Here is a 72,089-nt window from a genome sequence, read left to right as displayed (position 1 = left end):
CATGAGGCCTGATGGATCCTCAGGGCTTTCAATGGGATTCAAGAGGCTGAGTGATGGACAGTGTGAGTGTGTGTGTGTGTGCGTGCGCGCGTGTGTGTGTGTATGTGTGCATGTGCCTGTGTGTGTATGAGAAAGAGAGAGAGACAGAGAGACAGAAAAAGCCATGCTGGCTGCTCTTGATATTGTTGGTGCTGTTAATTGAAGCATTAAAAAAAAAAAAAGCAAAAGCAAAACAAAACAAATCTAGAACTCTTTTTCCCTTTTTAGACAAATCCAGATCCAAATGAAGACTTTAATGAATGCGCGGTAGAGGTCTCCAGCAAAGATCTCTTTTAAATACCATAGTTTTTGAAAATGACAGATGCAGATGAAACGCTTCAATGTTTAATGTCAAAGTTAATGAAAAATATAATTTGAGGGCAAGAGTGCTACTGGATAATTTCTGCAGTAGTGAAGAGTTTTAATTCTAGATGAATTCCAACATTTCAGGGGCTAAGGTGGGAGGGTCACTTGAGTCCAGGAGTTGAAGACTAGCTCAGGCAACATAGTGAGACCCCATCTGCACACACACACACACATACACACACACACACATACACGTACACACACACATACACGCACACACACACACAATTCTAAGTGACTGTTCTTCCACTTTGCTGAATTTACTCATTCATCGATTTATTTATTTCACAGAGAGGTATTGAGTGGCTTTTGTCTGTTAGCATCTATTGGTCTCTAATGGCTTGAGAATGTGTAAAAATCAAGCGCTGCCCTCCAGGAAAAATGAGTCCAGTAGACAATTCAAATAAGTAAATGCTATATTATCTTGAGGCTAATATTCAACTTCTTTTTTGGTAGCCCAAGGGCCTTGGGGTCAGAAAGCAAGTATATAGAGAGCATCTTCTCTGTGTGGTCCTAACCCGGGCACAGAGAGGGGATGCACATATAAATAAGACTTAGAACATAGTGTTTGTCTTCTGAAAGGTAACCGGTTGGAAAGAGGAGTTGGATGAGGATATCATGTTGGCAGAGTCTGGTACGAAGGGACCATTTGAGAAATGGCACCAGAGGAGGATAAGCATTGGGATATGGAACTTCAGTGGGACCTGGCAGTTGAACACATAACCATAGGTGAAAAGTCACCCTAAACCAGTTTGTCAGGAGAAAGATGGTGGATCGGAGACTTCTGGAAGAGAAGGTGTTAATACACCACCCGGAAATAAATATATTAGGTTGGTACAAAAGTAATTGCAATTTCTGCCATTAAAAAGTAATAACAAGACCAGGTGCAGTGGCTCATGCCTGTAATCCCAGCACTTTGGGAGGCCAGGCAGGTGGATCATGAGGTCAGGAGTTCAAGACCAGCCTGGCCAACATGGTGAAACCTGGTCTCTATTAAAAATACAAAAATTAGCCAGATGGACGTGTTGGTGCACACTGGTAGTCCCAGCTACTCGGTAGGCTGGGGCGGGAGAATCGTTTGAACCTGGGAGGTGGAGGTTGCAGTGAGCTGAGATCAAGCCACCCACTCCAGCCTGGGCAACAGAGTGAGACTCCGTCTCAAAAAAAAAAAAAAAAGAAAAAAAGGCAAAAACCACAATTTTGCACCAACCACCAACCTAATATGATTTTACTTTTATTATAAAAGTAATACGGTTTTTAAAAAAGTGTTTCCAGAGGATATGAAAGGAAGAGTGCTCAGAAATGAAAAATAAAAGTTTTTCCCACCTCCATCCTTAGGCTCACAGTGTAGACTCAACTGAATTTCACTTTTTAGCTCTTCTCTCAGTTACCACCATAAACCTGAATGAAAAACTCTACAACTAACTTTTGATCCATAAATTTTGATGATTAATATTGCTGCCTCCCCTCCCATCTCTGTTGTATGTGTGGATTTATAATACTTACATTTTCTTCTTAAACCATAAAAATAGGTCTTCTAGGCTTTGATTATTGGTTGGTGGAAAAAGACTTAGAACTAACAGACAGCATTTACAATTGTATGATTATGTAAATATTATTCATTATAAAACTTTGAGTAGTGTGATTAGACCCAAAGAAGCATACGTAATCCTGTCATTAGGGTTGGTAGTTGCTATGCTAAAAAGCAAAAATCAATGTGAAACAGGACATGAGGGTGGCAGGGTCCAATCTGATTCCAAGGTTTGAGCGTCCAATAGGGCACACATCTCACTAGCAAGAAATTGTGTTACTCAAGAATAATACAAAAATATATTTTCTTCCAATGTATGCATATTATTTTTTCAAATGGCTGTTAAATTGTTAAGATAAAAATACATATTAAGCTGTGTAGACCTAAGCAAAAAGGACTGTTAGGTATTCCTTTTGAATGCTGTAAAAAAATAAATTGCAGGCTAGGTGTGGTGGCTCATGCCTGTAATCCCAGCACTTTGGGAGGCCGAGGCAGGTGGATCATGAGGTCAGGAGTTTAAGACCAGCCGGGTCAACATGGTGGAACCCCGTCTCTACTAATAATACAAAAATTAGCTGGGGTATGGTGGCACGTGCCTGTAGTCCCAGCTACTCAGGAGGCTGAGGCAGGAGAATCACTTGAACCTGGGAGGTAGAGGTTGCAGTGAGCTGAGATCGCACAACTGCACTCCAGCCTGGGCAACAGAGTGAGACTCCATCTCAAAACAAAACAAAACAAAAAAAATTGCTAAGTTACTAAGAATGACATGAACTGAGAAAGTCTGGGAACTTCCGACATAACTTTGATTCTAGAAAATTCCTTCTGACTCCTGTGTGGACAATGGCTGGGAGATATAAGAGCAGAAGCAGGGAGATGAGTCAGGAGATTATTGAAGTACACTTTTTCTTTTTCTTTTTTTTGTGGGGGGGGACAGAGTCTTGCTTTATCTCCCAGGCTGGAGTTCAGTGGTGTGATCTTGGCTCACTGCAATCACCGCCTCCTGGGTTCAAGCCATTCTCCCACTTCGGCCTCCCAAGTGGCTGGGACTACAGATGCATACCACCACGGTCAGCTAATTTTTAAAAATTTTCTGTAGAGACAGAGTCTTGCTATGTTGCCCAGACTGGATTTGAACTCCTGGCCTCAGGTGATCCTCCCACCTTGGCCTCCCAAAGTACTGGAATTACAGGCATGAACCACTGTGCCCAGCCTGGACCTCAAGTTTATATGCTGTGTTAGCTTTGTCTTTCTCGGTAACAAATTACCTTGATACTTAGTGGCTTAAAATAATAAACATTTATTATCTCTTGGTTTCTGTGGGCCAGAAATTCAGCAGCAGCTAAGCTGAGTGATCTGGCTCAGCATCCCCTGTGAGGTTGCAGTCAAGGTATAGAATGGGGCTATGCTCATCTGAAGGCTTAACTGGGATGAAGGGTCCATGTTTAAACAGACTCACATGGCTATTAGCAGGAGGCTGAGCCCCTGGCTGTTTGTTGGATTGAGGTCTTGGTTCCTAGCCACATGCACCTCTGCATAGGGCTGCTTGAGTCTCTTTGTGATGTGCAGTTGGCTTCTTCCAGAGCAACTGATTCAAGAGAGAGAAATGCATGAGAAGCCAGCATGTCTTTTAGGACCTGGCCTTGGTAGTGAAATACCATCAGGTCTGCCTTACGCTATTGGTCACACAGATCAGCCTGATACAGTGTCAGAAGAGACTACACAAGGGTATGAACATCAGAAAGGAAGAATTGTCTTGGGCTACCTTGGAAGCTGCATTCCACACAGCAAAATAATAATAATCATCATCATATTTATTATGATTATAATATAATGATTATAAATGAATGTAATGCATGATTACATTCATTTATAATTATAAAAATTATAATTTTGATTATAAAAATAATTATAAAAATTATATAAATATATATAAAATGATTATAAAAATAATCATTATTATTATTATTTTCAGACAGCGTCTTGTTACCTAGGCTGGAATGCAGTGGTGCCATCATGGCTCACTGCAGCCTCCAGCTCCTGGGCTCAAGTGATCCTCCCACCTCAGCATCTCGAGTAGCTGGGACTACAGGCACGTGACCAAGTCCAGCTAATTGTTTAAGTTTTTGTAGAGATGGGGCCTTTCTAGATTGCCCAGTCTGGTTTTGAACTCCTGGCCTCAAGTAATCCTCCTGCTTCAGCCAATAATATGTTATGTCACTGGTTCTGGGGAGGGTTGCGGTTTCTAGGGAGGAAAGTACTTAGGGGCAGCAGCTGTCAGGAGCACACACACCAAAGTGAATTTTGCTCTCAGCACAAGGGCTGTTCACCTCTCATGCTACAGTTTTCTTGCTGGATGTATTCCTCCAGGGTCGTCTGGGGTGTCAGTGCAAATGTAAAGACAACCTACTGACTGCTTTGTTTTTCAGGGCATTGAGGCTGAAAACTGGGAGAGTTGTGTTCTTAATGTTCTTAAGGAATTTTTTCACTACCTGACTGGAGCTTATAGATGTCTCAGGGATCACCCCTAACAGCAGCTCTCAACTTTGGGTGCACAGAGGAATCTCTTGGGGGCTTTAAAAAATATGGAAGCTAGTGTCCCAGAACCAGTAATTCTGAACTGATTGGTCTGGGGAGTAGTTTGGGCAATGAAATTTTAAAAGCTTCCAAAAAGCTTGAGAATCACTGAACTGAGAGAGAACCACTTAGAACCTCTTGCTTCTGCGGGCAAGAGGCTGTGAAGATGGAGCATTTCCCATCTCCCAGGTACACAAATGTGCAGAGGGCTACCGCTCTCTGAAGGATGGGGTCTGTGCGTCTCAGCTCTAAGCAGTGGCTCATTCAATGGTTTCCCTCTTTTAGCTGTTGAATTGCATTTTGGAAATCCAGTCAGTCGAGTCAAAAACATCAATTAGAATCTGTTCTTCCTTGTATTAAAGTTTTATTTTATTTTTTCTCTTTAGGGCTAAAGAAATTGGTTCCACATCGCTTTTAGACGATACTGACTCAGTTAAATGCAATTTCAATGAATGCTATATTGCTTAATTAGACAATAATATCAAAGAAATTGACCATTATATCTGGTTATTGACTTTTCAGATGGCCTGTATTACCATTTATATTCTTTCCAGTTGGGTTTTTAAGCATGAAAATAATTTATTGAGGGATTGTTCTTAGAAGCTATTTTTAATAGCCTAATGGCTTTTTAATTTTCAAATCGTTTATATTCATCAGCTGCAGCCAAGAAAGGGCTCAGATTGCCTCTCCCTGCATGGCCGTTCCTTCCTCTTCAGTTATTAATTGGTTTTACTTGGATGTAAAGCTGTGGGAAGCAGAATTTCCACCCTATTTATGATGTCAGAAGGGGCACACCATCAAGGAAATGAACTTTGGGCTGGAAGCCACAAAAATAACTAAGAAAACCCAATGTTTATTGAATAACTGCTCTATGCCAGGCAATTTATGTAGATTGGATTGCTTCTAATCCTTTCAGTCATTCTATAACGTCAGCGGTATTATCTTTTCTTAGTAGAATGGGAAATGAGGACTCAGGTAAGTGGAATGTCATCGTAATCATCATTACTGTCATCATCATCATTATCATCATCATCATAATTATCTTCCTCCTCATCATCATCATCAAGGCTGACGCACATTGACAGAAGGCCATGCATCCCAGTTTACGTTGTGTCTCTGTGTAATTTTTAGTAGTGTTTCTTTTTGCTTTTGAAATTACCCCAATTAGGACAAGAGAGTAAATGATCACTCTGCTTCTTGGACCCTTGACAGTTGCCAGGCCCTGTGTCAAGCACTTCATATGGATGACCATGCTCAAACCTCCCAACAGCCAATGGGTACTTTTATTACCCTTCCTTTATAGATGGGGAAACTGAGGCACTGTAAGTCAAGGTCAAGGTGAAGACACTTGCAAAAGTCACAGAGCTGATTCATGATGGAGCCCAGCTCTAAGCCTAGGCAGCCTCATTTACTCTCCATTCTCTTTCTGGTACACCAAGCTGAATATCAATCAATATCACAGTTTCAGAAATCTGGACCAGGGTGAAAGTTCCATGAGAGTATTTATTGGGCGAAAATAGCAAAAACACTATTATAACCACAGGAACATTGAGTTGTTTTGATGTGGTGGAACTCTATTATGAATAAGCAGCAGGAAATCACATTTTCTGGTGTTAGGCTCTGTAGAGGAAACACAGACTCTTTATATTGAATTAGCTAGAAGAACTTGTGCTTTGAAAGCCGTGGGGCAGCTGGACAGGATGCACACAATCCTCTCAATTCCTACGAGCTTAATTAGACAAACTCATTGACTGTCAACAGCCATGATTATTTTCCTGGGACCTCAGACTGCCTTAATACAAATATAGCATCCAAAAAAGGGTGGCTGAGGCTCCTGGGTCCTGTATGCAGCCACTTATAACTGGAGTGCTATGTCCAATTCAGAGTATCATGCTGCAGAGGAACCAGGAATGAAGTGGGGTGTTTTTGGATGAGGGTGACCAGCTGGTGAGGGGGAATGAAAGCCAAATCCTCAGAAAAGCTTGGGAATGATTTGCTGCTATTCGGTCAGGGGAGAAGAAGGCTCAGAACAGGGAACCGAGAATAGGCACTTAGAATTCAGAGGGGATATCCTATCAGACATATTTTGTACCATCTCAGAGCTATCACTGATGGGGAGATGGTAGCTGCGGAAATAGCATCATCTCCCTCTCTGCATTTGTTTCTAGCTCCTGGGAGAGAAGATAGTGGTATAACTGGCTGGACTGGGTGACATGTCAGTCTGTCTTTGTAACCTAATTTTGACACTCCTCACCATAAGGCAGTGTGAACATTTACAGAAGACGGTGATGTTGGCTGGGGTCTCCAATCCCTTGAGACCTAGAGAAGATGGACTTGAATCCCCATCTGCCCCTCTGACCATACGAAGTCCTTGCTGAGACTTTTGCAAATTCCTAGAGGCTTTCTATGTTTTGCTCTCTACTGGCTGTGAGGCCCTCTTCCTTCACAAAGTGGTTGGACCATCTTCTAGGCTGTCTTGCTGTCTTCATTCCACACATAATTAGCTTGAATCCATGGTAATGTTGCTTAAACAGACAAATTACATTCTTTGCAGAATGAGTTTATGCTGTGTGTTTTGGTCAAGGAAGGACAGAGTTTTTGTTAGTAGACTTTAGTGGTCTTTCTTGTCTCTGCAAAACTGCCTTTAATTAAACATTAAGTATCTTACAATTCTTAAAATGACTTTGGCGATCCATCGCTAGGGGACTTTTGCTAACCTTTGATTATAGATTACTTGCTATTTTAATTTTTTTTGCCCCTTTCTTTTTCATTCTTTTCAGGATCAAAATACTTATATAAGGTATTTTGGCTATTTCTCTCATTGCCCATTCCCTACTGACTTCCAAGTTCTAACACAGTAGTTTTGGCCATGACCTATGGTAAGAATCACAGCATACCACGATTCAAAACATTTATACAATACGTAGTCTTGCTATCTCTGATGCACTAGGCCTATTTTCTATTCTATGCAATGCAATGCAATGCTATGCTAGCCTATCTTGTCCTATCCCATCACATTTCCATTCCATTTCATTTAAAAATTTTAGTCATGATTCACCAAACTGATTGCAACCCACTGATGTAATAGGACTTGAAATTTTCAAACCACTGCTCCTAGTTTTCTTTTTTTTTAAAGTCAAGTGATTTTCCAAGTACTTTTCTGTCACTGTTTTGCTTATGTGAGTCCTAGAATGCAAATCTTTCAAAGACAAGGCCTTGCTTTTGAATTCCCCACACTAACTAACTAGTCTGATTCTAAGCACATAGCAGGGTAAAGTAGATATGGCGTTTATTGATCAGTGGAATGATGTGGGTCCTCTAAACTTCACTGAAACCAGAAAGGGACCCTTAGGACTGGAAACACAAGAATAGGTGCCCTCTGCAACTATAATACATTAGAGATTGGGTGGAGAAGCCCTTTGTAAGTCATAATGTGCTCCTTAAAGCCCAGTTTATTTAAAGGTATTTGTTCAGTGGATTTACATGGAACCTCATTCCTGCAGGATTTGCCGCAGAAATTAGAAACACAAGACATACTCCTGACCTTGAGGAGTTCAGGAACTGACAAATAATTAATTCATAACACAGTAGAATGAATTTACAACAGCATTGCCTTAGTCTGTGTTGTATTGCTATAAAGCACCCCTCTATAGCAACACAACACAGACTAAGGGAACACTTAGTTGTCTTAGTGACAACTGGGTAACTTATAAAGAAAAGAGGTTTATTTAGCTCATGGTAACTCAGACTATACAAGAGGTATGGCACCAGCATCTGCATCTGAGGGCCTCAGGCTGCCTCCACTATGGTGGAAGGCAAATGGGAGCCAGTATGTCCAGAGATCACATGGCTAGAGAGAAAGCAAGGTGGGAAGAGGTGCCAGGGTCTATTAAACAACCAGCTCTTAAGGGAGCTAACAGAGTAAGAACTCACTCATTCCCCCAATTCAGGGCAGTAATGTATTCATGAGACATCTGCCTTCATGACCCAAACATCTCTCATTAGGCCCCACTTCCAACATTGGGGATTAATTTTCAATATAAGGTTTGGAGGGGACAAATATCTAAACCATAGCAAGTGAGATTAGTGTTGCGCTAGAAGCGTGTATGTTGTGAAGCTGGAACCCAGACAGGGTTAGCATGGAGGAGGTGCTATTTGGACAAGGTCTTATAGGTTGGACTGGTATTAGTCAAAGGGAAAAAAACATTTTAGTCAGAAGAGACAGTATGTACAAAGGTCACCAGACTTAAGAGCGGGTTGCGTTTTGGGAAATGGATGTTGGTCGCAGATGGTTGGTGTAAAGGGTATAATGTGCGGGGTGGTCAGAGATAAAAGGCTGGGGTTAGGTTGTAAAGGATTTTGACCTTGTATGGAAAGCTATCTGATGATTATCAGAGGGAAGGGTAGAGAATAGACCCAAGGCAGAGAGGCTTGGGGAGGGCAGCTGGTTAGGAGATGAAGGAACTCTGCTTTCAGCATCTGCACCAGCTAGGCAGTGACATCAGGGCATGGCTCTCTTGCTGTGGAATCATTAGACAGTTTCTGCTGTGGCAGTCAGGGATGTGCCCTCTACCCAATCCGACTTTGATCTGGCAGTTCCCTTGGAGAGTGTCAGCCAAGAGTGGAGGAGTCCTGCATGGCATCTGCCAATCATCCTAGGAGGAGGGAGAGGAGAAGAAAGTGATATCCGCAAGGTGCTTTTGCTGAAATGATGTAAATATCCAATGGCAGTCTTATGTTGAATGGGTGGCCAATGATTCCATTCATGGTGTAAGCTCTCTTGATGATTAGGCAGTTACTATAAACAGCCTGCCCAAATTGGCTTAATCAGATGCAGCCTTGATTTTGCCAAGGGAGAGATGTGTATGATCACACTGTGAGATGGGGAGAGAAGAAGAGGAATTATTAGTTTGATGTCCTAAATGTCCATCACTGGGCACTTAAAAAAAAAAAAAACAGTCGGCCAGGTGCGGTGGCTCACGTCTGTAATCCCAAAACTTTGGGAGGCTGAGGTGGGCGCATCACGAGGTCAGGAGATGGAGACCATCCTGGCTAACATGGTGAAGTCCCGTCTCTACTAAAAACACAAAAAATTAGCTGGGTGTGGTGGCGGGCACCTGTAGTCCCAGCTACTCAGGAGGCTGAGGCAGGAGAATGGCATGAACCTGGGAGGTGGAGGTTGCAGCGAGCTGAGATCACGCCACTGCACTGCAGCCTGGGCGACAGAGGGAGACTCCGTCTCAAAAACAAAAACAAAAAAGTCATGTTAAAAGAAATAAAACCTTAATGCATATTAGCCATAATATTACATGATATTATAGAATATACTACATATTACATCCATCCTGTCTCTCAGTGAACTTTAATTGTGATAAACTTATAGAGGTCCACAGCAAGACACATAATCAAACTGTGGAAGGAAAAGAGAATCGTGACAGTAGCAAAACAGAAATGATTTGTCAGGTACAGTGACCTTCAAAAAGATTTCCTGTTTCACATTGATTTTTGCTTTTTAGCCCAGCAACTACCAACCCTAATAATAGGGTTACATATGCTTCTTCGGTTCTAGTATGTCTCAGATCGTCCCGAGAGTTTGGAGGTCAGGCTTCTACTTTCTGCTTTCTATAGAAACCAGAGAGAGCAGTAAGGGGTGTATCAGGCTGCAGCAGAACCCCTGCCTGGGCATGCCTCCTTATTTGGGAATGTGGTGCTGGGTTCCCTATTTTAGCTTCTGCCCTGGGCACCGATATAGTGCTTGTTTGCAGCAGTTCTGTATCTGTTCACTTGCATCACTGCCTTCCATGGTCCAAGCTGAGCCAAGAAATGGGGAGAAGATGGGATGGGGAGTGGGGGCTCCACTATCTCATGATCCAGAGCCTTGACCATTTTCCCCACACACCATCTACCTGGGGATCTGGGAATTATTTCAGGCCTTTAACAAACAGGCCCATTGCATACGTTTTCTGTGGCAAGGTAGAACTGGTGTCTATCCCTAGGAGGTCCCATATCTTGAGGGAAGCGGGAATGTGGTAAAGGAAAAAGGGGATGAAATGAGGATGGGAGGACTCAGCTTTTAAGGGGCACAGATAACCTCTTCCGGTGACTGGGACTTGTTTGGCTTTCCTCTGGTAACCAAGAAAACTTCTCAGTACCCTTTTAACTGGGAAAGAAGTCTCTCCATCAGCCCCTCAGCCACCACCACCCTGCTTCTGCCACCTGCCTCTTGTAGACCTAAACTAACAAATGCCACAAACTTCCCCTCCATCACCGAGCCCTTCTACAACATCTATTTGCCTGACCTTGTACATTTGTTGGGGGTTCGTGTTTGGGAAGGGCTCTTTTATTCAGAGACTTTATCTTTCCCACAATTTAAGGGCTAAAAAGCTTTACTTTTATGCAATGGTGGTGATATTGCCTGTTACTTGGCCCAAGAAAGAGTTGGCAGCAATATGCAGGCTTCAAAAAACATTGCAGATTTTATTTGAGTATGAAAAATGAAGTTCTAGAACATTCTGCTATCTGCTCATTTAGGGAAGAGGGGGCTGAGACCTAAAGGTATGTTATTGATCAACCACCTGAGAAAGGCAGATTTCTGACCTTGCCAGGAATTTAATAAATGACAAATGAAAAGATCAGAGGCTTAACTTCATTTGGATCTTAAACTATCCTTACTTGGGTCCTTTCTAGGTGTCACAAAGATGGTGACGCTGACAAGAATTCCCAATCATTCTCTGTCGTCACCCACCCCCATGCAGGAAATTTATAACCACTCTTAAGTTGCTCCTGAATAGAAGCGTGAAAATGCAGAGGTTGTCTTGGGTCTATGAGTAACACAAGCTACCTGCTAGTTTCCTTCTTCCTGCTTCAGTGGGCTGTGCACACATCTCTAGGACTTATTCATGTCTATTTTGGCACATCTAAGGCTGATGCTGGCCAAAGGCTTCTCTCTGGCCACTGTCTAGTGGTGAGTATGTCCACAACAAAGTTTAGGGTATAAATGCTTGCTGTTACCCATTGTAGTCAGCTGAACAATGATCCCCCAAATAAACCAGGTCTCAATCTCTGGGACCTGTAAACTTAAAGTTTACCTTATTCAGAGAAAGAGTCTTTGCAGATGTAATCAAGTTAAGGATTTTGAAATGGGGAGATGATTATGTAGGTGGACCCTATATTATGCAATCATATGGTGGTTTTTTTTTTTTTGAGACAGAGTTTCGCTCTATCAACCAGGCTGGAGTGCAGTGGCATGATCTTGGCTTACTGCAAGTACCACCTTCTGGGTTCAAGGGATTCTTGTGCCTCAGCCTCCTGAGTAGCTGGGATTACAGGCTTGCGCCACCACGCTCAGCTAACTTTTGTATTTTTAGTAGAGATGGGGTTTCGCCATGATGGCAAGGCTGGTCTTGAACTCCTGACCTCAGGTGATCCATCCACCTCAGCCTTCCAAAGTGCTGCAATTACAGACGTGAACCACTGCACCTGGCCACATGTATCCTTATAAGAGGGAGGGAGAGGGAAATTTAACACACGCAGAGAAGGCTACAAGAAGATGGAGCAGAGACAGAGATTTGAAGATGCTGTTCTTAAAGATGGGAGTGATGTGGGCACAAGCCAAGGAATGCCGGCAGCCACCAGAAGTTGGAAAGGTGAGAAATGAATTCTTTCCTAGAGCCTTTAGAGGTTGTGTGTCTCTGCCAACACCTTGATTTTGGTCAAGTGACATAGATTTTTGACTTCTGACCTCCAGAACTGGAGTCCAGAAGGGTATTATTTTAAGCCACCTAATTTGTGGTCATTGGAAACAAATGGCTGCTGACATCTGCACAAGGACTTCCAAGGCCAAAGTTGAAGGTCTGATATTTCAATACCCATGCTAGGATCTGTTTGCAGGCATTCATGGCTCATTGTCATCCTACATGAACTTCACAGGAGATCCAGACAATTCTAACTCACAGATACTAGCAGATTTGGCTAATCTAGAAAGCCAAGCCAAACATCAAGACAGGCAGGGCCTGAGGAAGGTTGCATTCTCAACAGAGGTCATGAAAGAAAGACGACAACTCTGCCTTCTGTCGGCAGCTGCTCCCCACTTTTAGCTCCTTGCTACACTCTGACAACCCATATCCTATTGCAGGGAATGCAACATGATCAGGAAAGAGAGGATATATTAGCCTTCCATTGAGATACTGACTTCGAACTCAGACATGCCTGTTGTGGGAAGGCTCTCTTTCTTCTCGTTAAAAGTCACTGGATCACAAGACCCTCAGCCTGACAGTTGAATATTTGTGTCTCTATGACCAGCAGCTATAATCAGAAAAGACCTTGAATTATGCATACCTTGCATGTTAATTTGGGGAAAGGTGGAATGGCTTTGTTGGATACATGACGGCAAGTAGGTAGAGAGGGTACTGTGACCTGGTCAGGGGCAAGTGGTCATTCCTGTGCCAAACAAAGCCAGGCTGGCTAGTGTTTATTGGCCTTTTGACTACAATATCCCCTCCTTAGGACAGAGGCAAGAGGTCCCTGTGGAGATGTGGGCCAAGGGCCCATGATCATGACAGGCAGCTGTCTCTGCTAAGAATATTTCCTCTTCTGAGTTGATCGTTGCCCTGGAATCAGATTTTGCAGTTTTTTCCCTGGTAGCTTCTCTATTCAGTTGACCATTAGAAGGTGAATCCACCAATCTTCTACATATCGGATGTCTAGATGCTGAGGCTCAAGCTGGGATCCTTCTTTTATATTTTAGAGACAATGTAAAATCCTGCCTCTACAAATGAATGCCTCTTCTGCCTCACTGATCAAGGAAGAACAGCCTGTGGTGATAGACAGGTCATAGTGACAGTGTGGAGAGCTTCAGAATTGGGTATCTAATGCTGGACATTGGAATAGTTTGGGTAGCCATTTGCTAGTATGTCTGTTGTTAACCTTGCCTAAATTCCTAAGGTCTGGGGGTAAAATGCTCCTTACTTTGCAGTCACTGACCCACTTTAAATTTGTTAAGCCCAAGATTTGTTATCAAAATGGAAAATAGCACTGGCTTCCTGCCTTCGTCCTCCTTTAGATGATTAAAACCAGCTTCCGTGACCAGAATTTCTCCTTCAATGTTCCCCATCATTCTCCTCCATCACCTGCACTAACTGTCAAATGATATTTTCTCTTGGCCATGTCTGTACAAGGTCGAGTTTATTCATACCATGAAAGTTTTATGAGTTGAATTTTTAAAATTTATTTTAAAATTTTGAAACAATCGAACTTAAAGAACTGGTGAAGGTTCAACTAAAATGATTTTTTTTTGTTCTGAAACAATGGAGAATAAATTGCCTACCTGATGCTCTCTTATTCCTGAATATTTTTGTGTGTCATTCCTAAAAACAAGCGTGTTCTCCTACAGAATCACAACACAAGGATCACAATCAGAAAGTTAACATTGATGTATGTCTATCATCTAGTCCTCAGACCATGCTCAGTTTTGCTGATTGTCTCAATCATGGTTTTCTTCCCAGCCAGGATCCGGTGTTGCATTGAAATGTGAGGTCTCTTTAGTCACCTTTGGTTTGGAATGGTTCTTCCTCAGTCTTTCCTTGACTTTCGCAGCTTTGACATCTGGGCTGAATTTTGTTTGTTTGTTTGAGATGGAGTCTCTCTCTGTTGCCCAGACTGGAGTGCAGAGGCACGATCTCGGCTCACTGCACCCTCTGCCGCTTGGGTTCAAGCAATTCTCCTGTCTGAGCCTCCCAAGTAGCTGGGATTACAGGTGTGTGCCACCATGCCCAGCTAAGTTTCGTATATTTAGTAGAGATGGGGTTTCACTATGTTGGCCAGGCTGGTCTTGAATTCCTGATCTCAGTTGATCTGTCTGGGGTGAATTTTTAACCACCCTCCACCTCCCTCATCCTCAGACTTTGGCTGGTCATTGTGAGAAAGTCATTATCCTTAAAGAAATATTTTCCTTGTCTTGCTTCACCTCATCCTAGCCTTGAGAGCAACTTGGGAAGAACACTGGACTGGGAGGTCAGAAACTTCTCTTCCTACTTTGACTTTCCCCTCACCATATTGCCCCTGTGTTGCCCCTCATGAACTGAATTTACCCTTAGTGAGATCCCAAGGACCTCTGTGCATTGTCAGGAGAATAAAGTACCCATAGATCTTAAGAGTGTCCACTAGAGAGAAACTGCTGCTATTTCATTACATAACATAGTGTCCCCCTCACTGTAGTATTAAGAAACATATCCTTTCCTCCAGTAATTTTTTTTTCATTTTATGGACATTGTTACCTGCTAAGGTGTCTTCTTTCACAATATTTATGACAGTTGGCTTGTGGCAGTAAATGTGTGAACTGTTTTGATGTTTTCAACCTTACATTCACTGTATCCTTTATATTTATTCCTTTTTTCTGTTTGGCATTATTTTTACACTGTTTTAAGATGTCTTATATAAATAAGCAAATCCCAGTATACAATATTTTATACATCAAGTTCTGACTCTGTAAAATCAACAAACTCTGGTTTGTTCCTCACAAGATGGCTGCCCCCATGCATGCTCAAGATGGCTGCTACTTGCACATGCTCAAGATGGCTGCCACCCATAAGTGCTCACTGCATGTTGAGAGATTAGATCTGTGCCATTTGAAGGCAGTAGGCTGGGCCTTCCACCCTGTTTGCCAGATACCTGAAATAGACTTCAGTTTGGGATTCAGTAAGCTGTTTTGCAGCCATGGCTAGCATTTGATTAAAGTCACTGTCATGTGGGGTCTATGGACAAGCATCTTTTCCTTGCAGACATCCATTCTCAGGGAATGCTGTTACCACGCTGTTCTGCTTGGAGCATTTGTGTTTTAGTCTTGTGGGAGTCCTGAGCTTTACACTCCACTCAAGAAAGAAAGGGCTGATATGATAGACAGACAGACAACACCGTCAGCCCAGCAGAGCCAATATTTCCTCCCACAGAACTCCAAATGATAGGAGTCCCGGTACCTGGAGTTCCTGCTACAACAGTAGAGACCTGACACATAGGCACCACCCATTCAGAGTTTTAGCTTTACTTGTCTTATTGACTTGAAAGCATCTGGAGGCAACAGATGTGTGCATCTGAAGATGCTTGGGGACAAGACGTGTTAAGGAGTGTGCAAGGGTTTGCTAGGTCAACAAATCAAAGCAGCATGCTATAACCTGCCCATGGATTGTGTGTGTAGGGACTACTGTCCCTGACCTGCAGACAAGACAGGACTTTGCAGTCAAGCTACTGGACACAGGTGGGGGGAAAGCAGGTTAGTGAAAGGGGAGTGTAGAAATTTCCTGTGGCTACTGTGACACATTACTACAAACGAGGAACTTAAACACTGTAAGAATTAAAGAAAGAGGAAAGAAACATGAAAGGTGGCTTGATGGTTAGGACAGGCTTATTTTAGAGAAAACAATCCTGAGAGGAGCATCTGGATGCGTTAGGTCAGAGGCACACTCTCTTACAGACTAAGAGTTTTTAAGGATTTAGGGTGGAAGAGTTTATCAGAGGCTTGGACTGCTTCTGTGTCTCTTTGTTGTGCTTATATGGGAGGGAGAGTTGTGTGTCTGTTCCCACACATCTTTCTGCAGCTGCAGGCACATCCCCTGAGTCTGCTTTTTGCTTTTCTACCTTAGTGGATTTGAAGGGAAAGGAATGTACTTATTAAGGCCCACTCTTTTACTGGGGCACATTGTATGAGGGTGAAGTTTGGCAGTTACCCAAGAGACGTTCCCGCCACCTCCCTCTGTGCCCAAGCTATCTTATCTGTGTTTTACTATCTGCTCTTTCTGGCTGCTTGTAGTTAGAAAAGAAGCGATTTCCTTGAAATGCATGAGGCTAGAAAGGGAGCTGGAACTTAAAGTGGCAGTGTTTGTCTGAGATGATGGTGCTCCTGCTCTGTCAAACATCAGGAGTTTTTTCTCTCATGGTTCTGGAGGTTAGAAGTCTGATAAATCAAGGTGTCAGCAGGACCACACTCCTCCAAAGGCTCTAGGAGATAATCCTTTCTTGTCTCTGTCAGATTCTGGTTGCTCCAGTTGTTCCTTGGCTTGTGGCCCCATCACTCCAATCCCTGCCTCTGCAGTCACATGGCCTCCTGTTACGTGTCTCTCTCAAAATTAATCCCTTTGCCTCTTTCCTTTAAATTTTTTTTGTGGTTACAAGGTAGGTGTCTATATTTATAGGGTACGTGAGATATTTTACAACACAAAATAATCACATCAGTGTAAATGTGTGCAATGTGAAATAATCACATCAAGGTAAGTGGGGTATGCATCACCTCAAGCGTTTATCCTTTGTATTACAAACAGTCCAATCATACCCTTGTAGTTATTCCAAAATGTACAATTAAATTACTGTTGACTGCAGTCACTCTGCTGTGCTATCACAAACTAGATCTTACTTATTCTATCTAACTATATTTTTGTACCCATTAACTATGTTTTGTACCCATCTCCACACCCTTCCTAACTCCATAACTACCCTTCTCAGACTCAGGTAACCATCATTCTCTGGGAGTTTGATTATTTTAATTTTCAGCTCCTACAAAGGAATGAGAACAGGCAAAGTTTGTTAGTTACATGCAAAGTTGATTATTCCACTCGATAATCCAGGATAAACTTCTCTAGAGATACTTCATTACAACTTTTGCCACAGAAGATAATATTCACTCTTTTGCCATATGAGGTAATATTCACAGGTTCTGGGGAATAAGATATGGATGTATCTTTTTGGGGGCATGCTATAGAGAGGAAATCTCTAATCTTATTGACCAAATACAAACATGAAGTTAGAGGAGGCTGGAGATGGGGGCAAAATTGATTTAACATATTCCTGTTTTGAGTGTGTATTTTATGTAGTGCCTTCTAATCTCAAGTATAAATTAATATTCAGGAAATAATCACTACATTAGATTTGGTAAGGACCATAGTCAGGTAGGAAAAAAAAGTATCCTAGTGTTTCACTGAAGCTTCTGACATCCCTGACCATTTTGAGTTCATTATCTACATCAATGTGCATTCCTGAATGGTAAAATTCATTAATTTGGCCAGTATTGAAGCATCTTTATAAGAGTTCAACCAGTTACATATTTAAGCAATTCCATTTTTCTACAGTGAGTTTAAAATGGTTGTCAGTGTTTCAGTTTTGTTCTTAGTTGTAACAGCTTGGACTTTTAAAAAGTTATCCAGTAAGGATCACCACTTGTCAAAAATCAGGTTTAAGAAGATGTCATTTGATTTTGTGCAAACCTCACTTCTCAAGTCACACCAATTTCTTGTTTGAGAAAAGCATTTGGTCATAGATCTGTGACTTGGCTAGTCAGGTGGCTTATACTTAAAAGCATTATTTTTTTGAGAAAACATTTTGTGTCTACGTTTTTGCTTCAACCCTCCAGACTTTTAAAGCAAAAAAAAAAAATATGTTTCATTGGTATTTTTAGTTTCTAAAAAAAAGTACTTGTTGCACTGTATTTGCTTCAGATTATTTAAAAGCCCTTTAAATATTAATATATTGAGTAAATGGTTCCGCAACTACACTAGTCTGAGTGGGTATTATTATCCCATTCCACTCACGGGAAGACTGAGTCCCAGAGGTCTCAGCTGAGGGAAAATTCCCTTATTAGTATCAGAGCTGGAACTGAAATTCAGATCTCCTTACTCTTAGGCCAGTGACACAGATGGCACAGGGCTTCTGACACGTCATCTCAATTTTACAAGATTCTCAAGGTTTGGAAATGCCTTAGAGACCTCGCTATTAGCGATTTGCAGGGATAGACAAACTGCAGATAAATCTTCCTGTGCATCGACTTAAAAAAAAAAAAAAACACCCACTAGATTTTCTGTTCGGTGCCAACATTGACAGTTTCTTTCCTCTACAGACCTACATGAATTGATGACATCAGCTCAGCCCCAGATCAGTGTCTTCTTGGGCTGTTTGGAATGGTTGTCTCTTCCACTGTCCCCTTCAGTGTGCATTGTGTGTGAGAGGGGACACCTCAGTTGTTGGACTGATGTCCTCTGTGGGGCTGGTGAGAAGTCCGGGGCATGCTTCACTCCGAACAGGTCGATCTGGGGTGAATTATTAGCTGCATGCTGATTTCTAAGTGGAAATCTATATCTTGCCTAGTTCTGCTCTGTGTAAACCTTGTCGTCTTACCTTGTGAATATTGATTGCATTTAAACAGGTTTTTTGCCCCAGGCCTGGTCAAGGCACCAATTAGATGTTGACTCTCATGCCGCTTGCATAAGGCTGTCTATGATTATGGATATGGGACTGGTTCCAACATGCAGCCCTTTCAGACAGGAAAGATGCTTTAGCCTGAATAATTTATTGGAAACCCCTTTCTAGCACAAAAACAAGAGTAGAGTGAGCTCACCGAGACGAAACGGCAATTCATCAGTATGTTGCAACTTCTCCTTTCCCTGGTCCCATTCTGTCTCCTCTCATATGCTCGGTTTTTACTTAATAAAATAAATCGTTTGTTTGCAGGTTGGGGAGAGATTTCTCAGGCAACATTCTGAATTCCCGACAAGAAAGGTTGAACCACATGATTTATTTTGATATAGCAAATGACGGAACACATATTTGGTGATTACAGGAGGATTTTGCTTCTTTGGCATCTTTGTACTTAATTCTTTGTTTGTGAACCTTCAAAAGCAAAATCTTTTAAAAAGCACATTAAAAAAATAGCCTGCCAGGTGCAGTGGCTCAGGCCTGTAATCCTGGCATTTTGGGAGGCCAAGGTAACCAGATTGCTTGATTCCAGGAGTTTGAGACTAGCCTGGGCAACTTAGCAAGATCTGTATCTCTAAAAAAAAAAAAAAAAAAAAAGGGCAAATGTGTTTTTAAAACTTTCCCACTATTTTTTAAAATCTAGAAAGATTGAAAATTGAGAAAACATAGAGAATAATTGAACAAATTATAGTGCCCCTCACATCCACAATTAAAAACTAGAGGTCTTAGCATAATGGTTTTAGATATTTTAAAAAATGAAAGGTAAATTTGAAGTTCCATATTTATCCCTTCTTAATATCATTACGCTTTTTCTCCAGGAGTAAACATTATCTCATATATATATATATATAAATATATATATATATAAATATAAAATATATATATATTTTTTGAAACGGAGTCTTACTCTGTTGCCCAGGCTGGAGTGTAGTGGTGCTATCTTGACTCACTGCAACCTCTGCCTCCTAGGTTCAAGGAATTCTCCTGACTCAGCCTCCCGAGTAGCTGGAATTACAGGCGTGTGCCACCACACCTGGCTAATTTTTTGTATTTTTAGTAGAGACAGGCTTCACCACATAGGCCAGGTTGTTCTCAAACTCCTGACCTCAAGTGATCTGCCCACCTCGACCTTCCAAAGTTCCCAAGTACTGGGATTACAGGCATGTGCTACCATGCCTGGCTAATTTTCGTATTTTCGGTAGAGATGAGGCTTCTCCGTGTTGCCCAGGCTGGTCTCAAACTCCTGGGCTCAAGTGATCCTCCCACCTCGGCCTCCCAAAGTGCTGGGATTTACAGGTGTGAGCTACTATGCTCGGCCCTGCAACTCTTTTTCATTCATGGTTTGGTTTATGGTAGCTATCCACTTGATGCACCTCAATTTAATTAATTTAACAATGAGCAATTTTATGTTGGGAGATACTGAAATGTATTTAAACTTTTATTTTTGATAAAAATTATTCTAATTTATTGCTACTATTAGCAAGGTTGCTAAAAAATTTCTTAGAAATGTATAACCTTTGAGTGCTCATGAGAAAATCTTTTTAGCATAAGCGTACAAGTAATTATTAAGTTTAAGTTTTAGCAGACTTTGCCAGATTGCTCTCCCAAGGGGATGTATTCTGTTACAACCCCTCTGCTCTAGTGAGGCTTAAAGTTTCCACTTCACATTTCATCACATTCTCATTAACATTTGATCTTGTGTGATTTTATCTCATAGTTTTAATTTGCGCTTCCCTGACCACCAGTGACACGAGGATGAATACTGCTTGATTTGTTATTACCCACTCAGGACCATCCCTCCTTTCTGGATTGCATTTTCCTATCCTTTGTTCCCATTTGTAGTTGTTTTGTTTATCTTTACCTTTATAATCTACAGAAACTCTGGATACTAATTTTTGTTGGTTATGTGGACTGTGAACATTTCCCCCAAATCTGTTGCTTTTAATTTTGCCTGAAGTAGGATTCAAAAACAATGAACTTTTGATCTATTTAAGCTATGATTTTTTTTCTGTTTAAAAACTATGTAGAAATCTCTACTGTAGGTCATAAAATTATTTTCTAATATTTTCTTGTAATGACTTTCAGGTTTATCTCTCATGTTTGTATCTTTAATCTACCTAGAATTTATTTGCTTATTTATTTGTTTGTTTATATTTGGCATGGGGTGAGCTGCTGCTCCAGATCTGGACAGCCTCTTCCCCAAGACTTCTTGCTGTGGGTCAGAAATAATCCTCTTCTGTAAGTCACTGTTGGTTGAACTTTCTATTACTTGTAGCCTAACACCTTCCAATTGCTACACTTATTCTCTCTCCCCACTCCTTTTAGAATTCTCCTTTTATGTATCTTGGAGCTTATAGTGATTTTTTCCATTTTTGTTTTCTATTTGTGTGTGTATGCATATATACTGCATAATGCATATGGTTTTTACAAAATTCAAATTACATAGCTAAGGTCAAAACAGCTTGTATATGTGTATATATATATGTGTGCCTTATTTTGGGAGATTGCCCAGCTGTGTATTTCAGTTCACCAATTCTCTCTTTGGCTAGCTCTAGTCATCTGTTTAAACTCTCCATTGCCTATGTTTCTCAAATCACTGTATTTTTTTTACTTCTACAATTTCTAGTAGTTCCTTTTTCAAATCTACCTTTTTTTTGTTTTCATTATGTCTTTTTCATGCCTCATGGACTCTATTTCTTTCTCCACATATGTATATTTCAAGTAAACTTATTTTAAAGTTCCACTCATATTGATTTATTATTTATGGTTTCTTTATGGCCTTTTATTGTTTGCTGATGATGTCCTATAGCATTTGATGTCTTCAAATGCTGTCTGGACTGTATCTTCAGCATGAACCATTTTTTACACCTGTGGCACATACTCTGGCTTGCAGAGACTCTTCCATGAGAATTTTCATAATTCCTTCTATTGGGGCTATGAAGAAAATCTCAGGGCCAAAGTTTTACATTTGCATCTAGCTTCATTTTTTTTTTTTTTTTTTTTTTTTTGGTGCCTTGTAGTCAGTCAGGTTAAGAATTCTGATCTCACAGTCTCAGGCAGGGCCAGTTGAGAGGTTGAGGGGTTCTATTTCTTAAAGGCTATTGGTTTGAGTCAGTGACAAAGTTCTTCTAATTCCATTTCAAGGACAGGAAAGACATTTACTGGTGACTGGCTTCTGCTAAGGGGTTCAGTTTCTGCTCCTGTGCCAAATGTGGAGACTTGGCTTCAACTCCTTCCTCCATGGAGGCTTTAAAACCTCTACCCACATAGGCATATATCTGGTTTAGCTACTCCCATGGCCAAACAGTTTCAACTCCTACTCATTGCAATGTTTCTGGTACCCGCAGGTACTCATTCTTGCTTTTGGGCTTAGCTATGCATTTCGAATTTTGTAAAAACCATGCACATTATGGAGTATTCCTATGTGGTTTCAGAGGGAGGAGGGCTTCATGCATTCGTACAGTCTGCCATCTTGACCTGGAATCTCGTCCATTTCTTTATCAGTAGTTTCCAAGTTGCACAAGGGGTTGTGCCCTAAATATTCCCTTGTACGTTACCAATTTTGAAGTTAGCATATATTTTCCCATTTAAAGAAAGGGATATGGTGATTAATGAATGACAGTGTAAGCTTCACTGCTTGGACAGGTGAGCTTCGAGGTTTGAGTTTCATTAGGAGAAATCCAGGTAGCTTCAGGATGCATTCTACACCATTCAAAATCTAGCTTTCAGTCTTTCAGGTCCAGAAATGCAATTTATTTGCACACCAATTGCAGATCCATCTCTTAGAAAGTGACTCACTGAGACAGCAGAGCCTGAAGTGTAAAACCAGAATGCCAGTTTTAAAGGTCACCATGGGAACTACAACTGCTGAGAAATTGGACACTTAAGAGACTTCCTGCATCACATTCTCTCCCTGGAGGCAAGCTCGGTGAGGAGCCATATAACCATTGGGAGGTCTCCAGTGGAGCATGGAACCTAAACAAAGAGGTTTTTAATTATGTGATATCGAAAGTGTAATGGCTTCAGGGTCTGACAGCTTGCTGAGTCATGTCTGTAAGGGGGCACTTTTGCCAGTGGGACCATCACATTCAAAACCCCTGTGATAAGACATTCCTTCCTCTGGACAGAACTTAGGCAGTCACTGCCAACATTTATTTCCCTGAAAGTCTTGGATCAAGACTGGGATATTGCAGAGTGCCCTAGGTCACCACTTGTCTTCAGGATGTCAGGCCTGTCTCTCAGGCAACAAAAAGGATGTTCTTTTTTTTTTTCTTTTTTTTCTCCTGAGAGAGCTTACTGCACTCTCTGTACATATTTAGGCCTGCTTTGTTCAAAACCTGGTGACTGGTGAATATGAAGGACTCTCAACCAGTTGTGTTCTCAGGACACAGGTAGGCCTCTAGTCACCCTTGGGGCAGGGCTATATTCTGGTTGAGTGTTGATAATTGAGACCACCTGCATATACAAAGCTCAACTATCTGTACTGAGAACTGAGACTATCTGTGTGTTAACATGACTTTATTAAACTGGTCCAGGAAATTCTTGCTAAGAAAGATAAGACCATAAACCAATAAATATCTTCACTGCTCATATCAGAAAATTTCTGAAAACCAATTTATTGAAGAAATAGTTTTCCCCTTGGGGCAAAACAGCTCTAATATGGTTTGGCTTTGTGTCCCCACCCAAATCTCATCTCAAATTGTAATTCCCGGGTGTTGAGGGAGAGACCTAGTAGGAGGTGATTGGATCATGGGGGCAGTTTCCCCCATGCAGTTCTTGTGATAATGAGAGAGTTCTCATAAGATCTGATGGCTTTATAAATGTTTGACATTTCCTCCTGTACATGCTCTCTCTTCTCTCTCCTGCTGCCTTGTGAAGAAGTGCCTGCTTCCCCTTCCACCATAATTGTAAGTTTCCTAAAGCTTCACCAGTCATGCAGAACTGTGAGTCAATTAAATCTCTTTCCTTTATAAACTACCCAGTCTCAGATAGTATCTTTATAGCAGTGTGAAAATGACTAATACAAGCTTGATGATAAAATAACTGTATTCTTATCCAGACTCTCTGTGCCCATCAATTCTAAATTATTACAACATGAATTTTTCACAATGCCAGTAAGATTGCCACATTGAAAGGCCCAACTGAAGTCTCTTAAGCCCAGACTCCTGAGTCTTATAAATATCTGCTTCTGACTTTTGTGTTGCTTCTGAGACTCTCTGCTAAGATGATGCTTCTCTCTGACTGCAATAGATCAATAAACCTAGTTTTGCTTCATCGACAGGTAATGCTGGTGGTATTTTAAGGAGGGTCTGCAGTCAGGAGTGTGGTTGCTGGAAGCCAGAGTGCTGTATGTCTATCACTATCTTCCTGTTTTCTATTGATCAGTTGGTACCTTTGGATTTGCAAACAACTATTACCTGGGACCCAGGAGATGCTGCATTTGCTCACCGTCCTGCCCTGCCAGTTACTTTGGACCATCTTTGGCGACTCACATTTTCACTCCCCTACAATATGTTTGGTCGATTTTTAGCCCTTGCTTTTCTAATCATCTGTTTCACAGAGGCTGCAGAGTAAGCACCTATAGATCACACACATGTCCATGACGCCTGGCTTGTGACAGGGCAGGGTGAAAACTACTGGGTGGGAGTCATAGGTTCTAAAGCATGAAATCATAAGGCTCTGGACTTGGGTGTATTGGGTGACTGGAAGCAGAGTATGAGAAATTGGGTAAGGGAGCATGAGATACGGGGATAAAGAATGGGTAAGATTGGAGCACCCCTAAGGCATTTTGAACCTTAATGAAGATAATTTGAATAGGAAGTAGACTGAGCCTGCTGTAGTTACCTGTTGCTCTCCAAATTTAGAACAAATGACCCAAATTTTGGAAATTGAACTGATATAGTACTGGGGTGTGATTTTTCTCACGAGGGCCTTAGGGGCAGACCATTCTCTAGTGGATAGGAGTTGAATTTCCTTTGAAGTGAGCAGAGGGTCCCACCTTCAGTCATCCTGGGAAGAGATCAGCTATATGGCAAGAAGGGAGGAATCAGAAAACAGACCCCCGATTTGAGGGAGAAAGTGTCAGTCTGCCTTGCTCTAGAGATAGAAATGAACCTGGGGTCTGGGCACAGTGGCTCATGCCTGTAATCCTAGCACTCTGGGGGGTCAAAGCAGGCAGATCAATTGAGGCCAGGAGTTCAAGACCAGCCTGGCAGACCTGGTGAAACCCTACTTCTACTAAAAAAAAAAAAAAAGAAAAAAAAAAGAAAAAAAAAATTAGTCAGGTATGGCTAATTTTAGCATGCACCTGGGAGGCTGAGGCAGAAGAATTACTTGAACCTGGGAGGTGGAGGTTGCAGTGAGCCAAGATCGCACCACCGCACTCCAGCCTGGGCAACAGAGCAAGACTCTATCTCCAAACAAACAACACAACAAAACAAAACAAAAAAGAAAGAAAGAAAAAAAAGGAAAGAGAAGAAATGAGCTTGGCCTGAGTTCCAGGACTTGGGGACTCTGGACACATTTCCACTGGTGGGGCCGAGTGCTCTGGTCACAGGATAGCAAGCTATAGGCAAGTCAGGATGGTTTTGGATGCTCACAGTAGGCTTTTATCTGTGTTGCTCTCTCTGTATATTTTCCCCAAACCTTCCCCAGAGTCTCAGACAGGCCTAGTCTCAGCTTTACTATGGAGAACTCTGTAAAAGCTCTCCTATATGCTGGAGGAAGTGTCAAAACGGAAGGGGCAATCTCCCCACTCCTGAAACCACAGTGCTGGGGAGGTCAACTGTGTTCATCCATCTCAGAAAGGTCACCGGCAGCACAGGAGCAATGTAGGGGATTAGATGTCACTGTTGGGTGGAACATACTTACATTACACCTCTTCATTTAAAAATATGCAAATGATGATGTCTAGCGTTGCTTTACAAGTATGACTAAGATATCGACTATCGGCTCTCCCGGCCCTTATAGAGTAGACCTCCACTGTGGTTTTCCCCAGTCCCTATCCTTGCCTGCAGGCAAGGCTGGTGCTCAGTCAGACACACACCTATAGCTCCACTGCCACTCCCTGATGAGCTTGGTTGGGAATCCCTCCTGATCAGTGGTTAATATTTTGAGCATCAACCCTGTCTGAAGTGTTAGCTTGGAAGAAAGTGGAGTGAGGGGTAAACTTTGGGATACATTTTCTTTCCCAGGAGATTTATTTATTTATTTATTTATTTATTTATTTATTTTGAGACAGGGTCTTGCTCTGTTACCTGGGCTGGAGTGCAGTGGTGTGGTCTCAGCTCACTGTAGCCTCGACTTGCTGGGCTCAAACCATCCTCCCACCTTAGCCTCTTTAGTAGCTAGAATTACAGGCATGCACCACCACATCCAGTTTTGTTTGTTTTTTTTTTTTTTGTAGAGATGAGGGTCTCACTATGTTTCCCAGCCTGGTCTCTAACTCCTGGGTTCAAATGATCCTCCTGCCTCAGCCTCCCCAAGACCTGAGATTACAGGCATGAGTCACCATGCCTGGCTCCAAGAGATTTCTTAAAGGAATGAATGGTCAGGCTGGAGGGGACTTTCTGGAGCAGTGGGAGCCCCCAGTAGGACCCTCTGAGTTTCCCTCCCTCACTGCACCTACTCCTCCCCTCTTTATTTTTATTATTTATTTATTTATTTATTTTGAGATGGAGTCTCACTCTGTCACCTAGGTTGAAGTGCAGTGGTGCGATCTCAGCTCACTACAACCTCCACCTCCTGGGTTCAAGCAATTCTCGTGCCTCAGTCTCCTGAGTAGCTGGGATTACAAGTGTGCACCACCACACTAGGCTAATTTTTGTATTTTTAGTTAGACATGGGGTTTCATCAGGTTGCCCAGGCTGGTCTCAAACTCCTGACCTCAAGTGATCTGCCTGCCTTGGCTTCCCAAAGTGCTGAGATTACAGGCGTGAGCCACTGTGCCTGGCCTCCTCCCCCTCTTTAGCCATGGCCAACTTTGGTCAAGTCAGAGGGCAGGGCTCCTTCCTGACCATGCAGGAAAAAGAAAATGCATGCTAATCCTCAGGGAGATTGACTGGCCCAGGAATATCACTGGCCAGAACAAGATGGTAACTCCCGGTGCCCTTGCCATCGCCATCTACCTAGACTAGGTGATGTGGTTTGGCTCTGTGTCCCCACCCAAATCTCACCTCGAATTGTAATAATCCCCACATGTCATGGGAGGGATCTGTGGGAGGTGATTGAATCATGGGTGCAGGTTTTTCCCCAGCTGTTCTCGTGACAGTGAATAAGTCTCAGGAGAGCTGATTGTTTTATAAAAGGGCAGTTCTTCTGCACACACCCTCTTGCCTGCCACCATGTAAGATGTGTCTTGCTTCCCCTTCGCCTTCCACCATGATTGTGAGGCTTCCTCAGCCATGTGGAACTGTGAGTCCATTAAAGCTCTTTCCTTTATAAATTACCCAGTCTCGGGAATGCCTTTATCAGCAGTGTGAAAAATAGACTAATACACCAGGTGAACTAAAGGCCTGGATGTGCAGATGCCACTGGACATATCACCTCCCCAGGGGGCTGCCATGGAAACTTTGGGCATCCCAGGCTACTAGCCAGGCTATAAGCTTATTCACATTAACCCAAACTCCTCAGCAGCTTCCCTGTATCACTGCCCACCACTTCCAAAAGTCCTCATCGAGCCATATAAACAGATTAAACTAATTAAACATACTTCCCCAAGAGTCCATTGGGTGTGATTTTTCTGTGCCCTCTCTGGCAAGCACCAGCATCTGTGACTGTGTAGGCACCATGCCAACACAGACACGTGACTGTAAGAATTGAGCGTGTTCTTAGTCTTTGATAATGAAAATCTTAGCATTTTCACAAAGTATGAAATTAAAAGGTGTTATCTCTTTGGAAGTTGACATGAGACACAAAAGTGTTTATAAGAATTGCGCAAACAGGGACATGCTTTGACAAAATCTGCTTAATTCTTCCAAAATTGGTGTTTAGTAGGGACAACAACATGTTTTTTCCCCACAAAGCTCTATTATTACTCTCATTATGTGTTTTATCTTAGAATAAAGAGAATGCATTTGCAAAGAAAGATGTGTGTATAAGTAAATAAAATATTTTAAATTAAGATTTTTCTTATTACTAGTTTATTTCTGTGGAACAAAGTAGGCTACATCAGGTATAGCTGGTTATGATGTAAATTTCTTCAAGATAGTGTGGTAGATTGCACAAATGGCTACAAATTCTTCTCATCCCTGCATCCATGCCATCCTCATATCGACACTGTGATTGGCTTTGGCCAATGGGATGTTGGCTAATGAGATGCAGGCAGAAGCTTGAATAGTGCTTGCACATTGGAGATTGTCCTGTCTTGGGAAAACGTGACCACTAACATGTGAAATAGCCCAGGTTAGCGTGTTGGATCATGAGAGACATATAGCACTCTAACCCTGGTCACTTTAGCTGATACCCAGTCAACTGTCAGGCATGGGAGTGAGACCATCATCAGCCAGTTGAACTCAGAGCTCATTCAAGACCAGCAGAACTTCGTTATACCTTCCTGAAACTTAGACATGATGTAGGAGGTACAGCAACCATGTTGTGTCCATGAAGCAAGAAGCACTCACTAAGGCATGACTGAGCAGAAAGGTAAGCAGAAACTAGGGCCTCTGATGGCATCATGGAGCTATAGCACCAGCCTTAGAAAAGCCTACCTCTTCACTCCTAGTTGTATGAGAAAAAGAAAATGTAATTTTGTTCTGCGTGTATAGGTTGGCTCTCTGTTTTATGCAACCAGTATTATTCCTAACTGAAAGACTGATTAATTAAAAAAATAGTTTTACCTGAAGAAGCTTCTATAGGAGCACTTTCTCCCATCTCTCCACTAATTAGGACAAACAAAAGGAGACTGGGAGCTCTGAGGACCCAAAAAAGACTGAGAGGCTTTCTGGGTTGATCAATAAAATCTAAAAAGGGTGGCCAGACGTGGTGGCTCACGCCTGTAATCCCAGCACTTTGGGAGGCCGAGGAGGGCTGATCACCTGAGGTCAGGAGTTTGAAACCAGCTTGGCCAACATGGTGAAACCCTATCTCTACTAAAAATACAAAAGTTTGTTGGACGTGGTGGCGCATGCCTGTAGTCCCAGCTACTCAGGGGGCTAAGGCAAGAGAATTGCTTGAACCTGGGAGGTGGAGGTTGCCTGAGCCAAGATTGTACCACTGCACTCCAGCCTGGGCAACAGAGGGAGACTGTGTTTCGAAAAAAAAATCTAAAGGGCTTTTAGGGTTAAGCAGAAAGACAATGATCAGAAAGTGAGTTACATAATTCTAGTAACCAAGAGGGGGAAAGAAAAGGCAGAAGCAATTAATGATGAGGAGTCAGGAGGCAGACTAAGCTACCTTAGGGGATACCCAAAATCTACAATTTTACCTATATTTTCTTCATGCCCTTCTTATGATTCCGTGGTCCATGCCACTGTTTGATAAAGGAAGCATCTTAGCAATCGATAACCCAAGCCCAGTGTAGGGAGGGATAAGTTCATCTAAAATTACCTACATTGGCCATGTGTAGTGTCTCATGCCTGTCATCCCAGCATGTTGGGAGGCTGAGGTGGGAAGATGGCTTGAGACCAGGAGTTCAAGACCAGCCTGGGCAACATAGCAAGACTCCCATCTCTACCAAAAAAAAAAAAAAAAAAAAAAAAAAAATACAAAATATTAGCCAGGAATGGTAGTGTGTGTCTGTGGCCCCAGCTACTCAAGAGGCTGAGGTGGGAGGATTGCTTGACTCCAGGAGGTGGAGGTTACAGTGAGCCATCATGGCACCACTGCACTCCAGCCTGGGCAACAGAGTAACACCCTATCTCAAGAAAATTAAGATTAGAAAAAAAAAAAACCTACATCAAGGTAATCTTAAATGTGTGAATGATGCCATAATAAATGGACTTAGCAGACTGAAATGGGCAGGGGTCAGCTAGATTCTTGCCTCTGGTTTGCCTCTTCTCTAACTGGAGAGTTCCTGGCCTGTAAAAGCTGCACTCATTTGCCCCAGGACTGTCAGCGAGTAAATGTCTAGGGTGAAATACCTCTTTCGTTGGTGTCAGCCTGGATTCCAGCAGCACATTTTGCAAACACCTGAGCTTCCAGCCTTTGCCTTCTGTTCCCTCTTCTCTCCCTGCCTGCAATAAGCCAGGTCCTTCCCTTTGCCTTTCATTTCCTAAAACACAGTCTCCTTTCACTGCCATGCCCCTGTGATTTACCATGTGGGAGCATCCCAGGGAAGCAAGTAAGACATCCTTCATTTTCATACCTGACATACAAAGAGCCATAAAATAAGTCTCTGAAGTCAGACTGAAGGGCCTCTTGATTAAGAGTTAAATTGCAGATATGATTTACTCAATTGGAGCTTGAGGAAACAAGGGATGTTGAAGATCATATGATTGGCACATTCACATTTCTGCCTTTCTCGTGTGTCCAGATACCTGAGGAACCGGTGTGGAGAAGAAGAAACGTCTGAACTTGGGCGTGGACTGGGGAGGAGCTGAAGATGGCAGGCATTGGCTCATCTGGGGTTTACTTTAGGGAAGTATGAGTTGGGAAGCTCTTCTAAGGTCAGTTTTGATTAAGTGAAATCAGCAGGATAGGGGTGAGATAAAAGATGTTGGAGGCGGGTGGAGAACATCTTGAAAGAAATAGGAATTCAGCTTCCAGAGTTCTGGGCTTCACTTTGCCATAGATGAGCTGCGGGAATCCTGCACAAGGATTACTGAATGGATTTCAGTCTCTTGACCTACAAAACAACATGGGACTGAATTACATGAAGATCATTTTGACTGACTTAGGAAAGAATGAGAGGTGAGGAGGAGGAGGTAGCCAGTACAAAGATTTTTGTTTTGTTTTGTTTTGTTTTTTGAGGTAGGTTCTCACTCTGTTGCTCAGGCTGGAGTACAGTGGTGCCATCTCTGCTCTCTGCAGTCTCCCAAGTTCAAGGGATTCTCCTGCTTCAGCCTCCCCAGTAGCTGAGACTACAGGTGCACACCATCACGCCCAGCTAATTTTTGTATTTTTAGCAGAGATGGGTTTTCGCCATGTTGGCCAGGCTGGTCTTGAACTCCTGACCTCAGGTGATCTACCCGCCTCTACCTCCCAAATCGCTAGGATTACAGGCATAAGTCACCGTGTCCAGTCAAATTTTATCATGAAGAGTAGCTGAGAATGGGCCAAGAGTTGGTGGAAAATGTGGAATCAGGATAGGGTATCTTTAAATTGAAGATAATGAAACATGTTTCTATGATTTAGGACAGAGGTATCAACTGAAGCTGCAGAAAGATAGTGGGTAACTGTATTAGGCTGTTCTTGCATTGGTATAAAGAAATACCTGAGACAGGGTAACTTATAAAGAAAAGAGGTTTCATTGGCTCATGGTTCTGCAGGCTCTACAGGAAATATGGAAGCATCTGTGTCTGGGAGACCTCAAGAAGTTTCCAGTTATTGCGGAAGGCAAAGAGGGAGCAGGTACATCACATGGTGAAGGCAGAAGAGATAGAGAGAGACAGAGAGAGGGATAGAGAGAGAGAGAGGTGGGGGTTCCCCACACTTTTATTATTTTTTTTTATTTTTTTGAGATGAAGTCTTGCTCTGTCACCCAGGCTGGAGTGCAATGGCATTATCTCAGCTCAGCCTCCTGCCTCAGCCCCCCAAGTAGCTGGGATTACAGGTGCCCGCCACCAGGCCCAGCTAATTTTTGTATTTTTAGTAGAGATGGGGTTTCACCATGTTGGCCAGGCTGGTCTTGAACTCCTGACCTCAGGTGCTTCACCTGCCTCAGTCCCCTCTGAAGGGGTGGCCTGCCCCTCCACACCTGTGGGCGTTTCTCGTTAGGTGGAACGAGAGACTTGAGAAAAGAAATGAGACACAGAGAGACAAAGTATAGAAGAAGAAAAAGTGGGCCCAGGGGACCCGTGCTCAGCATACAGAGGACCCACACGGTCTCTGAGTTCCCTCGGTATTTATCGATCATTATCTTTACCATCTTAGAAAAGGGAAGTGGCAGGATAATAGGATCATTGTAGGGAGAAGGTCAGCAGTAAGACGTGTGAATAAAGATCTCTGTGACATGAATAAGTTTAAGGAAAAGTGCTGTGCCTTGATATGCATATGCAAACATCTCCATAAACCTTTTTAGTGCATAAAGAGCAGCATTGCCGCTAGCACGTCCCACCTTCAGCCCTAAGGCGGTCTTCTCCTTTCTCAGTAAATAGAACATACAATCGGGTTTTACGTCGAGATGTTCCATTGCCCAGGGACGGGCAGGAGACAGATGATTTTCTCTATCTCAACTGCCAAGAGGCCTTCTTTCCTCTTATACTAGTCCTCCTCAGCACAGACCCTTCACGGGTGTCAGGCTGGGGGACGATTAGGTCTTTCCCTTCCCACGAGGCCATATTTCAGACTACCACATGGGGAGAAACCTTGGACAATACCTAGCTTTCCTAGGCAGAGGTCCCTGCAGTGTATGTGTCCCTGGGTACTTGAGATTAAAAGAATGGTGATGACTTTTAACCAGCAAGCTGCCTTCAGGCACTTGTTTAACAAAGCACACCCTGCACAGCCCAAATCTGTTAAACCCTGAGTCACCACAGCACATGTCTCTTGCAAGGACAGGATTGGGGGTAGGGTCACAGATTAATAGCATCTCAAATACAGAACAAAATGAAGTATCTTATGTCTACTTCTTTCTATATAGACACAGTAACAGTCTGCTCTTTCTTTTCCCCACATCCCTCTAAGTGCTGGGATTACAGGTGTGAGCCACTGTGCCCAGCCAGAACTTACTTATCACCAAGCAGATGGCCCAAGCCATTCCTGAGCAATCCAGCCTCTTGACCTAACACCTCCCACCAGGCGCCACCTCCAACATTGGGGATTACAATTCAACATGAGATTTGGGTGGGGACAAGCGTCCAAACTATATCAGTGACTATAGTAATAAAGTCATTGAGTGGGTGAAAGGGAAGGAAATGTAGGGCTCAAGTGGCTTTTGATAGCATCAGCGACAATTCATCCCCACCGAATGAGTGGCAGAATATGTGGGCATGAGTGTCAGAAGACAGCTGGATTTGATCATGGAAGAGGGAAGTTGTTCTTATCTGATAAGTCCTATTTAGCAAAAACCACAAGGTGATGCAGTCAGCCCAGGTGGTAGGAAGTATTTTGGAGGTTTGACAAGGAGGGAGTCGTGATGGCATCTCAGAAAGTGAGAAGGGGGAATTGATAGGATATAGGCAGGGTCGTTGATCTGTGTTGAGCACTGATTTGAAATACATGGTCACATTTTCTTAATCCAGTCTATCATCGATGAACATTTGGGTTGGTTCCAAGCCTTTGCCATTGTGAATAGTGCCACAATAAACACACGTGTGACAAGTTGATGGGTGCAGTAAACCAACATGGCACATGTATATCTATGTAACAAACCTGTACGTTGTGCATATGTACCCTGGAACTTAAAGTATAATAATAATTAAAAAAAAAAAGAAATACATGGTCACAAATTTAAAGTGAGATCACTTAGCATAACTGTGGCATTTCTTTTCTAGCAGTGCTCAGCTGCCTAAGGACAGGCACAAGAGAGGTGAATGGTTGAATTCAATGAGAAATGGCACATCCCAGTTGAGTAACTTTGCCATGGGAGATGGGCAGAAGAGGTGTTTGCAAAGGAACCATTATACTGAGGAACAAGTGGATCTAAACTGTGTGGAGGGAAGTGAGGACCTGAGAAAGGTGACAGACGATGAAAAAGTAGTAGAATGAATGGATCGCCAGTCTCCAAAGATATCAAAGTGTTGGTATCCTGGGATTTTAAAGTACATGGGCTGGAAAGTGGTGGTCAGGGAAGTGCACCTTGATGGGAATTTGAACTTCTTCCTTCATGGTTCATTTTGCAGGTGGAAGATGGGTGCTCGTGAGTCTAAGGAAGTGGGTTCAGTCTTGTTGAGGTACAGTCAGCCATGCCCTTTCTTTCTCCTCGGTTTTTACAATATTTATATACCTTGGGTGAATAAATGGACAAGAGGATGGGTCAGTGTAGCCCATTTTTACTATTGCAAAGTGAGGTCAAATCACATATACCATTCACCAAGTCCAGCAATAGTATATGCTGTCATGTAGATGTGTTTTTAAAAGGTTTATTTTGTTGGGTTAAGTGGAGAATCATTGGTTTTTTCCATGCTCTTCTTATGATTCCCTGGTCCATACTACTGATTGATAAAGGAAGCTATTGATAACCCAAGCCCATACTTTAGACTCATCTAAAGTATGGCAAGTGTTGGCACCTCATCAGCATAGGAAGATCTTAAGATCTAAACAGCAACCCCGAGGGGAAGGTTGGTAGGGCACATAGACCCGCGTGCATGTATACACACACACACACACACACACACACACACATACACACACACACACATTCTCTCTCTCTCTCTCTCAAAGATCCTTTCATAAAATTGTTGGGTTGGTGGGGAATGTGTAGATCACCATTCTGTGCATCTGTGCATTTTCCAAAAATGCACCCTGCAATATTTCTTGTACCTGCACTTTGCAACTGCCTTGACTGATAGAACGTGGGAGAAATGATGTTATGGGACTTCCAAGATTGGCTCAGAAAAGATGGTGTGAGCCTGGCTCTTTGTCTCAGGATTATTGCCCCTAGAACCCCAACAGAATGTGCTTCCATTATCCAGACAGTGAGGTCACACTCCTGGAGAGGTTAATATCTAACCCTCCTCCTGCATTCTCCATCTTAGAAAAAACACCACTAGTGACTCAGTCGCCCAAGTCTGAAACCTTGAGGTCATCGTTGGTTCCCTCCTCTCTTTCACCTTCCTCAACAATTCAGTCAGTGTATTGGGTGAATACAGGAGTTAATAAATGAATGAATGAATGAGTTTTCAATTTTGGTTCAGTTTAGCAGAGTTTATTAAGCAACTGGGGCCCCTTGGGTAGAAAAACATTATCTCAGTTCCTCTCATTCCTGTTTCAAGTAAGAAAATAATTCACTCTAACAATTATTTGAAAAGCTAAATAAATACATGAATGTATACATTTGATTTATAAAATGTCTTATAAACTTAAACGTACTTTCATTACACTTACCTTGGTAAAGGATTGCAAGTTACTTAAATAGCATGAATTTGGCTGGGCTTGGTGGCTCATGTGTGTAATCCCAGCACTTTGGGAGGCCGAGGCACGTAGATCAACTAAGATCAAGAGTTCAAGACCAGCCTGGCCAACATGGTGAAACCCCATCTCTGCTAAAAATACAAAAATTAGCTGGGCACAGTGGTACACGCTTGTACTTCCAGCTACTTGGGAGTCTGAGGTAAGAGAATCTCTTGAACCCAGGAGGGGGAGGTTGTGGTGAGCGGAGATTGCACCACTACTCTCTAGTCTGGGTGACAAAGAAAGACTCCGTCTCAAAAAAAAAAAAAAAAAAAAGAGCATGAATTTGTTGATAGCACATCAGTCATTGTTTGAGTACACTCATTCAGGGTGATGATTATCCACACATCTATTGACGCTTTATATTCAAAATACCTTGTAGACACGTCTTAATTTCCAATTATTATAAATTTATATACCAAATATTATTAATATAAATATGCATGATTAAGCAGCGTGGGCTTAAGAGTTAACCTTCAGCAAACTAAACTGATAACTATGGACCCACACCAATGTGAGTAATGTATAAAATGATGATTTAGAATTTAAAAAATAGCAGCAACCGAAAACTATAATTAACTCAAAACAGGAGTATGGTCACACACAAACACACACGCACACACACACGCACACACTCAAAGGTCCTTTCCTAAAATTGTTGAGTTGGAGGAGAATGGATGGATGGCTCATCACCACTCTGCCTGTCTGACAATGTTGTATTTTCCAAAAATGCACACTGCAATATTTCTGGTCCCTGAACTTTGCAACTGCTTGACCAATAGAATGTGGGAGAAATTATGTTATGGAACTTCCAAGATTAGGTCATAAAAGGTGATGTGAGCCTGGCTGTCTCTCTCAGGATTCTTGCCCAGGAAACCCCAATAGAATGTGGGAGAAATGGGCTGGGTGCGGCGGCTCACGCCTGTAATCCCAGCACCTTGGGAGGTGGAGGCGGGCGAATCACCTGAAGTCAGGAGTTCAAGACCAACCTGGCCAACACGGTGAAATCCCATCTCTATTAAAATATAAAAATTAGCCGAGCATGGTGGCAGGCACCTATAATCCCAGCTACTTGGAGGGCTGAGGCAGGAGAATCGCTTGAACCCAGGAGGCAGAGGTTGCAGTGAGCTGAGATGGTGCCACTGCACTCAAGCCTAGGTGACAGAGTGAGACTCCATCTCAAAAAAAAAAAAAAAAAAAAAAAAAGAGAATGTGGGAGAAACGATGTTATGTGACCTCCAAGATTAGGTCATAAAAGATGATGTGAGCCTGGCTCTGTCTCTCAGGATTCTTGCCCCTGGAACCCAGCCACCATGCTATGAGGAAGCCCAGGCAACAAGCAGATGCCATGTGGAGATGTTCCAGCCAGAAGCTCCAGCTGAGGTCTCAGCCAGGAGCCAGCATCAGCTACTAGACATATGAGTGAATAATTCCAGCCACCAGTCTCCAAGCCACCCCTGCTGATTCCAAGTGGAGCAGAGACAAGCTAATCCCACTTAGTCCTGCCTAAATTATAGAGTTGTGAGCAAAATAAGGGTTGTCATTTGCTTTAAGCCACTAAATTTGGGGGTAATTTGGAACACATTTATATTAGAAGCTTTGCAGTGTTGTACTGGTTTGAATGGCAAACACATTTTCTAATAGAGTACTGAATTAGAATCCTCAGAAAATGTCAATATTATGAACTAATTTTAGTTTACAACTTATTTGTGACAAACATCAAAATTATCTTCAGAGATAAGTGTCTAGAAAGTAGACTTCCCATGTATATAAAAATGAATATCTGTGAAATTGAAAGCCATTTTCCATTAAAAGCCACAGAAAGAACTCCAGCAGTGAGGACCCCAGCTCCGGAAGCCACCATGTAAAACCTACAGTGGGAAGCTTCTGTGTGAGATTGAAAAGGATGTAGTGATTATGGTGATTTTTGTTTTTGTTTTTTTTTTCTTTTTTTGAGACGGAGTCTCCCTCTGTCACTCAGGCTAGAGTGCAGTGGCATGACCTCTGCTCACTGCAGCCTCTGCCTCTTGGGTTCAAGCAGTTCTCCTGCCTCAGCCTCCCGAGTAGCTGGGATTACAGGTGCATGCCACCACACCCAGCTAATTTTTGTATTTTTAGTAGACACCATGTTGGCCAGGCTGGTCTTGAACTCCTGACCTCAAGTGATCCACCCGCCTCAGCCTCCCAAACTGCTAGGATTATACTTGTGAACCACCGTGCCTGGCCCATCCAATGTTATGTTTTGAGATTTTTCCACGTTGGTTTGTGTAGTTGTGGCTTATGTGTGAATCTCTGCATGATATTCTATTCTACAATAAATGTTAGTTAGTTCACCTATTCCCCTATCACTAAAATAAATTTTAGTTCACCATTATCCTATTAGTGAGTGTTTATTTCAAAAGGCTCATTTTGATAACATATTCTGAAAATGCACCGGTTAAGTAATACGGATCACCTCAACTTAACTTTATCACCAAAGTTAAAGCACCCACTCAGTAAGCCCGGAATACATTTTGTCTTTCAGTTTTCCTACTTTATTTATCTGACTCACTACTGTTCTGATTTCCCTTTCCTTTCCCTCCCTTCCTCCTCTTCTTCCTCTTTTCCTTCCTTCCTTCCTTCCTTCCTTCCTTCCTTCCTCTTTTTCCTTCCTTCCTTCCTTCCTTCTTCCTAGCGTCCGTCCGTCCGTCCTGATCGATCCTAGCTCACTGTAACCTCTTGCCTCCCAGGTTCAAGCGATTCTTCCTGCCTCTTCAGCCTCCTGAGAAGCTGGAATTACAGGCGCCCGCCACCATGCCCGGCCAGCTTTTTGTAGTTTTGTTAGTAGAGACAGGGTTTCACCATATTGGCCAGGGTGGTCTCAAACTTCTGACCTCAGGTGATCCATCCTCCTCGGCCTCCCAAAGTGCTGGGATTACAGGCATGAGCCACTGCACCAGCGTTTTTGAGACAGAGTCTTGCTCTGTCACCCAGGCTGGAGTTCAGTGGCACAATCTTGGCTCACTGCAATCTCTGCCTCTCGGGTTCAAGCAACTTTCCTGCCTCAGCCTCCTGAGTAGCTGGGATTAGAGGTATGCACCACTACATCCAGCTAATTTTTGTATTTTTAGTAGAGAGAGGGTTTCACCATGTTGGCCAGGCTGGTCTCAAACCCCTGACCTCAGGTGATCAGCCAGCCTTGGCCACCCCAAGGGCTAGGATTACAGGTGTGAGCCACTGCATCCGGCCTCCTATTATTATTTTCATTTGCAATTCCCTGATGACCAGCAGGTCTAAGCACTTTACCTTTTTCATATTTATGGGCCGTGTGGCTTTTCTTCTTTTGGGAACTATCCATCCATATTGGGTTAATTATGTTTTTCTGTTGATTTTTGGAACTCGTTTACATAATCTTGACAATCGTTTGTATCTTTGTTGCTAGTATCTTCTGCTTTGCTGGTGAACATTCCTGTTTTGCTTTTCGTGTCTTAGAAGGAAGTTTGAAGCTTTAATGAGATCAAATCTATCAAAGATTTAGGTTGTGATTTTTGCCTTCTGGGACTAATGAAGAAATCCTTTCCTACCCTTAAGACATAGAATTTTTAAAAAGATTATTTTTATTTTCCTTTTATATGAGTAACAATAGTATTTCTTTCCCTTGTTGTTTTATGATGCGAACTGTGCCCTATGACAAGCTCTCCTTGAAGCAGAGCTGTGTTTATGAGCGATTTGCCTATTTACGTATCAATATTTTATATCCCAATATATACTTTTTTTGTGACAGTATGTTGCTCTGTCACGCAGGCTGGAGTGCAGTGGTGCAGTCATAGCTCACTGTAGCCTCAAACTCCTAACCTCAAGCAATCCTCCCACCTCAGCCTCCCGAGTAGCTGGGACCAGAGGTACATGCTACCATGCCCTGCTAATTTTTGTAATTTTTGTAGAGATGAGGTCTCATCAAATTGCCCAAAGTGCTTTCGAACTCTTGAGCTCTGGTGATCCACCTGCCTCGGCCTCCCAAAGGGCTGGGATGACAGGCATGAGCTACCTTGCCCAGCCCTAATAAGTAGTTTTTAAAAACATTTCAGGGCCGGGTGTGGTGGCTCATGCCTGTAATCCCAGCACTTTGGGAGGCGGGGGCAGGTGGATCACCTGAGGTCAGGGGTTCAGGACTAGCCTGGCCAACATGGTGAAACCCTGTCTCTACTAAAAATACAAAAAATGAGCCGTGCATGGCTGTGGGTGCCTGTAATCCCAGCTCCTTCAGAGCCTGAGTGAGTCAGGGGAATCACTTGAACTCCAGTGGAGGTGAGGCTGCGCGAGCCAAGGTTGTGTCACTGCACCCCTAGCCTGAGCAAAAAAGAGCTTAAACTTGATCTTAACACAAAAAAAATTGTGGTGCCAGGTGTGGTGGCTTCGAGCCTGGGAATCCCAGCATCCTTTGAGGCTGAGGCGGAACAGATCATGAGTGTCAGGAGATGGAGAGCAGCATGGCCAATATGGTGGAATCCCTGTTCTACTAAAATACAAAAAATTAGCCAGGTGTGGTGGCATGCCTGTAATCCCAGCCACCAGGAGGCCGAGGCAGGAGAATCGCCTGGAATCCAGGAGGCAGAGGCTGCGGTGAGCCAAGATCGCACCACCGCACTACATCCTGGGCAACAGAGCGAGACTTCGTCTCAAAACAAAAAACAAAAAACATTTCAATATCTTGACTAGAACCTCTGCATTACCAAATCTATGTGCCAAATTCTAATCGGTGTGCATTCCGTTAAGAATACGGACGCTGATCCCCTTTGCCTTTGTTCTTTTTCATTTGATCTCCATAATCCAGAAATCTCCTGTTTTTCTCTGTCTCACTGTCTCCTCCTCCCTCATCTCCACTGCAGGACTGAATTCCTTTGGCCAATCTCTTGCTGTTTCAGAGCCCCAGGCTTCCCTCTTCAGATGTCTTCCCTTTTCTATCTACACTTACTTATTAACTTGCTCTATGTCATATTCGTCCTTTAACGCTCAGAATCATATACATCAGTTAATAACTTCACATTTATTTTCTTGGATCTGACCTCAGTTGGACATCTAATAGTCACCTCTCCTTTTCCCTGCTATTGTTATGGAAATTTTATATATGGTATATATATATATTCTGGAACTGGAATAAGTTACTAATAAGTTTTTTTTTTTGAGACGGGAGTCTGCTCTGTCACCCAGGCTGGTGGGGCAATGGCATGACCTTTGCACACCGCAACCCCACCACCCGGTTCCAGCAATTCTCTTTGCCTCAGCCTCCTGGCGAAGTTGGAATTGCAGGCACCCAAATTCACCGTGCTTGTACACTTTATTTTTAGTAGAGATGGGGTTTCACCATGTTGGCCAGGCTGGTCTCGAACTCTTGACCTCAGGTGATCCACCCGCCTCGGCCTCCCAAAGTGCTGGGATTATGGGTGTGAGCCACCGCATCCAGCCTCCAAAAGTTTTTAACAGGCATATCTGATAGAGTGTAAAGTTAATCATTATTTTTGTTCTGCTTCCAAAAAGTACAAGATATTTAAAACTTTTTGTTGATACCATTTTGGGGATCCACTGACCTGCAAAGCTTTTTTTAACTCGAACTCCATTCTCCTTCATTTTTACTTTTACTTAATAATCAAATGTTTTAGTTCCACATTGCTTTAACCTCACCCCCATTTTAAACGTTATTATTTTTTATTATGTAAATACTTAGACACCAACATATCTACCTTCCTGTGTGTGTATGGGGGAAAACTTATTCTTTCTTCTTTCATCTCATACCTTCCTTCTGAGTTCAATTTCATTTTTACTAAAGTAGTGTTTTTTTGTAATTCTTTCAACGAATGTATGGGATCTAGGCTGGGTGCGGTGGCTCATGCCTGTAATCCCAGCATTTTGGGAGGCCGAGGTGGGTGGATCGCCTGAGGTCAGGAGTTCAATACCAGCCTGGCCAACGTGGTGAAACCCTGTCTCTACTAAAAATACAAAAATTAGCTGGGCATGGTGGTGGGCACCTGTAGTCCCATCTACTTGAGGGACTGAGGCACAAGAATCACTTGAACCCAAGAGGCAGAGGTTGCAGTGAGCCGAGACTGTGCTGTTGCACTCCAACCTGGGCAACAAGAGCGAAACTCTGTCTCAAAATATATATATAAAAAAAACTGATTGTATTGGTAAATGTCTTTCTGTTCTCTTCATTCTTAAAGATAGTTCATCTGGATGCCGACTTCTAGGCCAACAGTTATTTTTCCCTCTGCATTCTCTTTTTCTTTTTCTTTCTTCCTTTGTTTTTTCTCTTTTTTTGAGACAGAGTCTCACTCTTGTCGCCCAGGCTGGAGTGCAATGGCATAATCTTGGCACATTGCAACCTCTGCCTCCTGGGTTCAAGCAATTCTCCTGCCTCAGCCTCCTGAATAGCTGGGATTACAGGCACACACCATCATGCCCAGCTAATTTTTGTAAGGGTTTCACCATGTTGGCCAGGATGGTCTCGAATCCCTCAGCATTTTCAAACTACTATTCCATGGTTTTCTAGTGTGTGTTAATGAGAAAACTGAACTATTTATAATTCAGTATAGTTTTCCTTTTTAATCACTTTTAGGATTTTTTCTTTTTTAGAAACTCCGAAAAAAACCGATAACAGTGCTTTCTCAAAAAATCCCCTTCTTGCCTGGGGACCAGTCTGCCTTTGTAGGACTAACAAATCTATTGTTTAAATCTGTCTGGATGTTGGGATTTGTGATTTTTCTTTTATAAAAAACTGTTTTAACCTAATGACAATGTGCCTAGGTGAAGATCTTTTTAAGATGAATTTCCCAGGTGTTCTTTGTGCTTCTTGTGTTTGGATGTCTAGGTGTCTAGCAAGACCGGGGAAATTTTCCTCAATTATTTCCCAAATATGTTTTCCAAGCTTTTAGAATTGTCCTCCTCAGGAACGCCAATTATCCTTAGGTTTGGTCGTTTAACATAATCCCAAAGTTCTTGGAAGCTTGGTTCCTATTTTCTTATTCTTTTTTCTTTGTCTGTGTCGGATTGGGTTAATTCGAAGACCTTGTCTTTGAGCTCTGAATTTCTCTCTTCTACTTGTTCAATTCTATTGCTGAGACTTTCCAGGGCATTTCACATTTCTAAAATTGTGTACAAAGTTGCCTGAAGTTTTGATTGCCTTTTTCTTTAAGCTATCTATATCCTTGAATATTTCGCCCTTCACTTCTTGTATCGTTTTTTGGATTTCCTTGCATTGGGCTTTGCCTTTCTCTGGTCCCTCCCTGATTAACTTAATAACTAACCTCCTGAATTCTTTTCAGGTAAATTGGGGATTTCTTCTTGGTTTGGATCCATAGCTGGTGAACTAGTGTGATTTTTGGGGGGTGTTGACTAGCCTTGTTTTGTCATATGTTCTCACTGATATGTGGGAGCTAAGCTCTGAGGAGGCAAAGGCATAAGAATGATACAATGGACTTTGGGGTCTTGGGGGGAAGAGTGGGAGGGGGCAAGGGATGAAAGACAACAAATATGGTGCAGTGTATACTGCTCGGGTGATGGGTGGACTGAAGTCTCACAAATCACCATTAAAAAATTTACTCATGTGACCAATACCACCTGTACCCCAATAACTTGCGGAAAAACAAAATTTTTATTTCCGTAGGTTATTGGGGAACAGGTGGTATTTGGTTACATGAGTAAGTGCTTTAGCAGTGATTTGTGAGGTTTTGGTGCACCCATCACCTGAGCAGTATACACTGAATCCCCATGTCTTGGTTCAATTCTAGAACATTTTCAACTGTAAATCTGTTTAACGTTGCCTTTCCTCTTCTCATTTTTGCCTTCTAGAACTCCAAATGTGAAATTGCCTTTGCAAAAATCATAACTGAGGAAATTATGACAGTGAAAGACATCAGACCTAACCAACCCCATCTTGCTTCTAACCTCTAAACTTTCTTTGTTCATTCCTGGGCATAGGCTGAACTAGCCTTGGGAAGAAATTTATAGTTTAAACTCTGAAAAAAATTGATAATAGCCCTTTCTCGAAAAATCCCCTTCTTAACTGGGGACCAGTCTGCCTTTGCAGGACTAATAAATTAGCTACAAGATTAGAAATTATAGTTTAGGGGCCATGCAGCCCCCCTAGTTCCAAGAGTCTGAACCTCCCCAAATTGTTCCTGAGAATAGCATCACTATTGTAAAACCTAAGACCAGTGCTCGAGATATTGTACAGACCCTGCACTGGATGGATCAGGTGACACTACTCAGACTGGTAATCTGGCTCAACCAGTTCTGCCATCTTACCCAGGAACAGAAGACAGCAAGAAAAACTCACTTCGACCCCCTATGATTCCATCTCCAACCAGAAAAATCAGTACTCCCCACTTCCCAAGCCCCCACCTGCCAAATTATCCTTAAAAACTTTGATCCTTGAATGCTCAGGGAGACTGATTTGAGTAATAATAAAATTCCGGTCTCCTTCACGGCTGGCTCTGCATGAATTACCCTTTCTCCACTGCAATTCCCCTGTCTTGATAAATTGGCTCTGTCTAGGCATCAGGCAAGGTGCCTAGAATTTGTAACCCACTGGGCAGTTACAAATGTTTGTTAATGTTTGTTAGCTGTCAGTTCTTTCATGCCATCCTCTATCACTCTTCGTCTGTCTTCATATTTTTCATCTCTCCGTTTTATAGGTACATTCCGATGATTTCCCCAAATCTATCTTCCAGTTCACCAATTCTTGCGACAGTTAAATTTTATTTTTCTGATCCCATGTTTAAGCTAACCACTGAGTTTTAAATACTTACTTTTTTTCTTACATTTCTAAGAAGTCTTATCAGCTCCTTTACAAATCTGCCTCTTCCTTTTTCATATAGATCTGTTCTTCTTTAAGCTTTCTTGTAAACTGTTAACATTTCAGTAATTTTACATCTACCTCTCTCACATTTTCTTTCTTATCATTCCTTTATATGCAGTTTTTAGGAGCCAAATATGTTTGTAGTATCTGCTCATTCTCCTTCACCGTGGTTCATTTTTCTTATATTTTTGCAGTTTTGTACCATACATTCATATTATTCAGGAATTACTTCTTTTTCAGAGGAGCCTTTGTGCTCTGGCTTGTACACTTTTATTTGGAGTGGTTATGTATTCTTTTTGTTGATGCCATTTAGGGGTTCCATTAACCTGCAAAGGTGCTCTTAATGTGAAACCTTTGGTATGTAGTTCCTTCATTTATCAAATAATGTAATTTGGACTTCATACCTTTATGGAACTTGCCTGAAACTTGGATATTTTGTAGGTAACTCTCTTTCTAAAAGCTTTGATAGACAGTAAACTTCCTTCAGCCTCCTTTAGGAAGGTAGATGTGTTATAGGAAAGCACCCCTCCCCCTCCCAAGAGAGCCTTCTTGGATCTCCTGCAAGAAAGAATTTAAGGCAAGTTCATAGAGTAAAGTGAGAGCAAGTTTATTACGAAACTAAAGGAATAAAACAATGGCTATTCCATAGACAGAGCAGCAACCATAAAATAGTTGCCCATTTTTATGGTTAGTTCTTGATTACATGCTAAACAAGGGGTGGATTATTCATGCCTCCCCTTATTTTAGGCCCTATGACTTCCTGACGTTGCCATGGCATTTGTAAACTGTCACGGCGCTGGTGGGAGTGTAGCAGTGAGGACACGCCATCTTGGTTTTGGTGGGTTTGGGCCAGTTTCTTTACCGCAACCTGTTTTATCAGCAAGGTCTTTATGACCTGTATCTTGTGCCGACCTCCTGTCTCCTCCTGTGACTTAGAACGCCTTAACCATCTGGGAATACAGCTCAGTAGGTCTAAGCCTCATTTTACCTAGCTCCTATTCGGGATGGAGTTGCTCTGGTTCAAATGCCTCTGACAGATGGAAATTACTGATTTCTTGTTTAAGGATGAAACAGTCCTTGAAATTGCTGAATGTCATGCAAATAATTTAGTTTCAATCCCCTACGTTTCTCAGCCCCAAGCCCACATTTCCTCACCCCTTGGAGGATTTAGATGCCAAGCCACTGAGACCTGTAAACTGGGAAAGAAGCCAAGTGGCTCCCCATGAAGTCAGCTTGGTTTTCCATTCCGTTATTAATTTTTCTCATTGCATTTGGCGATTGAGGATTTTGGCTTCTTGGTTTTGAACTCACCTCTGCATTACACTTTTTTGCTGTTAGATTGCATCCAAAATGTCTATTTGTTTTGGCAAGGGTGGGGCTGGCCTGTGTCAGCTCCATGTGCCTATTGCCAAAGAGCTATCCTAGCCATGTTTACATTTTCATTTGCAGATTGCCAACACAGCATTAATCACCAGCTACTTGGAAAGACAGCCTGAAGCTTTCACAAAAGTTAAAATAAAACCAACCAACCAAGCAAACAAACAAGAAAAAATGTTCAAGCCAGTTTGTTGGTTAAAGTAATGAAATTGATAGATTTTTATAAAAGTTAAAATCCTGGGCTGGGCATGGTGGCTCATGTCTGTAATCCCAGAGCTTTGGGAAGCTGAAACAGGAGGATCCCTTGAGGCCAGGAGTTCAAGACCATTCTAGCCAACATAGTGAGACTCTATCTCTACAAAAAATTTTTTTATAAAAAGCTGGGCATGGTGATGCCTGCCTGTAGTCCCAGCTACTTGGGAGGCTGAGGCGGGAGGATCCCTTTAGCCCAGGAATTTGAGACGCAGTGAGTTATGATTGCACTACTACTGCACTCCAGCCTGAGCACAGGGTGAAACCTTGTCTTTCTTTCTTTTCTTTTCTTTCCTTTTTTATTTATTTATTTTTTTATGGAGTCTCACTCTGTCGCCCAGGTTGGAGTGCAGTGGCACGATCTCAGCTCATTGCAACCTCTGCCTCCCGGGTTCAAGTGATTCTTTTGCCTCAGTCTCCCGATTAGCTGGGATTACAGGCATGCACCACTATGTCTGGCTTATTTTTGTATTTTTAGTAGAGACGGGGTCTTGAACTCTTGACCTCATGATCTACTTGCCTTGGTCTCCCAAAGTGCTGGGATTACAGGCATGAGCCACCGTGCCTGGCCAAGACCTTGTCTCTTAAAAGATTAAAAAAAAAAAAACAAGTTAAAATCCAGAATATTGAGCATTTTGAGAACTATGTGATACAGTTGTTTTTGTGTCAGACAGTCTTGAATTCAAACCTTGGTGTGGGTACTCACTAGTGGTATAATCTTGGGGCATTACTTCTCTGAAACTCACCTTTCTAACTTATGGTATAAAAATAATCTTTGGGAGGCTGAGGCAGGCTGATCACCTGAGGTAAGGATTTGAAGACCAGCCTGACCAACATGGAGAAACCCTGTCTCTACCAAAAATACAAAATTAGCCAGGCGTGGTGGCGCATGCCTGTAATCCCAGCCACTTGGGAGGCTGAAGCAGGAGAATCTCTTGGACCCAGGAGGCAGAGGTTGTGGTGAGCCGAGATCATGCCATTTCACTTCAGCCTGGGCAACAAGAGCAAAATTCAATCTCCGGAAAAAAAAAAAACAAAAAAAAAGATAATGCCTACTCCTCATGTTTTCAGTGAGAGCTGAAGGACTTTGTGGGTGTGCAAGTGCCCAGCAACATACTTTTATATTTATATTAAATTTATGTTTATTTTGAAAATATTCCATTTATTTAAATTTGTTAACTAGAGGGCATCATACTCTGTCTCTTTCTCTGCCTGTCTATCTCTATCATCTCTGTCTCTGTCATCTCTGTCAAATCCCTGTTTTTCTGTCTGGCTCTCTGGCTCTCTGGCACTCTCTCTTTCTCTCCCCTCCATCTCTTCTCAGGTACACAGAGTGGTGTGTTCTTGGTAGCCTGTGAACACAGAACACTGGCTCTGCCAGGTACAACAGTAAACATGGAAAAGACATACAGAAAACCCACTCCTTGCAAATGCCCGGTGCAGAGGACACATCCTCTACTTTGCATTCTCTCAGCCTACCTCATGGTCTGGCTGTTGCTGTGGTAACCAGCTGTCTGCTGGTGGAACTTGGCACCTGTCTGCAGGTGTAACCTTTCCTCAGCTGTACCAGGCTTTTCTCGCCTTCTGTCTGAAGTTTCTCTCTTTTGGAATGTCTGCAGGAACCACACTGCCATTCTAACATGTGCCCTTCGGGATTCTTGCAGAAGTAGGAGGGAATTGACTCCAGAGAGGCAAATCTTGACCAATGGGAAATGGAAGCTGAGATTTAAATATTAACCTTTCCATCCTAGGACAAACAATTCGGAAGTGCATTCTACACAGCTGTGTTCTGGGGGTCACTAGTGGTGACCAGCTTAACATTGCAGCTATAGATTGGGCTTTGCACCTCTCAATTTCATTCGCCCCAGACTATATTCTTATTCCTTGAGATGATTTCTGCATAAAAAACACGTGCACATAAGCCCTTGCCTGTAGCTCTTCCTTTTGGGAGAGCACAGGCTAAAACACCTGGCTAAGTTCATCGAGAGACTTGATTTTCCACATGAGTGGGTGAGAGCTTAACTCAATACAGCAAGATTTAAGTCCTGAGATAAGTGTTGACATTAACGTGAGGACATTTGTATTGACAAGCTTGTGAAACCAAGGCCATTTAGGTTACAGGGATCTTTATAATTTATACCATATCCTTTCCCAAAAAAGGCTATGAGATGCCTTTTTAGATGAAGAGGGCAGTTAAAATCATTTAAATTGGCCAGGTGTGGTGGCTCACGCCTGTAATCCCAGCACTTTGGGAGGCCAGGGCGGGCAGATCACTAGGTCAGGAGATTGAGACCATCCTGGCCAACATGGTGAAACCCTGTCTCTACTAAAAATAAAAAATTAGGTTGGGCATGGTGGCTCACGCCTGTAATCCCAGCACTTTGGGAGGCCGAGGCAGGCAGATCATGAGGTCAGAGATCGAGACCATCCTGGCTAACATGGTGAAACCCCGTCTCTACCAAAAATACAAAAAATTAGCCTGGCGTGGTGGCATGCACCTGTAGTCTCAGCTACTCAGGAGACTGAGGCAGGAGAATGTTGTGAACTCAATAGGCCAAGATTGCAGTGAGCCAAGATTGCACCACTGCACTCCAGCCTAGGTGACAGAACGAGATTCCGCCTCAAAAAAAACAAACAAACAAAAAATCATTAAATTTCCAAAACTTATGACCAACACCACACTTAAACTCTGGCATTAGCCATTTTCAGTGCATTGGGTGATGACCCTACCCAATGACTGGAGATCTGTAACCAGGGAACTCTTACAAAGGAAAGCATTAAAGACACAACTGTGGGGTGTCTCAGCAAATGACATAAGTTAGGAACACATTTTGACCCCAAGGTTTTGCTCTGTCACCCAGGCTAGAGTGACAGATGGCATGATCATGGCTCACTTGCAGTCACTCTAACTGCTGGGATTCTGATTAGCAATCTTGACTCAGACTCCAAAGTAGCTGGGACCACAGGCACATGTCATCATGCTTGGCTAATTTTTTGATTTTTTTATCACTTGCTTGGAAGACCAATAGGAAAGCGGTCAGGGCCTTACTCATTTTGGCTCCTGCAAAGACACTGGTCGTCCATATCCAGAGCTTAGAGTGATCCTCTCACCATCATGCCTCCCACAAAGTGACTGGTTGTAATTATGGGCATTAGAATCACTGCACCCAGCTGATATCCCTTCAGCAGAAAACCAGCTTCTCATTTTGTTTCCTTGGCTGTGCTTGGCAGGTCAGATGCCAGACCTACCATGAACATGCAAAAGTCCCAGGATGTGGACTGTTCTAGGAGCCTCTGACAGTCTGCCCAGCATTGGATGATCACGTATTGCTCCTATACTTGAGGCCAAAAGTAAAAACACCTCTGCTGTTGTTTCAGGGCCAGGTGGGTGGAAGTTACCTTGGACAAAAATTATATAGAAGAAAGTTAATCTACATGAACCAGCAGAGAGGAGATAGATCCAATAGTAACCTATTTGAATAAACACCCCATTTACAGGCCCCTGAATGGATGGAAACTTGAGCAGTCTGCTGAGGAAAGGACAAAGTGATCAGAGGTGAGCGCTCAGAGAGGCGAGGACAGCTCTAGGGGACAGATAATGGAGCCTCCGCGCGCTGAAAATCCATGTCACTGAGCAAGGGATCAGAGCATAGAGAATAGGAGCAGCATTCAAAGAAAGTAGCTCTGAGCTGGAGAAGGACCTACACCTGCAGATCAAATGTGCGCACCAGGTGCCAGTCAAAAAGAAGAAAAACAGATGAACACCTAGAAAGGCTCCAGCAGAATTCTTAAACTTCAGGGGCAAAGAAATAATCACCCAGCACATACCCCAGAAAGAACAGACTCATGACAAAAGAATACAAGTTGGGGCTTACCTTGGCTTATTTTTCCACAGCATTTAATAGGTCACAAGATGGACAAGCGATGACAGTTTTGAAGGTAAAAGGAGTCATCCATCGTACATGATCCCGCTCCTGTGTGAAAGAACAAGGAAGCTATCCTCCGAGAGGCAACAGCTCAGCTTCAATCCCACCCACCAACCTACACTCAGGAAGTTAGCAAAAAAACATGCCAGCCACCCGAAGGATGAATCATAATAATGAATCCACAAATAACCAACCTGGGCAGCGTGAAAATGACAGCAAGCACCGAAGTCATTAAAACGCAGGATTCAGTTTAACTAACTGTTGTAAATATGTTTTGAAAGTAGAATACACAGTAAGCATTAGTTCTGGGAAGAGAAGGAGATGTTAAAAATAAGTTAGGTACTTGGGAGGCTGAGGCAGGAGAATCGCTTGAATCCGGGAGGTGGAGGCTGTAGTGAGCTGAGATCGTGCCACTGCACCCCAGCCTGGGAGAGAGAGCGAGACTCTGTCTCAAAACAAAACAAAACAAGCAAACAAACAAAAGAATCAGACTGTAACACCAGGCAAGCAGGAAGAGAGGGAGGGCCAAGATCAGGCCAAGCTGCTGACCAGGGCAGTGAACAGGGATTAGGCTCCCAGCCTACAAGCTTGCAAAATGGTAGAGCAATCCAGCACCATTCAGGCAAGGATAAGTCCCAGGAAATCCAGTCCAGTGAGTCAAGCCTGAAGTGCGGGAGGACTTGGGGAGCTCTATCTGTTCTCCAGGTGCACATGCTCCAGGAGTGGCTCTTACTGAGGAAGAAAGAATGAGGTAAGGAGTCTTGGGATGGAAGCAGAGAAATGCCACAGTCCTGGGACCTAGGACGACATAAGCATAGAAGTTCTCTGCAGAAACTTGTACGACACAAATTACATAGCAATTCGAATTACGGAGACAGCCGTAAGTGGTGGCTCACACCTGTAATCCCAGCATTTTGGGAGGCCGAGGCAGGAGGATCAAAGTCAGGAGTTCGAGAGCAGCCTGGCCAACATGGTGAAACCCTGTTTCTACTAAAAATATAAAAATTAGCTGGGCATGGTGGTGGACACCTGTAATCCCAGCTACTTGGGAGGCTGAGGCAGGAGAATCCCTTGAACCTGGGAGGTGGAGGTTGCAGTGAGCCGAGATCATGCCACTGCACTCCAGCCTGGGCAACAGAGCAAGACTCTGTCTCGAAACAAACAAACAACAAACAAACAAAAAACTAGGTTGGAAGTTTCCAATTGTGCCTACGGAAGCTATGGGGAGGGGAATACAGTACTCCTCTCCCCAGCTTACAGCAATGTCATTCTTGACCTTCATGGGGCAAAAATTCTGTAATAGTGATGGAAATCCCCTGCCGTTTCTGTTTAGGTTTGCCTTGATCCATGGCCAAGGGTCTCTCTTTCTGCCCTGTCCTTCAAAAGACTACCACGAGGGCTAAAAAGTAGAAAGAAGAGTTTTATTGGTGATATCAGTTCCCAACCCGGGAAGAGGCAGTCTCTGGCCTGAACCCAAGGTGCTCTCTCTCCAAAGAGGGAAAAGACAAGTTGGCTTTTATGCCTCATAGGGTCTGGGTTACACGACAGAGTCATACATATTCAGCAGGTTTGGGGGAAACTACACATATTTATGAGGGGAGTAGAGTGCTTGTACAATGGGTAAACATATATGTAACATACATGCTGTGTTCACTGTGGGATGGGGTTTTAGCATTAAAATGAGGTGGAATTGGGCTCCTTACATCAAAAAGTGAACGACAGGACACGAAGGCAGTTTGTGTGCAGTCTCTATATGCTGGCTGAAAGCGGCTTGGGGTTTACAGTTGTTTATCAGGAAAGAATGTTTGCAAGGCCAGTCCTCTGTCCCATCACAGTGGCAGTGGTCTGGGTCTTAAATCAGAGTTAGGGAGGGTCTGACATTTATTTGGTCTGATAAATCCGATTGTTAGGGAAATGCTCAAGACTATAGTTTTTCTTGTAGTTGTGGGAATTTTAGGGAGTTGCTATGTCAATCAAACCCTGAGCCCTGGGCCTTTAGGTAACTTTTGTTTCCTTAACTTTAGGGTCCATAAAGGAGAATCTGTTTTGATCTCTCAGATCACAGCCCTCATGTCCACAGATTGATTCCAGGTGTCCTCCCCTCCGTTGGGGGAAGTGGGGTGGGATGGACAAGAATCACTGACTGTTGGCTGGGCGCAGTGGCTCACACCTGAAATTCTAGCACTTTGGGAGGCTGAGGCAGGTGGGTCACTTGAGGTCAGGAGTTCGAGACCAGCCTGGGCAACATGGTGAAACCCTGTCTGTACTAAAAATACAAAAAATTAGCCAGGCATGGTGGCACATGCCTGTAGTCCCAGCTCCTTGGGAGGCTGAGGCAGAAGAATCATTTGAACCTAGAAGGTGGAGGTTGAAATGAGCTAAGATCGCGCCGTTGCGCTCCAGCCTGGGCAACAGAGCGAGAGTCCGTCTCGGGAAAAAAAAAAAAAAGAAAAAGAAAAAGAAACACAAAAATTAGTCAAGCGTGGTGGTACATGCCTGTAATCCCAGCCAGTCAGTGGCAGGGTCAGGGAGGTGGGGCCGTGGCTGAGGCAGGAGAATTGCTTGAACTGGGGAGGCGGAGGTTGCAGTGAGCTGAGATCACGCTATTGCACTCCAGCCTGGGTGACAGAGGGAGACTCTGTCGCATTAAAAACAACAAAAAACAAAATTGTGGACTGTTTCAGGCAGGGTGTTTATGGGGATGAGTCTGTTGGTGTGAGTTGTGTGCACAGGGAGGGCTACTCCAAGAGCAGACCGGGTCTCTCTGTTTTGTGTCTGGTTCTTTGTTGAGGAGTGTCCTATCTTCATCTCCTCCTGCCATCTTCCTCCTATTCCCACAGACTTCTTCCTCTCCTCCCCCAAGTCCAGCTTTATTTGGTCTCTGCAAGGAGAAACACTGGTCTTAATAAAGCTCCATATCTTCCTCTAGCACTATGAGAATCTGTGCTCTCACTTCATGACAGGCTGCAGGAGGTAGGATGACCCTGAGGGTAAAAGCAAGAGAAGGGATGAAAGGAGAGCAAGACTCACAATTCAAGATCATGCAAATTGTCACACTGGATTCTATAACCCCTGTCACACTGCACCTATTTATTTATTTATTTTTTGAGATGGAATCTTGCTCTGTCACCCAGACTGGAGTGCAGTAGTGCGATCTTGGCTCATTGCAACCTCTGCCTCCCCAGATAAAACGATCCTCCCACCTCAGCCTCCCGAGTAGCTGGGATTACAGGCAAGTGCCACCACACCCAGCTAATTTTTGTATTTTTAGTAGCGACGAGGTTTCACCATATTGGCCAGGCTGGTCTCGAATTCCTGACCTCAAATGATCCACCTGCCTCAGCCTCCCAAAGTGCTGGGATTACAGGCATGAGCCACTGTGCCTGGCCTCTATAGCCTTTTATACTGTGGAATATAATACTCATGAAACAAGTGCACAAAACAAAGATACACAACTTAATGATTTATCACAAAGCAAACACCTGTATAACCACTGCCCAGCCAAGAGACAGAACTTGGTCAGTGCTGAGTCTCCCATGGGCCCCTTCCCAAACACCACACCTTTTTCCACCCTGACTTTTATTGGGAATCGCTTATTTGCTTTTCTTCATCATTCACTACCTAAACATGCATTCTCAAACTTGAGTTAAAGTGTGTCTTGGTTCTTGCACCGAAGTGCTACAGTATGTATTATTTGTGGACCCAACTTCTTTTGCTCAAAGTTGTGTCTGTACCATTCATCCATCCATAAAATTCAAGCATGTATCTTGAGCCCATTTGCTTGTGTTGCTGCATGGTGCTTTGTTGTGGATGCCGTAATTTAGTTATCCATTCGACTGTTGATGGACACTTGGGCTGAGTCCATTGTTTGGCTATGACAGACAATCCTGTTATGAGCTCTCTGGTTTCCATCTCTCAGTACACATACGCCGGCACCTCTGCTGAGTGCATCTGCTAAACCATTCATGCAGCACACCTTGTGGCTTTATTACCCTCTAACTTCTGCTGCTGAGTTCTTGATTTGGGGATGTGTTTTTTAGCCCTGGCGTTTGCATCCTGACTTATGAATGCTTGAGTGACATTGTTACAGGACATAAAAAGTCATTGTAAATGACAATAGTTGTAAACGTTGAAATAGTGGTATCACAGCTGTCAAACTCACACGTGGAAGTTCTCATGGACACACATTGTGCTTTGGGTTATGTGGCACTCCCCACGGATGGGTGAGTGTGACTTTTCCTAGCTGAAGTCTTTGCTCTTGAAGCAACAGTGTGAACATAATGACTGCCTTCTTGGCTTACCAGCTTTGAACTTACACAATTTTTTTTTTTTTCTTTTTTTTTGAGATAGAGTCTCACTCTGTCACCCAGGCTGGAGTGCAGTGGCACTATCTTGGCTCACTGCAACCTCAGCTTCCAGGTGAACTTATGTAATTCTTGATGACACTATTTTTCAGCTTTGGCAGGCTGGTATTAATTATAGTATTGTATATAAAGTGTGGCTTTATTAATATTGTAAAAATACTACTTTAAGACTGAATAATTCAAAAGTACATAAAAAGCATCTTCAATGTACCACTGAGTGGCTACTTCCCCAGCCATGGAAATATCCAATAAAAGACCAAGATTGGGTTGTGAAGGAATAGATATGAATGGATCAATAACAAGGAAGGCGATAGAAACAGTAATTGAACACCTCCCAGGAAAGAAAAGCCCAGGACTGATGGCTTCATGGGTGAATTCCACCAAACGTTTAAAGAAGAATTAATGCTAAACTTTCTCAAACTCTTCCAAAAAAATTGAAGAGGCGGGAACACTTTCAAAAGCATTTTACAAGGCCAGCATTATCTACATATCAAAGCCAGATAAAGACACTACAAGAAAAGAAAATTACAAGACTGGACGGGTGCAGTGGCTCACATTTGTAATCCCAGCACTTTGGGAGGCCAAGGCGGGTAGATCACGAGATTGAGACCATCCTGGCCAACATGGTGAAACTCCATCTCTATTAAAAATACAAAAATTAGGTAGGCATGGTGGCACATGCCTGTAGTCCCAGCTACTTGGGAGGCCGAGGCAGGAGAATTGTTTGAACTCGGGAGGTGGAGGTTGCAGTGAGCTGAGATCATGCCACTGCACCCCTGCCTGGTGACACAGCAAGACTCTGTCTCCAAAAAAAAAAAAAGAAAAAAGAAAAAAAACGAAAGAAAATTACAGGACCATATCCCAGATGAACTTAGATGCAGAAATTGTCAACAAAATACTAGCCAACCAAATCCGACAAGTAAGTATAAATAATATAAATATGTCATATATATTTTTATGTAAATAGATACAAATATAATATTGGAAGGAATATACAAAAATGTTATCAGGGCTGATTTTTTGGGGTGGAGGAGAGGTGGCGTTATAGATAACTTTTTCTTCTGTTTGCTTTCTGTTGTTTTCCTAAATTTCTGTGTTAAGTATGTTTACTTTTCCAACTAGAAAAAAATTATGAATTATTATTTTAAAAAATGAAATCATAAAGAGCAAAAAAAAGAAGCCATATAGAAAATGGCACACATGCGGCCAACAAGCATATGAAAAAAGCTCAACATCACTGGTTGTTAAGGAAATGCAAATGAAAACCACAGTGAGACACCATGTTATAGCAATGTCAGAATGGTTATAATTAGAAAATCAAAAATAACAGATGCTGGCAAGGTTTCAGAGAAAAGAAACACTGACATACTGTTAATGGGAGTGTAAATTATTGTGGAAAGTAGTGTGATGATTCCTCAATGAGCCAAAAACAGAACTACCATTGGACCCAGCAATCCCGTTACTGGGTATATACTCAAAGGAACATAAATCATTCTATCATAAAGACACATGCATGCATATGTTCCCTGCAGCATTATTAACAATGGCAAAGACATGGAATCAACCTAAATGTCCATCAGTGGTAGACTGGATAAAGAAAATGTGGTATATATACAGCATGGAATACTATGCAGCCATAAAAAAGAACAAGGTCATGTCCTATGCAGGAACATGGATGGAGTTGAAGGCCATTATTCTTAGCAAACTAATGCAGGAACAGAAAACCAAATACTACATGTTCTTATTCATAAGTGGGAGCTAAATGATGGGAACTCACAGACACATAGAGGGGAACAACACACAATGGGGCCTATTGGAGAGTGGAGAGTGGGAGAAAGAAGAGGATCAGGAAATATGGCTATTGAGTACTAGGTTCAATACCTGGATGATGAAATAATCTGTATAACAAACCCCTATGACATGGGCTTACTTATGTAGCAAACCTGCACATGTAACCCTGAACTTAAAAATTAAAAAGAAAAAAAGAAACTGGGAAGCTATAATTTAACTTGAAATATAAGACTACATGTTTATTGCTCTTGTGTATGAAATTTAACTCAAAAGTTTTTGGTAACTGAGGTCGGATAAAAATCTTAAGTAATGTGTCAGCCTCATCATGTGATAGAAAGAAGCAAATCAGTTCTCTAAGAAGCCCCAACTTTTATCCCAGTCATAAACTGCAAGAGGAATTTTTTAGGCCAATAGATCACTTTCTCAGGGACATTAAATGGCTAATAGACAAGGTCTTCAATAGTCAGGTTTCTTTCTCTCCCAGACATTCAGCTCCAGATTCAAGGGCCATGACATAAAATCCCCTTTCAAGGAAAGTAATTTGACAGGTGTCAGTTATTGTAGTAGGAATTACTTGCTTTCTGTTCCCTCCTTTGATCAAGGTTGGAACTTGGGATTCTGTACGATTGATTGGCAGGCCCCTAAGTATGGTAGCTGTATCAGTTAGGGTTAGGGTTCTCTAGAGAGAAAGAACTAATAGGATAGATGTATATACAAAGGGGAGCTGACAAAGGAGTATTGACTCACACAGCCATAAGGTCAGTCTACAATAGACTGTCTGCAAGCTGAGGAGCAAGGAAGCCAGTCTGAGTCCCAAAGCTGAAGAACTTGGAGTCCGATGTTTGAGGGCAGGAAGCATCCAGCAGAGGAGAAAGATGTAGGCTGGGAGGCTAAGCCAGTCTAGTCTTTTCGTGTTTTTCTGCCTGCTTTATGTTCTAGCTGCACTGGCAGCTAATTAGCTGGTGCCCACCCAGATTGAGGGTGGGTCTGCCTTTCCCAGTCCACTGAATCAAATGTTAATCTCTTTTGGCAACACCCAGAACAATGCTTTGCATCCTTCAATCCAATCAAGTTGACACTCAATATTAACCATCACAGTAGCCTGTACAATTCCTTCAAAGTATTTACTGTCCCTCTGTATCAGGCCCAACCTCACAGGGTTACATTCCATGGTTCTCCCTGATCCCCATGCCCTGTGCGAGGAGCTAGTCCATATCTCACTGGCATGAGGCCTGGCCATGTTCCCTGTTATGGGCAATGGAATAAGAACAAGAGTGGAGAATGTTGCATCCATGCAGAAACGTTAAAGAACACTGCAAGATCTGGACAATGTCCTCTTACTTCTGCAATAAGATCTGAAGGGGTAGCACCTTCAGTTTGAGCCCTGGGATGAACCAGATGAGGAGCAGAGGAGTAACTGATCCATAAAGGACAAATTAACACAAACATGGGGGAATCTTGCATTGTCGAAAGCCGCTGAGCCATCCAGGGTTGCTAGTTACCACTGTGAAATCTAGCAAAAGCTGATCATATTGAAGACCACATTTCTCACACTGATCAACTCACTGACTGAATTCTCTAGTAAGTGCTTAGAGTGTGGGTGTTAATTCTGCTCATGAAAACAAAATTCATATGCTTTATAATAGCAGGTTTCCCCTTTCTCAGATAAGCCATTCCAGGGATTTATAGAAGAGGTTCAGGGAGTCCATCAATCTTTTGTAATACAAAATTTTATGTTTGTATACTTATGTGCATTTGGGGAGATTGGGAAGAGTTGGACAGTCATGGGTCCATGGATTTTTTGGATTCTCAAAGCAGTCCAAGACCTAAAATAGATCAAACAATGCTGTGGTAGATACTAGACATGCAGGCTGTAAAATTGATGTTTATTTATTTATTTAGTTTTGAGACAGAGTCATACTCTGTCACCCAGGCTGGAGTGCAGTGGTGTGATCTCTGCTCCCTGCAACCTGTCTGCCAGGCTCAAGCAATTCTTGTGCCTCAGCCTCCTGAGTAGCTGGGATTATAGGTGCGTGCCACCACACCTGGCTAATTTTTTTTGTATTTGTTGGTAGAGACGGGGTTTTGCCATGTTGACCAGGCTGGTCTTGAACTCCTGACCTCAGATCCACCCTCTTTGGCCTCTCAAAGTGCTGGGATTAAAGGCTGATGTTGATTTATGAAAGCAGCCTAACTGTTCTCATCCTGAGAGCAGCCGTCTCTCTCTTCTTATAAGAAAAATACATCTTTGTGCAGTTCACTTGCTTCTCCTCTCTTCCTAGGAGTAGCAGTGGCAGTGAACTGCACAAATATTTACTTTTCTTCTCAAAGAAGTTTATGCGTGTTGTAGGGCCAGAGTAAGTGTCTGGATGATTTCAGAGAATCCTATGGGGTGGTTTTGACCTGGAACATTTCAGGATAGATATTGCCAGTCACCTGTGTTAAAAAGGAACATCACTTCTGCCAAATGTGTAATTTTTTGCAAGTTGGTTTTTTGGTTGGGGCCCCAGAAGGAGTGAGTTGTTCATTGTAGTCCCAGATAACCAAGTGAATTGGTTTGTCGGATGGAATTGTTTAGGCCAACGCATTTTGCTTTGCAGAGTTGCTATGAACTATTCTTTGGATGTCAATTTTTGCAACCATTTCAGCTGCTTCTAGATGGCCTTTGTGGTCTGGAGTGATAAATCCATGCCCTTTGTGATGAAGAAGGATGGATATCCGTATTGCTTTGCTAGGAGAGCATGCATTACGATTACCTAATGTTGAAATAAGTATGTATTTAGGTCTGAGTCCAAGAGAGAGCTCAGCATTAATGCATATTCACCAAGCAGGTTCTGTTTCTCTCCACTGGAATCCAGCTGTGATGCTGTGGTTCACACCCAGCAGGGTAACAGTAATATTGGATTTTGGTAATGTCTGCATAGCTTGAGACAACTGTGGCTTTTGGCTTGTAGAATAAAATGCTGATGATGGATTAATTTAGAATGCTTCAATTGAACAATCTTCCTAGTCAACTTATCAATAACAAGAAACAGCATAGAGCTAAAATCAGTCATGTAACCACTGGGCCTAAAATTTACTCTTCATGAAAAAGTTGGGCTGCGTGTCCCAGTCTAGTGAGTTTTTGGGAGGAGCACTGGTAGAAACTTTTAAAAGAGGGATGCTGTAAACCCGTGGACTTTTAATTTTGTGAAGGGGGTGCATTTTATATATGAAAACTGGATACATTTCATTCAAGCTACAGGGTCTGTACCTGAGCAATAAATTAGACAGTTGAATATGACTTGCTTCAGGTGGTTGACTAAATGTTGCACAAGTTTCCAAATAACAAAGTCCGTAGTTTGTTAGGGCAACCCTGGTAGCTGCTATTCACCCTTAAAAGGATTGCCACTCCAGCTTTCCTTCCTGACAAAGGGTGGCCCTTGTCCAACTACTCTCTGCACAGTTACTCTAGCTCAGCTAGAGTTCCTCAAACTCCTGACCTCAGGTGATATGCCCACCTCGGCCTCCTAAAGCGCAGGGGTTACAGGCATGAGGCACCATGCCTGGCCTTATCCTGTACTCTCTATAGCAAAAAAATGCTGATGCCTGAGCAGAGCCTTCCAAGATCTTCATCCTGCCTTTAGAATCCTAGCTGGAAGGAGATGCTTGGTCACTTGGAAGGATTTATCCATCTCAACTGTCCAGTCTCAAATTTTAGCCTCCAAGCAAAACTTTGTTGTGACAGGCAGATTCTTCTCAGCCCATTAGGGTCCCACCTTGGGATTCTGAGAAGATTCCAACCCCAGTGCAATGCTACATGCACCCCATGTAAACACTTCTTGCTGAGTATCTATTCTGTCTTAACATTGGGCTGGGCATGAAGGGATATCATCTGTGTTCCTCACCCAAAAGGGAAACACTCAGACATTCTCAAACATATGTACCCATCGCCTAATCTTCTGCCTGCCTAACAGGTGTTCTCATGTGACGTGTCAGAGAGAATAGAAATAGTCAGATGCAACCTCCTTCAAATCCGACAATCTTATGACATCATCTCCCTTCTGAGCCATTATTTCCTCGTTTTCTCTTGTTCTGTGGTAAGGGTGTCCTCTTCCAAGCTGACATCTCTGTCTCTAGAATTCACACATCTCCAACTCCTCTACCCTGGATCCCATCTCTTCCACTTACTTGGGAACTTGCCTGCTATGGGAAAGACTTTCTTAAAAATATTTTATTTATTTATTTATTTATTTATTTATTTTATTTATTTATTTATTTCTATTTGAGATGGAGTCTTGATCTGTTAGGCTGGCTGCACTGCTGGATCTCACTCACCACAATCTCTGCCTCTGAGTTCAAGCTGCATTCTTCTGCCTCAGTCTCCAAAGTAGCTGGCATTACAGATGCAGGCCACCATGCCTGGCTAATTTTGTATTTTTAGTAGAGACATGGTTTCACCTATGCTGGCTAGGCTGGTCTTGAACTCCTGACTCCTCGTGATCTGCCTGCCTTGGCCTCCCAAAGTGCTGGGATTATAGGCGTGAGCCACCGCACCTGGTTGGGTAAGCCTCTTTGCTCTCTCCTGCTCTGCTTCTCCACGTCAACTCAACGTGCCCAAATTTCTCCCACTTTAAAAATCAGAATATTTCTTTGATCTCATTTCAGTTGTCTGCTCTGCTTCCTGTACTTTCTCTTTCTATTCATTGCCAAGATTCTAGAAAGAACTGTTTGGACTCATTATCTACTCTTTCTTACTTTCTTCTTTTAAAATTTGTATTTCTTTGGGATGGAATCTTGTTCTGTGGCCCAGGCTGTAGTGCAGTGGCACAATCTAAGCTCACTGCAACCTGTGCCTCCCGGGTTCAAGGGATTCTCCCGCCTCAGCCTGGATTCTTGAACACAGGGAATCAGCTCTAAAGCCTATGCTTGAGTAGCTGGGATTACAGGCATCCACCATCACACCTGGCTAATTTTTGTATTTTAGTAGAAGCGGGGTTTCTCCATATTTTTAGTAGAAGCGGGGTTTCTCCATATCCACCCATCTCAGCCTCCCAAAGTGCTGGGATTACAAGTGTGAGCCACCATGTCCGGCCTCCTTTTCTTTGCAAGTCACTGCACTCTGGTTTGCACCCCGTCACCCAGGAGAAACTGCACTAGCCACCATCACAAATGGCTGGCTTCATGCTAAATCCAATGGGTCCTTCTCAGTCTTTCTTCATGGAACTTTCAGAAACATTTGACACTGTTGACTACTCCATCCTACTCCATCCTACCTGGAACAGCCTGTTCCTATGTTTCCCATTGACGGCTGTAGTTACATAGCATGTGAAGAGCATAGACTTTAGAGTCGACTGCCTGCATTCAAATCCTGGTTCCAGCACTTATTTACTAGCTGTGTGCCATTGGACAAGTTCCATAAATTCTCTGTGCCTCTGACTCTTAGAAGTATTATGAGGATTAAATTAGTTAACACATATAAAACATTTGGATCCATGCCTGTTACAAAATATGTGCTAAGTAATTGTTTGCTGTAATTACCTCGTTTGTATTTTTCCCTTTGACTTCTCTCTCCTTAAATGTGGGTGTCTGGCCCTTCTATCCAGCATGATCTGGTTTCCCTGGGTTATCTCGTTTGCCCCTTTACACCATCTATACGTTGATCATTTCCACATCATTATCCCAGCACTCTCACCTAAGCTGCAAATCTATATATCCGATTGCCTGCAGCACACATCTGTGGTATAAATGTATCACATTTTTATCCACTGTACCCAATGTTGAACTCACCATATTCTTTCTCAAAGCTGCTTCTGAGAGTGGGGAAAGGAAGAAACCAGTCACGCAGTCAGTTAGGGTGGGTCCTTGGTTAAATTCTTTCAAACAAAAGAATAGCCTAAAAAAATCAAGCTGCAGGCACAGATAAGGGAACTTGCCCAGAGGGGCTTACCTTAAACATGCCCACAGTCATGTAAGAAAGGCTACATAGGAGACTTGCCCCGTCGTATCTGCAATGCAAAATTCCATCCCCTGACACATGTGCAGTAAGGGGAACAAAGCAACAAGAAGTAACTTAAGCTAAGGGCCCACATGTGCACTAGGAGGATAGGGTGGAGTTACCAGAAATTTGTTCCTTATGCAAATGAGATGCCCAGCTCTCATCAGTTTCTTATAAAAGCATTGACATTCAACTGTGCCCTCTCCATGGCAGAGATCTTTCTTCTTTCACTCATTAAACTCTTGCTCCAACCTTACCCTTATTGTCCATGCTCCTTAATCTTCTTGGTCATGGGGCAAAGAATGCTGGGTGTACCTCAAACAATGAGAGATGGCTACATTGTGGTGCATTGGAGAGACTGTAACACTTATTTTGCACTCTTTTTTTTTTTTGAGATGGAGTTTTACTCTGGTTGCCCAGGCCAGAGTGCAATGGCACAGTCTCAGCTTACTGCAGCCTCCACCTCCTGGGTTCAAGCGAGTCTCCTGTTTCAGCCTCTTAAGTAGCTGGGATTACAGACATCTGCCATCATGCCTAACTAATTTTTGTATTTTTAGTAGAGATGGGGTTTTACAATGTTGGCCAGGCTGGTCTCAAACTCTTGACCTCAGGCGATATGCCCACCTCGGCCTCCTAAAGCGCAGGGGTTACAGGCATGAGGCACCATGCCTGGCCTTATCCTGTACTCTCTATAGCAAAAAATGTTGATGCCTGAGCAGAGCCTAAGATCTTTCATCCTGCCTTAGAATCCTAGCTGGAAGGAGATGCTTTGGTCACTTGGAAGGATTTATCCATCTCAACTGTCCAGTCTCAAATTTAGCCCAAGCAAAACTTTGCTGTGACAAGGGCAGATTCTTCTCAGCCCATTAGGGTCCCACCTTGGGATTCTGAGAAGATTCCAACCCAGTGCAATGCTACATGCAATTTACAAACACTTGTTGAGCATCTATTCTGTCTTAACATTGGGCTGGGCATGAAGGATATCATCCGTGTTCCCTAACTCCAAAAAGGGAAACACTCAGACATTCCTCAAACATATGTACCCATCGCTTCCACCTTTCTGCTCAACAGGTGTTCTCATGTGACGTGTCAGAGAGAATAGAAATAGTCAGATGCAACCTCCTTCAAATCCCCCTCCACAATCTTATGACATCATCTCCTTCTGAGCCATTATTTCCTCGTTTTCTCTTCTTCTGTGGTAAGGGTGTCCCTCTTCCAAGCTGACATCTGTCTCTAGAATTAACATCTCCAACTCTACCCTGGATCCCATCTCTTCCACTTACTTGGGAACTTGCTCATGGGAAAGACTCTTTCTTAAAATATTTATTTATTTATTTATTTATTTATTTATTTATTTATTTATTTATTTATTTGAGATGGAGTCTTGATCTGTTAGGTTGGCGTGCACTGGCGTGATCTTGGCTCACCACAATCTCTGCCTTCTGAGTTCAAGTGATTCTTCTGCCTCAGTCTCCAAAGCAGCTGGCATTACAGGTGCAGGCCACCATGCCTGGCTAATTTTTGTATTTTTAGTAGAGACATGGTTTCACTATGTTGGCCAGGCTGGTCTTGAACTCCTGACCTCGTGATCTGCCTGCCTTGGCCTCCCAAAGTGCTGGGATTATAGGCTGAGCCACCGCACCTGGTTGGGTAAGCCTCTTTTGCTCTCTCCTGCTCTGCTTCTCCACGTCAACTCAACGTGCCCAAATTTCTCCCACTTTAAAAATCAGAATATTTCTTTGATCTCATTTCAGTTGTCTGCTCTGCTTCCTGTACTTTCTCTTTCTATTCATTGCCAAGATTCTAGAAAGAACTGTTTGGACTCATTATCTTACTCTTTCTACTTTCTTCTCTTTAAAATTTGTATTTCTTTTGGGATGGACCTTGTTCTGTGTCTAGGCTGTAGTGCAGTGGTACAATCTAAGCTCACTGCAACCTGTGCCTCTGGGTTCAAAGGGATTCTCCTGCCTCAGCCTGGATTCTTGAACACAGGAATCAGCCTAGCCTATGCCTGAGTAGCTGGGATTACAGGCATCCACCATCAAGCACCTGGCTAATTTTTTGTATTTTAGTAGAAGCGGGGCTTTCCATATTTTTAGTAGAAGTGGGGTTTCTCCATATCCACCCATCTCAGCCTCCCAAAGTGCTGGGATTACAAGGAGCCACCATGTCCGCCTCCCTTTCTTTGGTAAGTCACTGCACTCTGGTTTGCACCTGGGCCACCTAGGAGAACTGCACTAGCCACCATCACAAATGCATTGGCTTCATGCTAAATCCAATGTGGGTCCTTCTCAGTCTCTTTCTTCATGGAACTTTTCAGAAACATTTGACACTGTTGATCACTCCATCCTACTCCATCCTACCTGGAACAGCCTGTTCCTATGTTTCCCATTGACGGCTGTAGTTACATATATGAAGAGCATAGACTTTAGAGTCGACTGCCTGCATTCAAATCCTTGGTTCCAGCACTTATTTTACTAGACTGTGTGCCATTGGACAAGTTCCATAAATTCTGTGCTCTGACTCTTTAGAATGCATTATGAGGATTAAATTAGTTAACACCACATATAAAACATTTGGATCCATGCCTGTTGGCAAAATATGTGCTAAGTAATTGTTTGGTTGTAATTACCTCGTTTTGTATTTTTCCCTTTGACTTCCTCTCCTTAAATGTGGGTGTGTCTGGCCCTTCTTCTATCCAGCATGATCTGATATTCTAAGTCTCTAAGGTTTTAGTTCCCTTTACACCATCTATACGTTGATCATTCTGTCATTATCCCAGCACTCTACCCAAGCTGCAAATCTATATATCCGATTGCCTGCAGCATATATCTGTGGTATAAATGTATTTCATTTTATCCACTGTACCTGCAATGTTGAACTCTACCTATATCTCTTTCGCTCTGAGAGTGGTGCTTTCTGGAAGAAACCAGTCACGCAGTCAAATAGGGTGGGTCCTTTGGTTAAATTCCTTCAAACAAAGAATAGCCTAAAAAACTGGGTTGCAGGCACAGATAAGGAACTCTGCCCAGAGGGGTTTACCTTTAAACATGCCCACAGTCATGTAAGAAAGGCTACATAGAGACTTGCCCCTGTCGTATCTGCAATGCAAATCCCATCCCCTGGACACATGTGCAGTAAGGGGAACAAAGCAACAAGAAGTAACTTGGGCTTAAGGGCCCACATGTGCACTAGGAGGATAGGGTGAGCTACTGCAGCCTGTTCCTTATGCAAATGAGGATGCCCAGCCTCCCATCAGTTTCTTATAAAGCATTGACATTCAATCAGGCCCCTTCCATGGCAGAGATCTTTCTTCTTTCACTCATTAAACTTTGTCTAACCTTACCCTTATTGTCCATGCTCCTTAATCTCTTGGTCATGGGGCAAGAATGCTGGGTGTACCCCAACAATGAGAGATATATCAGGTGCATTGGAGACTGTACACTTTATTTTGCACTCTTTTTTTTTGAGATGGAGTTTTACTCTGGCTGTTCAGGCCGATGCAATGGCACAGTCTCAGCTTTCATTGCAGCCTCCACCTCCTGTCTGAAGCTTTGTGTCTCCTGTTTCCAGCCTCTTAAGTAGCTGGGATTACAGACATCTGCCACTGCTGCCTAACTAATTTTTGTATTTTTAGTAGAGATGGGCTTCATGGCAATGCTACCTGTGGGCTGGTCTCAAACTCTGACTCAGGCTATATGCCCACCTCGGCCTCCTAAAGCTGAGGGGAGCCATATGGCATGAGGCACCATGCCTGGCCTTTTATCTCTGTACTCTCTATAAAGAAAAAAAAAAATGGAAACACTAACCTTGTACTTCCCAACTAGATGCCAGAAACAAGCGTCCTCCTAGCCACTTATTTTCCCCTCACTCTACACCCAATCAATTACCAAATTTGTCTCTTTGGTCTCCTAATTATCTCTCAAATTTATTTGCTTTTCTCCATCTCAACTGTTGCTGGTGCAAGGCACCACCTTCTGCAGGTAAGACTGCAGCAGCCTCAACTGCTTGCACCTCCTGTCTTGCTCTCTCCAGTCCATTCCCTGCTCTAAGGCAAGGCTTTGCTGTAATCTGTTGATGCCTCTACTGTTGTAAGGATGTCTCACAACATACCTGGAAGCCTCTGTCTTCACCTTCAAGGTCCTGCTCCCCTCAACCTCATCTCAGCCTGTCCATACTTTTTTTTTTGAGACAGCATCTCACTCCTGTCACCCAAGCTGGAATGCAGTGGCACAATCATGGTTCACTGCAGCCTTGACTTCCTGTGTTCAAATGATTCTCTGACCTCAGCCTCCCAGGTAGCTGGGACTACAGGTGTGCACCACAATGCCTCACTAATTTTTTGTATTTTTAGTAGAGATGGGGTTTTGCCAAGTTGCCCAGGCTGGTCTTGAACTCCTGGGCTCAAGAAATCCACCCACCCAGACCTCCCAAAATGCTGAAATTGCAGGAGTGAGCCACTGCCCCTGGCCCTGCCTATACTTTTTGATCCAGACACTCTAATCTCCTTTGGACTCATGCTTCTTGGGCTCTCTCCTCCTTCTAAGGCTTACCACACACAGCATAACAGAGAGGTTAAAAGGTTGGACTGAAAACTGCTGGCTTCACATCCCAGCTCCACTTTTTAGAATGATGTAACCCTGGGCAAGTTACCTAATCTCACTGGGCCTCAATTTTCCTATATATAAAACAAGCATGAATATAATATTCACCTCATAAAATGTATTAGTTCATTCTCATGCTGCTAATAAAGACATACCTGAGACTGGGTAATTTATAAAGGAAAGAGGTTTAATGGACTGGCTGTTTCACACGGCTGGGGAGGCCTCACAATCATGGCGGAAGGTGAAGGAGGAGCAAAGTTACGTCTTACATGGTGACAGGCACGAGAGCGTGTGTAGGGGAACTCCCCTTTATAAAACTATCAGATCTTGTGAGACTTATTCACTATCACGAGAACAGCATGGGAAAAACTTGCCCCCATGATTCACTTACCTTCCACTGGGTCCCTCCCATGACACGCAGGGATTATGGGAGCTACAATTCAAGATGAGATTTGTGTGGGGACACAGCCAAACCATATCATAAAGTGTTTACAGAGATTCAATGGAAAAACGTAAGTAAAGATCTATGTAGAGGTTTGTTAAATACATTGTCGTTCCTCTGTCTGGAATACTTTTCTTCCCCTCTTCACCTGGCTCCTGTTCATATTTCAATTTCAGATATCCTATTTCTTCTGGGAAGTGTCCTCTGATTCCTCACATCTGGGATAAGCACTCTTCCCATGTGTCCTTGGGACACTGCTATTCAATGGCTTACTTGTCTTTATCCCCTACTATTCTGTAATGTATTTGAGGGTAAGGACTGTGTCTACTTTATTTACATTTGATTCTAAGAGCTGGGCCCATTTTGGGCATGGCATAAATAGTCATGTATAATAGTGAATATGATAATAGTGGTAGCAGGAATACTAAATTATGCATAAAGAATTATGGATACACTAGGAAGGCAGTGGGTGCTAATCTCATGGGGTGTGTGGACTGAAAGAACTGTGAAAGCTTCACAGGGAAGGCGAGAGGGAGCGGGAGCTCCAGTGAAGTGTAGGGTTTGCTCGAGTAGGGAGGCGGATCCAGAACAGAAAAAGTATCACATGAAAGGCTGAGGAGTGGAAGCATGAATGTGTGGTGTTCAGATTCGGGAATTATGGGGAAGTGCCTTGGGTGTAGACGAGCTCAAAAGAGCAGGGTGAGGCCAGATGGGGAAGGGCCTTGAATACCATGCCAACGGCTTGGGCTTCAACCCAACACCTCAATCACATGTGGAGACTGACCTGGCGTGCTCTCTCTCACCCTGCCAAGGTGCACGTGTAATTTGCAGGTCCATTTTGCAGGCACACAAAGTCCTCGTTGGGTCTTTGCCACAGCAATCGCTGAAACTTCACAGGGCTTTGATGGTTCTTTTACTGATACCTAAACTGAGGCTCAGCTCCCAACTTTGAAGTTTCTGCGGAGGCTGTGGTCACTACAGGATGAGAACCAAGGGCTGTGGACTGGACATTGAGTATACATCTTGCCCTGTGTAGATAAGACAGAGAAATCGCCTTCACTGGGCAGGCTCAGGTTCCAGGAACTCCCATACCTTGCTGGACTGTGAGTTCCTTAAGGAAGAAAGCAAGTCTGTTTTATTCTCAGATGTGCCAAGCACATAATAGGTACTCAATATGTATTTCCTGTGGCACGAGTCCGGGGAAAAGGGCTGAGGTCGGTGCATATCAGGAGCCAGCTTAGTAGTCACTGCCTAGGTAAAGATGTCCCCCAAGTGAGGTCATGCACTCCACAGCATTTGAAGGGATATGACATCCCGTGGCTGACATCCTAGTACAGGGAACAGGCTCCAGGTACTTTAGGAAAACTGGCCTTGTAGGGTTAAACGAGGCAGAAACACAGTTCTTTGGAGAGGACCAAAAAAAGCGTGGGGGCAAATGCAAAGTGTCTTCATGGTCACTTTCTTGACCTGGTTTGGACCAACTCAAGGTCATGCCCCCAAGAATGTAACATCACTACCCTAGCACTGGTTGACCTGGTTGGAACCAACTCAAGGTCAGGCCCTCACAGTTGCAACCAGGCTGAAGCAGGCAGGCAAAACTGATCAGAAGGAGCTTGCTGAAGTCTTAGCAGCACATGACCCAAACGAAGAGGTTCTTGTCTGATGTTCTTACGAAGGGTAACATTGGCGTCACAATACTAGGGCTCAAACTCTGTCTGTGGGGCTCCCTGATCTCCCTCCACGTCCTGGCATGACTGCTTTGTGGACTTTGGTCTCATCCTCTTTTGCCACAGATGGGCTTATTTCATGCCATGGAGAAAGATGACTCCTGGCAGTTAAAACATCACATCCTTCCAACCCTATAATCCCAAATCCCACGGGCAGGTCTCCCAGCTATCCCCAGCAGAAAAATCCTGGGAAAGGAATCTGAGTGGCTCACCTAGAAATCTATGTTCAAGCCTTAACTGATCCCCGTGGCCAGAAAGATGGTGCCTTCTGAATGGCCAGACCCTAGTCGGGTACCCACTTCTCAGCCAGGGGTGGAATCATGACTCTGAAATTGACAGCCTCACCAGAGCCATTCACAACTGGGGCAGAAGGTGAGTTTCCAGAAAGAAAGGAGATGCAAGGCAGCCCCAAACAACAGATATCTTTGACCAAAGCCAGCTGCTCTTCCTAACCGCTCCCTTCCCCCCGTCCCTGCGTCAGCTCCCCTATTTTCCAGATGAATCATCTCCATCTTCTGCAGATTCTATCTGTTCAAAGTTTCAATCATGGGCCTGTTAATTAGGCCTGTTCCTCACTGTGCTTCGGTGCCTTTGGTTCTGTGACACGGGGCTGCAGGGAAAAGCAGCTAAAGAGGACTAATTAAGACTCAGAGTGCTTTCAATAACGTACATGGAAATGAACAAATTAACTGACGATGGCAAAAAGGCAATATTGCCCCAGTGGGGATTCCGCATATGGAGATAACATTAAGGAGTACGATAGTCATTGAGAGGAAACGATGAATTATGAGTGATATTCAGTCCCATTACCTCTGAGGTGTCACATGTAATAGCAGGAAAATGTCAGAAGATGTTAAGAGACAAAACAAACCGAGGTTAAGGGAGCTCCACAGGGGGAAGCCGAGCGGGGAAACAGTGAGAGTCTGCTGCAGGGAGGTGCTGCTTACAGTCAGGGTACAGGTCCCAGCAAAAAATGGCCTGTTGTTGCTGACCGTTCTTTGCAAGTATGTGACAATCTGCTTGATAAGTGAAGACTCCTTTTCTGTGAGGCTTGGACAATGCTGAAAAGACAGCTCTGTGCACTCACTCGGGGAGGACCCCGTGAGTTTCCCTGGGGGTACATCGAAGACAGTGGGTCTCAAAATGCAGGCCAGGGACTGTCACCATCTGGAATAACCTCTATTCCAGGATTGCTCAGCAAAGCAAATTCCCTTTTTTTTTTTTTTTTGTTTTTGAGACAGAGTCTTACTCTGTCACCCAGGCTGGAGTGCAGTGGTACAATCTCGGCTCACTGCAAGCTCCGCCTCCCAGGTTCACGCCATTCTCCTGCCTCAGCCTCCCGAGTAGCTGGGACTACAGGCGCCCACCACCTCACCTGGCTAGTTTTTTGTATTTTTAAGTAGAGACGGGGTTTCACCACGTTAGCCAGGATGGTCTTGATCTTGTGACTTCGTGATCTGCCCGTCTCGGCCTCCCAAAGTGCTGGGATTACAGGCTTGAGCCACCGCGCCCGGCCCCCCCTTTTTTTTTTTTTTTTTGAGATGGAGCCTCACTTCACTGCCCAGGCTGGAGAGCAGTGGGGTGATCGTGGCTCACTGCAGCTTCTGCCTCCTGGGCTCAAGTGACTCTTGTGCCTCAGCCTCCTGAGTAGCTGGGATTACAGGCACACACCACCATATCCAGCTAACTTTTGTATTTTTAGTAGAGATGGGTTTTTGCCATGTTGGCCAGGCTGGTCTCTAACTCCTGACCTCAAGTGATCTGCCCGCCTCCCAAAGTGCTGGCATTACAGGCGTGAGCCACCGTGCCTGGCCTCTCAGCAAAGCAAATTCTGAGGACTCCCTCAAAGCCTACTGTGGGGTGGGGGCCCCACAATCTGTGTTTTAACCAGGCTTCCAGGCCAGGTGATTCGGATGCAGGCTCAGGTTTGAGACACGTGGTCTTGGAATTAGGAACCTTGTGTCTGGTCCCAAGTTATGCCAGTTCCAAGCTGATCTGGTCACTTAGCCCCATTTAATCCCCTCACTGCCAAAGATAATAGTCCTTGCCCTGCTTCCATCATCAGGTTTCCATGAGAATCCAATGAGATAATTGGTATCATCAGGAACAGTGGAGCGTGACACAAATGCAATGAATGAGGATTATTTCAGAGACAGATGATCTTGATAAACTGAGGATCCCGATTTGGAGGGAAAAGGAGAGAGTGCCAAGGTAAGTAAAGGATCTGGGCTGGGCACGGAGGTGCGTACCTGTGACCCCAGTGCTTTGAGAGGCCAAGGCAAGAGGATTGCTTGAGGCCAGGAGTTCCAGACCAGCCTCGGCAACACAGCAAGACCCTGGATCTACAAAATACTAAAAAAATTTAGCCGATCATGTTGGAATGCACCTGTAGTCCCAGCTACTCAGAGGACTGACGTCCGAAGATTGCTTGAGTCCAGGAGGTTGAGGCTGCAGTGAGCTGTGATTGCACTACTGCACTCCAGCCTGGGCAACAGACCAAGACCCTGTCTCCACAAAAAATTAAAAAATTAGCTGGGTGTGGTGGTGCATGCCTGCAATCCTAGCTACTCGGGAGGCTGAAGCAGGAGGATCACTTAAGCCCAGGAGTTTGAGGATGTCGTGAGCTATGATTACACCGCTACACTCCAGCCTGGATGACAGAGCAAGACCCTATCTTCAAATAATAATAATAATAAAGAGGAAATGAGGTACAGAAGTAGCTGAGTGGTTACAGCTCAGCCTTTGTCTTGTTTGAACAAATTTTGATTGGCCAAGGAGACAGATTTGTTTAAATGCTTCCCTCCAAAGCCCTGTGGTTGACAAGTGATTCACCAAATCTAAATGTGTGTAATAGATAATTTCTGGCTGCTTTTGTCTGAAGGAGGTGATTAGGTTTTTTTTTTTTTTTTTTCTGTTGTTGGAGAGACAGCCTTGCTCTGTCACCCAGGCTGGAGTGCAATGGCGTGATCTCAGCTCACTGCAACCTCCGCCTCCTGGGTTCAAGCAATTCTCCTGCCTCAGCCTCTTGAGTAGCTGGGACTACAGGCACACACCACCACACCCGGCTAATTTCTTTTGTATTTTAGTAGAGACAGGGTTTCACCGTGTTGCCCAGGCTGGTCTTGAACTCCTGAGCTCAGGCAGTCTGCCTGTCTTGGCCTCCCAAAGTGCTAGGATTATAGGCATGAGCCACCACGCCTAGCCGGTGATTAGTTTTCTGGACTAATTGCCATTTTTCTACAGTGACACACAATCATAGACACACATACCGAGCAGTGTCTTAACCAAGGCTTGGCTCATCCATCAGAGCTGAGTGTGTTCTTGGAGTGCTAATTGACCATACATAAGTTTCCTATTGAAAATTTTAGTAAAAAGCATAGAAGGGAAGAAGGTCGTTTTTTGCAATGAATAATTAAGCTCAAGGATGCATCTTTAAGGGAAGGTAGGGGGATGAAGAAAGAGCTAATAGTCATATTTTCCAGTCTTTATGAGAAACGAATGCAGGGACATTGATTCAGAAATGTTTCAGACTGAGGCTGGGTGTGGTGGCTCATGCCTGTAATCCCAGCACTTTGGGAGGTTGAGGCAGGCAGATGACTTGAGCTTAGGAGTCCGAGAATAGCCTGGGCAACATGGCGAAACCTCATCTCTACAAAAAGTACAAAAAGTAGCCAGGCATGGTGGCATGCACCTTCAGTCCCAGCCAGCTACTTGGGAGGCTGAGGTGGGAGGATTCCTTGAACTTAGGAGGCGGAGGTTGCAGTCAGCTGAGATTGTGCCACTGCACTCCAGCCTGGGCAACAGCAAGACCCTGTGTTGGGGTGGGGGGAAGAGAAAGAAAA

This window comes from Papio anubis, chromosome 4 (genome assembly GCF_008728515.1).
Source record: "Papio anubis isolate 15944 chromosome 4, Panubis1.0, whole genome shotgun sequence".
Taxonomy (NCBI): Eukaryota; Metazoa; Chordata; class Mammalia; order Primates; family Cercopithecidae; genus Papio; species Papio anubis.
This window is presented reverse-complemented; position numbering follows the sequence as displayed.